At 36.0% G+C, this 60440-nt stretch overlaps 1 protein-coding gene across 1 annotated transcript; it reads left to right on the forward strand.

Moving 5' to 3' along the window:
- Window positions 1–10630: 10630 nt before the first annotated feature.
- On the forward strand, window positions 10631–20341 carry LOC131803036 (phosrestin-2-like). Its single transcript, XM_059123940.1, has 4 exons — window positions 10631–10986; window positions 14139–14946; window positions 19747–19876; window positions 19961–20341. The coding sequence occupies exons 1-4, from the start codon at window positions 10878–10880 to the stop codon at window positions 20003–20005; spliced, it is 1092 nt and encodes a 363-aa protein (XP_058979923.1). The 5' UTR covers window positions 10631–10877; the 3' UTR covers window positions 20006–20341.
- The last annotated feature ends 40099 nt before the right edge of the window (window positions 20342–60440 follow it).

The raw sequence follows: 60440 nt of genomic DNA on the forward strand, positions 1-60440 counted from the left end.
CTGTTGCCTACAGATGTATACCCTCAGCCAATGGGTGTATATATAAATATATTTTGATGTGCATTATAATTATTAAAATTGTTGACATTTTGTGGGGGAGATTCCGAGGACGAATCGTTACATTTTATGCTAATCAAATTTGAAAACATTTTCACAGAGCTAGCGGAAATAAGTACATAACCATGATAACATTTTTTTTTTTAAATTACACCTTTGACTACGCCACCGAGTTGTATATGGTATATGTATATACGTATATTTGTGATGAAACCCCGAAAAAGTACTCTACTTTGTGGATTAACAAATTATTTCCAGTGACACACCATAATTAAAACAAGTAGGCAAGGGCTATAGCCGTGCGTGGCCGACCATGTACAATACAACACTAACATATTCTACAACACTAGAATATGTTAGAAGCCCCCTTATGTCTAAATCCATTCTATATAAATATTATCCAATGGTCATCCAAAATGCTAGAATTCTTCCCTGTCCTTCACTCTCCTCCCAGGCGTGTCGATTGGCTTCAATTGTGTGATCAGACATTTTTTTCTGTTTTTGGTTCATTTGAAAATCGGTTCAGCCATAAGCATTCCAGCTAACATTCCCTTCCTTTGTATACGTACATTGTATATATTTGCCTATATATATCCGATATATTTACTATCGACATCGGGATAACGGTCTGAATTGACCTGTTCGTCGTGATTTAGCACAAATGTTATGGTCTATTTCACCCACTAAATATTAGCCGATGACCATTAAAATGGGAAAGCTTCTGTCCAGCCATACGCTCAGGCCCCAGGCTAACGTCTGCATCGATTGGTCTATAATTGCGACTTGTAGATCAACTGCAAAATCAAGAAATTTTTCAGTTTTCAACCCCTGAATATTATGCGATCATCTCCAAAAGCAATAGGCTTCTATTCTGACCATAACCCCACCTCCACTTTCAAGTTCGTGAGGAGTGATTACAAATTAACATGGACAGACGAACGGACGGACATACATAGCTATATCGACTCAGTTCGGCTAGATAGGAAGATCCATATATAATTTCCTATGTGGGAAACCAATATTTCGAGGTGTTACATAATTTTTGGCCCAATCAAACTTAACACAAAGTGTTGTAGGGTATAATAATGGGTTGTAACCCGATTTCTAATAAGTATTTGTTTCTGAGATTTCACAGCACAAAGAGGATATAACATATTTTCTGTTAACATTCTCGAATTTCTTCCGATATTACATATAAATAAAAATCTCAAGAGTTATTTAAAATATGTTGGGATTTGAAGACCAGTTTTTTCGCATCTCCGACTTCAACCACACTGCGATACAATTCAAAATTTACAAATAAATATAAATACAAAAAATCGCAAGTAAATACCTTATAAAATTTCTGTTTAAGTTTATACCACCTTCACTTATTTTGAAAATAAGCAGATACGAAAAAGGCGATCCGTTTTAATATTTTTCCTTCACTGAACAGAGTCACAAACCCATCTATTAACTAAACATTATAATGATCTGCAAGTATGAACCACTCGAAATTATTAACAACACTTACTGTCATTAATGATGACCGTCTCGTCCGCCACAGTTCGCAATAAACGAAACTAACATTGAGGGGAAAAAACTCGAAGCCAACTCGAATAAATGAATAATGTTTCTATAAAAAGCTCATACTACACACTAATTCCGAGAGGAGACACACAAAACACCCTTCAAATGTTTCCAACTTACAGACATCCGACATATGTATATTAATATACATTTAGATATATTTGTAGATAGCTGGTCCAAAAAAACAAGAACTTTTTTCCTAGTTTATGCCCTTTGTTGTTAACTATGCCATTGGGTCCACTATAGACGCACATTGTGGTCGGGTAATAATGGAATTGCATATAGGTTGAGTTTCGCTTGTACTGCTTCATTGTTGCTGCTGCTCATTTCCTGCCGAGCATGGTGAATGCTTTTGTTAGTTTGCCATCGAAGTAGAAGCTCAGCAAAGGACAAAGTAGTTGAAAAACTTTTTGATAATATTCTATTATAATAGTCGGCGGGAGAGGACAAACTGCGAACCAGGAAAGGCAAAATTTCATACAGTCGCGCATACAGAAAAAGTTCTGCAATAATCTGTTAAAGTAATGATGAAAATGTCTCTTTTTTGCTGCTTTTCGTTTTATTATAGTGCTAACATATTTTGTTAACATAACTAGAATTGTGGTGGGATTGTGAGGAACGGGGAGGTATAATTCCAATGCTATTCTATTTCTATTGAAGTTGTCGCCGTATTGTTGGTAACACCTCATTTAATGTATTTCAATAAAGTAACAGGATAAAAAATAGGTGACTTTAGGGAGAGCTTTTGCACAATGGTTGATGTTTAGACCCTACAACTCTATGTGTTGGGGGTATTATAAGTTTGATTGGGCCAAAAATTATGTAACACCTCGAAATATAGGAAAGTATATATGAAAGTATATCTCGTCGAACTGAGTCGATCTAGCTATGTATGTCCGTCCGACCGTCTGTCCATGTTCATTTGTAATCATGCTACAGGTCGCAATTATGGCCCGATCCTGACGAAATTTAGCATGGAGGTGTGGTTATGGGGCTATGGCTTTTGGAGATGATCGCATAATATTTAGGGGTTGGAATTGACCAAAAACTGAAAAATTTCCTGATTTTGCAGTTGATCTACAGATCGCTATTATAAACCAATCGACAAGAAAGTTAGCATGGGGCTAGAGCTTAGGGCTGGGCAGAAGCCCTGCAATTCGGATGGTCATCGGGTAATAATTAGTGGGTGCAACAGACCAAAACATTTGTGTTAAATAAATGTAAAATTTGCCACTAAACCGCGAATATCACAAATCACAAATAGATGAAGAGGTAAATTCTGACCGCTACGTAGATGCCGATAGTAAATACAGGGTGAGATAAAAAAAACCGCAACAAAGTCAAACGCCAGAATTTTTACATTTTTTTTAAATTTTATTGAATGAACGCAAAAAAAATGTCGGAAATAGCATTAAATTTCATCATTTGTTATTTTTGAGTGCCAACCTTGCTTTCCAAAATACTCCAGATACAATAGTCCAAAGGATTGTTATCCGAAGATTCTGGTGGCCATTGTGCGCTGGAAATGAAGCGAGGAACCTCAATTTGTAACCATTCTTGGATGGGACGTTCTGAGTGCGATGGTTCTGAGTCCTGTGGGAATGTTTAAGGTCTGCGACCAAAATGTATCCAAGGGTTTATAACATCCTCCCGAATATTTTCGCGATAATATTCGGTATTTATTCTGATGACACGTTCGATTAATATGAGCGGCGAGCGACCATCGGCTGTTATGGCGCCCACACCATCACCATGGCCGGCGCTTTAGTTGTGGTTGCCAACCTAAGGTGCACACTTTCAGCTGACCTCTTTGGCAAGTAAACACGAACATTTTGTTTGTTTACAAACTGCTGGACAACGAATGTTTTCTCATCGCAGAAAACGAAGCGAAGCAACTCTTTAGCTCTTTTGAGTCTATTTTCTTTCAGTTGCGGTGCAACTTCTTGCACTTATTGGAATTTCAATGGCTTTACCCCGAGCTCATTTTTCAATATTTGCCGAATGGAATATTGCGAGATGTTCAGCTCACGAGCCATTTTTCGGCCACTGCCACGCGCGTTTCGATCAAGTTGCTTCTTTACTTTTGAATCCATTTCTCCTGATATTGCTGGTTTCTTCCGTCCACTTCCTTGACGTTGGGCTACGCTACCAGTATCTCGGTAACGAGCGATGGTACGAGACACAAAAGATTTGTTCACATTTAAATGCTGGAGTGCTCTAACGTTGGTCACTTGTGGTTTTCCAGCCAAATACGAAGAAATCACATTATCACGCTTGAATTCCATCACGAATAACTTTTTTTCTGGATAATTCTCACCAACTTCTCACGCTTGTGAACAATATAATGACCTGTGACTGGAATAATTTAACAGCTGTCGGACGAGTGTCTTAGAAATGAGAGCAGTCTGAGTTTGGTTGCAGTATAATACTCTATACCCCTATGAATATTTAGTACAGCTACCTCATATAATTTGTTTGAAGTAGATTATAGCTTTTTTGAATGTGTATGACGGCTTCAGAGCAGTTGTAATTTGTAAGATATATATGGAAGCTTTATCAAAATCTGAACTGATCTTGATAAAATTTGGCAGAGATAATACTGAGCTGTATCGAAATAGATGCATTTAAACACCAATTCGGATGAAATCTATATTTGGGTGCTATAGCTATATATGAACCGATTTTCACCAAACTTGAAGTACTCAGGACGTCATAAAAATATCATAAAAATAAAAATATCATAAAAAATGAACTATGGGTCCATTTCATTTCCGTCCACTGTTCCACAGTGTAGCGTAGAGTATGAAAAAGGAACATGAAACGATGTTTAACTTCTGAAAATCTAAAAAACTATAAACCTTTAATATCGAATTTTTAAGAACCATTTTCGAGTGCCAATTTGAATTATGAAAGAATATTTGGGAGAGCTTTTTTAGGGGACTATAAGAGCTGTAATTTTAATCTTAATGAATTTTTAAGAGTCTTTCCTGGAATGATATCAGTTTTTTTTTTCTGAGAAACCATTGAAGCAATAATAGTGGATTTTAGCTATTTTTCATTGAAGGACTAGCATACTCTACACCACATGTTGAGGGTATTACATATAGGTCACATTAATCGTCCGATCCTCACGAAACTTTGCATAGGGAATTAATTAGGTCAGAATTAAGGTCTATTGTTATTGAGATGCACATTTAGCGGTTCAAATGGACCGAAAAAAAAATAAAATTTACCTGAGCAGTCAATCGAACTGAAAACGAATCGACACCTAATTTTGCATGAGGAGAGGAATAAGGACAGGGAAGAAGTCTAACATTTTGAATGATCATTGGATTATATTTAGCTGTAAAATGGACCACAACTTTAGTGTGAAATTGTTTTGAATACTTATCAACTCCGCGGGGGCGTGCATATTAGGCAAATGCCCCTGGTCAAAAACTAAGGGTAACATCTGTGAATGACTGTATGACATTATTTCAAAATCGAAACCTTGCAAAATAAATTTCGACATAAGGGGCCTTCCAACATATTGTAGTGTTGGACGGTATCGACCCCGCATGGCTATAGCATTTGTTTACTTGTTCGCAATCAATATTCATGCACTTAGAACCTAATATTGTCACATTTCAGCCATTTCAAGTGAAATATGGAAGTGAAAACAAGTTAAAAAGCAGTAAGTTCGGCCGGGCCGAACTTTGAATACCCTCCACCAGTTGTAACGAGTTAAGAAATTAAAAAAAAAAAAATAAAATCCATTGAAAATTCTGTTAAAATCTTAAAAGTACCGAATATCGGAAGGTGCCGATATATGGGGGATATACGATATTGTGGACCTATATAGACAATATAAAGTACTCACACGGAACTCCTTGTGTGCAATTTCAGACGATTCCATTGAAAAATGTGGGCAAAATCATCAAAATACCGAATATCGGGTATTATATGGGGCTATTCGATATCGTGGACCTATATAGACAATTCTCTGTCAAGAGGAAAAGTATTTATAAAGAACTCCTTGCGTGCAATTTCGGACAATTCGATTGAAAAATTTAGCTAAAATCATCAAAATACCGAATATCGGGAGGTGCCGTTATATGGGGGATATACGATATCGTGGACCTATATAAACAATTCTCCTGTAGGCGATAAAGTACTCATACGGAACTCCTTGTGTGAATTTTCAGATAATTCCGTTGAAAAATGTGGCTAAAATCATCAAAATTCCGAATATTGAGGGATACCGTTGTATGGGGGATATACGATATCGTGGACCTATATAGATATTTCTCTTCCAGGGGATAAAGTACTCACAAGGAACTCCTTGTGTGTAATTTTAGACAATTCAATTAAAATGTGTGGCTAAAATCATCGAAATACCGAATATTGGTGGGTTCCGTTGTATGGGGAATATGCGATATCGTGGACCCATATAAATAATTATCTGCCTTTATAAATAATTCTCGGAAAATTCGTCTTAGAATTTTATGCTGATCAAGAATATATATACTTTGTTGGGTCTGAAATTATTATTTCGATGAGTTACAAACGGAATGACGAACCAAATAACCAATAATACTCATATTTCGTGTTGCACAGTGTAATATGTTCGGCTTCGATTATTAATTTTTTTTATTTATCCTATTGACGTCTATTCGGGCACATAATTTCTCTGACATCAAATAATACCCATAATATTCTATTTTAAGGAAAACAATTCTAAATGTATTCACTCTTAACACCACAACATTTTTAATCTGTTCCCACCCTTTACTAAGCTGCACACATGTTCAACAAGTGTCTTAAGTCATAATAGTTATTATATTTTCTTGTTGTTTGTTTTTCTTACCACTTTTGTAAATATTTTCGTAATAAGCATTTTGAGTGTTACGTTTTCAAACTTTTTATAAACAAACTATATAATTTTTAAAATTTTTATTTTTCTGTAGACAAAAAACCGCGGAGTTTCCTCTCCACCAGAAAAAGAAACGACGTCTTAACACCACACTTTCACAGCGAATGCCATGATTCCGACAAAATTTAATCAAATTGTCAAAACTATGTTGTGCACGTTTTCATGTTGTTGCTGTTGTTGTTTTTTTTTTTTTGTCGTTCAAATTAAATCATCCCTCGACACATTTTGTGTGACCAGTCAGCCACAAATCTCTCATAAGTCAATAAAGACAGTAAGTGACAAAGTTAATTCATATATATAAGTATTGCTAATGCGTCAATCTCCCCATCCCCAATTCGTCTCCGTACACACACACACACACCCACGCATTAAATTGTCATCCTAGACGGATAGACAAGTGTACGCGGGTCATCAAGTTCAGTTGTCAGTAAATCAATAGCTGAGGTTCATGTAAACCATGACGATGTAGCCAGCTTGGGGGCCACATACCAGTGGGAAAACATGACATGCTGCCGAAACCTTAGAAATCTTATTTTCTATTTTTAATTTGTAAACAATTTAGTGCGCTTTTTCTTGTGCTGCGGTAAAAGAAAACCGTTTTATTTTTCGTCCACAACAGGTGAAAATGAAATTGAAAATTACAAAACAAAGGTGGAAGAAGACGACAAGAAAAAAAAAAAAACATGTTTATCCATTTGTTTTAACATGCAAATCTGTACCGATGGTAATTTATTTGGGGTGGTATATTTGGTTTGACAAACCGTTTGTCATACTGCCGAATAATTCCTTCAAATATAAGTGTATTATGTAAGATAAGTTTTCAATATCCTTAAGAAAAAACGTTCAATTATTTTAAGTCCAAACATATTTTTTCTAATTCATGATTTCCGGACCCTATATATTATGGTAAAATCACAATTCCAAAATATAGACTTATGATGCGTGTTATGCTATCAGGACGATGATAGGCGGTTCTTTGGTATACGCTTTACTCGAAAACTCCTAAAATATATACATATTCGAAAGTTCAATTCATTTAAATGTTAGTATATCATTTTTATAGAAAAGTACCAAATTGGCGAAAATATGACATTCAAAAAAAAAAAAAAATATATATTTGTTTTAAATTTTTCAGATAAAAAATGCATTTTATACATTTGAAGCTATTTTTGTAAAAAAAATGTAAATACATAAATCAAGGATCCATTCTTTAAATACCCATATGTGATAATACATAGGAACACCCAGTTTATGAACTGTGAAGCATACTTTTAGGCTGCTGATAAATTCTGAGTGAAATCATTCAATTGCAGAAAAATAAAGTTGTTCAGATTGCATATTTTGTTTAGTTTTCGAAATCATAAACAACAATTGAATTTCTTTTTATTAAATTGGCAAAATTTGCAATTTTACCAAAATAGTAGTTTTTTGCCAGTAGTCGGCACCATTTTCCAATGCTCGGCATGTCTATTTGCCAGTAGTCGGCATATGCTATTTCATTAAAAAAATATTATTTTGTATATTTTTTTTGAAAAATTGAAAAATTACAACTCTTTTAAAATATGATGTATGTGTGCAATTAAGACAATCGTGCTTCACAATATTTTTATTAACGCAAGGACTGGAGTGTAGATGGAATATATCGGTCCACTCCTTCTGGTAGCTCCTCCATAAAGAGTCAAAATTTTGAGCACCAATGAAGTTCATAAAACGCGAAATTAACATCCGATTCCATTCAGACTTTCATTCATCTTAATATTTCCATCAACACAAGATCTGTTATAAATATCAATTCCAATTCTTCTGGTACATCCCCCACAAGGGGTCAAAATTTTAAATTATTAAAACGATCATAAAATCCGAAATAATCAACCGGTTGTCTTCATACTTCATATATCCCATTATTACTACTAACACAAGATCTGCTGTGATGATGGAATGTATCGGTCCACTCCTTCTGGTACCTCACCCAAAAAGGGCCATCCTTTTGAATATTCATGGAGCTCATAAAACATGAAATAAACATCCGATTCCAATCAGACTTGGCACATCTCATTATTTCCTTTAACACAAGATCTGTTATAAAGATGGTAGAGATCGGATCATTTTTTCTGGTACCTCACCCACATAGGGTCCAAGATTTTGAAAAAACAAAATGCTCAAACCTATTTATACCCTACAACACTATGTGTTGGGGGTAATATAAGTTTGATTGGGCCAAAAATTGTGTGACACCTCGAAATATTGGTTTCCCACATAGGAAAGTATATATGGATCTTCCTTTCTCATCATACCAGGACTTGTTTTAGAAGAACTATTAGACTATGTGAAATTTTAAGAGAACTGTATGCTCAATTTCTTTTTATAGTGGTTTTGGTTATTCAAAATTTTAAACCTTTGGGGGGGGGGGGGGGTAGAGTCGGAAGGAATGGGTTGATATCTACCATTTACACAACAAATCTTGTATTGATAGAAATTTTGATATCTACCCAGTTTGAAAGAAATTGGTTACTCGCTCGAGTATTATCGTGCGCTGGCGCATCAGCCAGCCTGACAGACAGACGGTCGGACACCGCTAGATCGACTCCAAATGTCCTGAAACGGATTTGGCCCAAAGAGGTCTATGGGTGCTATACCAATTAGTGGACTTGAATCGAATATCTTTCGCAATGAGAGATCGGACCTTTCTAGAACCCCAAATGTGAAGTTGCAACTAATTTAGTTTGGAAATTTTGTCAGAAATCTTCAAAGGTACTTTTATATAGGACCAGCAGCAATTTTTTTTGCAGGATACATGAAAAGTAAAGTTTCAGCTGATATGGTTTGAAATTCGTATGAAATTGTGAAACCTTCAAAATACCCACAATCGAGAGGTACCGTAATAAGGGAGGTATACCTAAATATGGAACAATATAGCCATCGTCCCAAATGTCAAAGTTCTGGATTAAATAATGTGGACTCTATTGTGATAGTAACATACAGACAGACGGACATCGCTAAATCGCCATACATTTCTATATCCTTCACAATAGTTTGGAAGGTATATTAAGTTTGTCATTTCATTTGTAGCACCTCGAAATATACATTTCAGACCCCATATATTCTCGTTCAAAATATTAACCCACTCCTTCGAAATCTCTCACATGAAGGGTCAACAGTTTGAATGGTCATAACGTAAATCAATAAATCAATGAACATATGCTGAGGGTACGCAGCTGTTGGGTTATGAAGCACTTAAATACCTCAAACCATGTTTAATCCTGCGCAAAAATTCAGCACCAATAGCTCGTGATATAATTTTATACGAAATATTATTAATTGAGGGAGTCAAAATTCTATCGATAACTTAAACATATTTTTTCGAAACCGATGAGATGTGACAGAGTGCGCAGAGATGAGTGACAGAAAATTTCCCATAATTTCCAGTACTAAAATATAATGAAACAACCTGTTCATTGACCTAAAGCATACTTTTAGGCTGATACTACATATAACAAATTTCTCTTCTCTTAGTTGATCGCTCTATAAAGGATGTTATCGCTACAATAGCAATACCTTAATAAATTGAAAAATCTGAATAATTCGCATCCCTTGACTTATGAAAGAACTTTGTAATTACTTTTATTCAGAGTGGAATATTCTAACTACAACTAAAAATTTTTATGTGATTTTTGGTTAAGCAAATCCGAAGCAGAATTTTATTTTTATAGAGAGAGAACGTTCTCAAATCAAAATAAATCAAAAAAATCATATACACAGAAAATTGGATGATTTTTCAAGCCCAGGCAATAGAACTGATGTGTTATATGCTGAGGAAAATTCTAATCTCAATATTTACATGTATATATTGAATAATATTTAAAAAATATATATTTTTCCGTATTCTACCACATTGTGGAAAGTGTTTTCTGCAGGTCTTCACTACCGAACGCATATCACTTTTGGTTTTCATTTCTTCATTCATTCTGGTCCTCTTGTGCATTTTCCATAGTTGTTGCCATTTCCCCATTTGGAAAACTAATTAAATAAATACCCATAGAACGAAAGAAAGAAAAACAGTATAAAGGTTGGTCTAATTCTCAAAACTAATTCAAAGTCATTTTAGAAATCGTGAATATAAGTGCTGTGCAACTAAAATTTTTTGGAGAAACGAGAAAAAAAAGAAGAAAAAAAATTAACAAACATTTTTTTTTTGTTTTGTTGCAAACACCACACAATCCCACCCTCACTCATTTAAACGAACGAACAAAAGTTTTATGTATAATTTTTTTTAATTCAACGTTTTTTTGATTTTCGTAAAATTTAATTAAGTCAAAGAAAAAAAAAAAACTCTATCAAAATGGTTGTAAATTTTAAAGTCTTTAAAAAGGCATCGCCCAACAACATGATCACCCTGTACATGAACAGGCGTGAGTTTGTGGATTCGGTGACCCAGGTGGAGCCAGTTGGTAGGTTGTCCTGAATAGATGTTCGGAAATTAGTGGTTGTTGTTATAAGTGGATATTCATATGTACAAAGTGTTGGAATTGTTTGTTGGCGAAATTGAAATGGTTTCAATGAAACCATAAAAGTGCGAAACGTGCCAGCTAAGATTTTGGTAACCCAATTAAACCAGGGGGAGAAAATTACGAAATAAGCAAATATTTAAAGGTTCTACGAGGACGACAACAAAATGAAGTTATGAACATTTTTATATATTGATATTAAAAAAAAAAAAAAAAAAACTATTTAAAACAAGGTAATCAATCGGATTTGCAGACAGATGTATACCCCCACCCAGCGTTCGATTATTTCAATATATTTCGACTTTTGTTATGATTATGAAGGAATGGGCCAATATTGTCCATTTTAATTTTAAATAAATATTATATAAATATTGCGATGTGCCAAATTTCCTTCATTTCATGAGATCTGTGATAATTTTTAGAAAATGTATTAGATTTCGTAACAGATTTAGTGGACCGAAGAATTCCTTTTTCACACTTCGGTTACAAGAAAATGGAACATTTACATCCAAAATCCGATAAATTCAATATTCGTATAAATTTTTTGGTTGAGAGAAATAAATAGACGGCTGCTGTATATATTGAAAATTGTGACCCTTTGTGGGCGAGGAACCAGAAGAGGTTGGCAGACATACAGGGTTATATAAAAAAAATGCAACAAAGTCAAACACCATTATTGTACTGTCTCTCTGTCTGTCTGTTGAAATCACGATACAGCCCACATTATTTGACGTAGAGCGCCAAAATTTAGCAGAGCAATTTGTATTGTGTCTAGGATGGTTGGTATTGAAAATAAGATATATGGGTCCACGTTCTGGTATAGTCCCCATATAACGATACCTCCCGATATTCGGTATTTTGATGGTTTTTGCCGCATTTTTTCACTGATTTGTCTAAAAATTGGTATTTGTGGGTCATAATGGGTCCTAGTTCGTGTGGCGAAACATTGTATGTATAGGTCCACGTTTTGATATTGTCCCCATATAACGGTACCTCCCAATATTCGGTATTTTGATTATTTTTGACACATTTTTTTCAAGAATTTCTCTGAAAATTGGTAGTTGTAGATCATAATGGGTCTCAGTTCGTGTGGCGAGTCATTGTAATTATAGGTCCACGTTTTGGCTTAGCCCCCATATAACGGTACCTCCGATATTCGGTATTTTGATGATTTTTGCCACATTTTTTCACGGATTTGTCTGAAAATTGGTATTTGTAGGTAATAGTGGGTTCTAGCTCCTTTGGCGAAACATTGCATGTGTAGATCTACGATTTGGTATAGCCCCCATATAACGGTACCTCCCGATATTCGGCATTTTAATAGCTTTTGCCACATTTCTTCTAATGTTTCCTTTACCCTAAGGTGGAGGGTATTAAAAGTTTGGACCGGCCGAACTTAATGTTTTTCATCACTTCGGCAGTTCATCACTTTCGGCCAAGCGAAACAAATCTTTAGCTCTTGTGAGTCTATCTTCTTTCTGTTGCCGTGTAAGTTCTTGCTTTTTTTGGAATTTTATTGGTTTTACCCCGAGCTCATTTTGTTCAATATTTGCCGAATGGAGCATTGCGATATGTTCAGCACACGAGCCATTTTTCGGCGACTGCGACGCGGGTTTCGATCAAGTCGCTTCTTTAGTTTTCGAACCATTTCTGATGATGTTGCTGTTTTCTTTCGTCCACTTCCTTGACGTTGGGCTACGCTACCAGTATCACGGCATCGAGCGATGGTACGAGACCCAAATTGCTGGAGTGCTCTACCGATAGCCATTTGTGGTTTTCCAGCCAAATATAAAGAAATCACACTATCACGCTTGAATTCCATCACAAATAACTTTTTTTCTGGAAAATTCTAACAAAAATATTTTTGTACGCTTATAAACAATATAATGAGCTGTCACTGGAATAATTTTAAAAGCTGTCGGACGAGTGGCTTAGAAATGACAGAAGTCTGAAATTATTTGCAGTTTTTTCATCTCATCCTGTATATCATCTGCACATTAAATTTCGAGTCGGAAAAAATGAAGAAATGGTCCGATCTCTACCATCGATCCAACAGATCTTGTATTGGTTGAAATATTGATATGTACCAAGTCTGAATGAAATCGGACTTTTATTTCGCGTTATATGAGCTTCACAGATATTAAAATGTTAAATTTTTGGAGGGGAGGTACAATAAGGATTGGACCGATATATCCCATCTTCACAACATATCTTGTGTTGGTAGAAATAATGGGATGTGTGAAATATGAAGAGAAACGGATGTTTATTTCGGACTTTATAATCGTTTTGGTTATGAAAAACGTCGACCCTTTGTGGGTGAGATGCCAGAAGGACTGGTCCGATCTCTATTTTCTTTATTGCAGATTTTGTGTTAATAGAAATATTGCGATTTACTAAGTCTGAATGGAATCGGATGTTAATTTCGCGTTATAAGAACTTCAGGGATATTCAAAATTTTGATCCTTTGTGGGGGAGGTACTAGAAGGAGTGAAACGATATATTCCATCTTCACACCAGGCCTTTGAATAATAAAAATGTTGTGATGTGTAATTATACAAAATGTTGACTTTTTGTGGTAGAGGTACTTGATATCGACATTGTTCATTTTCGTAACTGACCTAGCACTGATGTATATATTAAGATTTGCAAAATTGGAGAAAAATCGGATCATCCTTTCTCTTTCTGTGTAGGGGAGGTTCTGGAAGAAGTGCACCGATATTGCCCATCTTCGAACTCGATCAAAGGGCATTGATGTTGTGCTATTACTATATACTAAGTTTGGGTCAAATCGGATACCTCCTCGAGAGTTTTCGTGCGCACCAGCCAGACAGACGGACGGACATCGCTAGATCGACTCCAAATGTCCTGAAACGAATTAGGTCCAAAGAGACCTAGGGTTTAAAACACTAATTTCGATGAGGCACGTTTTGGCGGTATTAAAAGATATATACCCTCTCCATCTATATGACTGAGGGTATAAAAATAAACATTTTTGATCGATTTTATTATCGGCTACTGAAATCTCAATATTTTTATTGTTAATTTTTATTAATTGTTAATTTTTCTAACCATCTAAATTTCTCATACCCTTACAGATGGCATCATTGTCCTGGACGATGAATACGTTCGCCAGAATCGCAAAATCTTCGTTCAGCTGATTTGTAATTTCCGTTATGGCCGTGAAGATGACGAACTGATTGGTCTACGTTTTTCCAAGGAATTAATTTTGGTGTCGCAACAAGTCCACCCCGAACAAAAGGTGGACATACAACTGACCAAAATGCAGGAGCGTCTACTCAAGAAATTGGGTTCGAATGCATTCCCGTTTGTTATGGAAATGCCGCCAAGCTCCCCCGCTTCGGTTGTGCTACAACAAAAGGCCAACGACAACTCCCAGCCATGTGGTGTCCAATATTTCGTTAAGGTCTTTGGCGGTGAAAATGATTGTGATCGTACTCATCGTCGTAGTACCATTAATTTGGGCATTCGTAAAGTGCAATATGCACCCACCAAACAGGGTATCCAACCATGCACTGTGGTACGCAAGGATTTCCTGCTGTCGCCTGGAGAATTGGAATTGGAGGTGACATTGGACAAGCAGCTGTATCATCATGGCGAAAAGATTGCCATAAATATTTGCGTGCGCAACAACTCCAATAAGGTTGTGAAGAAAATCAAGGCCATGGTCCAGCAGGGCATTGATGTTGTACTCTTCCAAAATGGCCAGTTCCGTAATACAATTGCATTTTCGGAAAGTGCCGAGGGGTGTCCTCTAAATCCGGGTTCCAGCTTGCAAAAGGTTATGTATTTGGTACCGAATTTGGCGGCCAACTGCGATCGTGCCGGAGTCGCTGTGGAAGGTGATGTTAAACACAAGAATACCTCATTGGCTTCAACAACATTGTGAGTAGAAATTTTGAAAGAACAACTTATACTTCTATTACTCATACCCTCATATACATCAACAAAGGATTACGATTTCATTCGATGATTTTAAAAGGAGCTTAAAATACCAAAAGGAAATTTTTTGGATTTTTAAAAAGTTTGATTTATTAAAAATTATAAATATGACCCACTGCGACAATTAATGTGGATTAAAAAAATTAGGAGGTCTCAAAATGGGCACCAAATGTGGACTTTTAAAACATTGTTAGGATCCTCAAAATTGTCATCCAACGAGGATTTTTATTATTTTTATACCCTCCACCATGGGTAGGAGGGTATATTAACTTTGTCATTCCGTTTGCAACACCTCTAAATATTCGTCGTAGACACCATAAAGTATATATATTCATAATCAGCATAAAATTCTAAGACGATTTAGCGATGTCCGTCTGTCCGTCTGTCTGTCTGTCTGTCTGTCCGTCTGTCTGTCTGTCTGTTGAAATCACGATAGAGCCCACATTATTTGACGTAGACCTTTGAAATTTGGCACAAGTGTGTGTATTGTCTCTAGGATGGTTGGTATTGAAAATGAGATATATCGGTCCACGTTCTGGTATAGTCCCCATATAACGGTACCTCCCGATATTCGGTATTTTGATGATTTATGCCACATTTTTTCACGGATTTATCTGAAAACTGGTATTTGTAGGTCATGACGGGTCCCTGAGCGTGTGGCAAAACATTGCATATATAGGTCCACGTTTTGGTATAGCCCCCATATAACGGAACCTACCGATATTCGGTATTTTGATGATTTATGCCACATTTTTTCACGGATTTATCTGAAAACTGGTATTTGTAGGTCATGACGGGTCCCTGAGCGTGTGGCAAAACATTGCATGTATAGGTCCACGTTTTGGTATAGCCCCCATATAACGGAACCTACCGATATTCGGTATTTTGATGATTTATGCCACATTTTTTCACGGATTTGTCTGAAAATTGGTATTTGTAGGTCACAACAGGTCCCTGAGCGTGTGGCAAAACATTGCATGTATAGGTCCACGTTCTGGTATAGTCCCCATATAACGGTACCTCCCAATATTCGGTATTTTGATGATTTATGCCACATTTTTTCACTGATTTGTGTAAAAGTTGGTATTTGTGGGTCATAACGGGTCCTAGTTCGTGTGGCGAAACATTGTAATTATAGGTGCACGTGTTGGTGTAGCCCCTATATAACGGTACCTCCCGATATTCGGCATTTTAATGTTTTTTGCCACATTTCTTCTAATGTTCTTTTACCCTAGGGTGGAGGGTATTAAAAGTTTGGCCCGGCCGAACTTAATGTTTTTTTACTTGTTTTTTAATTCAAAACGCGAATTTTAAAGAATTTTTTAGCACACTACCAAACCAATCCAAAGTGAATTTTTTAATAATTTTTTCGGATACCCTGAAAAAGAATAATCAATGGAAGGTATTGATTTTTTGAAGGACATGAAGTGTGGACTAGTAACTCGGAGTTTTAATAGTTTTTAGAACTTCCGCAAAGTATAACCAACGTGGATTTTTTGAGATTTTTAAAAGACCGCGAAAAACGCTGAGTTTATGAAGTGCTAGAAGATTTTCTTAGAATTTTAGTCAAGACGATTTTTTAAGTTTTAGAAAGTTTTATTCAATATTCTTAGGACGTCCCAAAAAGGACTCTAAACTTGGATTTTTCTAAGAGTTATATGGGGTTTCTAAATAAGAGTCTCAAAAATGACTATTTACGCTTTCTTACGATTTTTAGAAGGATTTTTTCCAGTTTTGGGTAGGGCTTAAAATTTTAATTTTCTCAAAACTGTTAGAGGTATTAAACGGAAGGTTAAGAACTACTTTTTTTCAAGAAATTAAGGAGATCTCAAAATGTACTTCAAATGTGAATTTGTTTTAGAGAGCCTACAAAGGACTTTAAGCGTTTTTTTATAATTTTTTTAACGGCCCTTTTAAGGTCCCTAAAAAAACTCCAAATGGGGATTTTTTTAAATTCCTAGGTAGCTCCTAAAAGAACTCTAGTATTGTTTTTAAGCTTTTTAGGATACCCGTAGTGAACTCCAAATTTTTTAAGTTTTTTATAGACGTTTAAAAAAAATTCTAAAAGTAGCTTTTTCAGAGAAGGAACTCAAAAAAGATTGTAAGCGTAGATTTTTCAAGATTTTCACGAGGTCTCTAAGAGGATTCTAAATGTGGATTTTTAAAAAAATCAGAAGGTCTGAAAAAGGACTGTAAACGTGGACTTCAACTTCAACCACTCTAAATGTGTTTTTTTTAATTTTCAAGAGTTTTAAAAAAAGAGGTCCTAAAAAGAATTCTAATTTTTTTGTTTTAAACATTTTCAGGAGGTCCTAAAAAGAATTCTAAGCGTAGTTTTTTTTTAAAGATTTTTAAGTGCCGCTTAATGGAATCTAAACGTAGCTTTTTTTTAAAGATTTTGTAGGAACCCCTTAAAGGGCTCCAAATCTGGATTTTTTAACGATTTTTAGAAATCCCTAAAGGTGGAGTCCTTCAAAGATTATTAGGAGCCGCTTAAAGTACACTAATAGTAGAGTTTTCAAAGGTTATTAGAAGCCCCTTAAAGTGCTCTAAACGTGTATTTTTAAAGATTTGCGAAGGCCGATTAAAGCACTTTAAATGTGCGTTTTTTTTGAAAATTTTCCGAAGGTCTTTGAAAGGATTCCAAATTTTCTTTTTAAATTTTTAGTTAGCCCCTATAAGGACTCTAGAGATGTTTTTCCAAATTTTTTAAAAGACCCCGTAAAGGACTTCATGAATGGATTTTTCAGGAAGTCTCTGAATGGACTCCAAAAGTGTTTTTTTTTTTGAAGTTTTTGATAGGTCTTTAAAAAAGTCAGGAGATAGCTTTTTAGGAGAAAAAAACTCAGAAAATATTGTATGCGGAGATTTTTCAAGATTTACACGACTTCTCCAAAAGGACTCCAAACGTGGATTTTTGAAATATTTTCAATAGGTCCTAAAAAGAACTGTAACCTCAGATTTTTTTTAAAGATTTCAAGGAATGTTCAAAAAGGACTCTAAACGTGGATGTTTAAAGATTTTCAGGAGTTCCCAAATAGGACTCTTAGGGTAGGGTTTTTAAAGATTTCCAGGAATTCTCTCTAAGTTTATAAGCGTAAGTTTTTATAAAGATTTTCAAGAGGTCCTAAATAAGACTCTTTTCGTAGATTTTTTTAAGATTTCCAGGAATTCTCAAAAATGACTCTAAACGTGGATGTGTTAATTATTTTCAAAAATGGTTTGTTAGCGTAGATTTTTTACGGTTTCCAGGAGTTCTCAAAAAGGACATTAAGAGTGGATTTTTAAAGATATTCTGGAGGTCCTAAAAAGGACTCTAAGCGTAGATTTTTTAAAGACTTTATTGAGGTTCTAAAAAGGACTCTACGCATAGATTTTTTCAAAATTTTCTGGAGGTTCTTAAAAGGACTCTAAACGTAAATTATTTAAAGGTTTTCTTGGGGTTCTAAAAAGGACTCAAAGCTTAGGTTTTTTTAAAAAATTTCTGGAGAATTTTAGGAGTCCCCTAAAGATACAGTTAATGCAGATTTAAAAAAAAAGTTTGGAGGCTTCTAAAGAAACGATTAAACTGGATTTTTTAAACAGCAATTATTTTTAGGAGGTTCCGAAAAAGAGAAATAAAATTAATTTTTTAAACAACTTCAAGAGGTTCAAAAAAGAACAATTAAAATTTATTTTTCAAAGCATTTCAAGAGGCCCTAAAATCACAATTCAGAATTTATAATTGAAGTGGATTTGTTAATGAATTTTAGGACAATTAACGTCTGTTTTTGAAAGATTTTTTAAGGGAGTCAATTAAAATTTTTTTATGGAGTTTTTATTAAAGAATCTTTAAGAAGCTCTAAAAGGACAACTAGCGGGAATCTTTTGAAGAATATAAGGAAGTCTGAAAACGTATTCCAAACTTTGATTTGGAGACTTTAAAGAATTTTGGTGGCTTCAAAAAGTACAATTAGTGAGGATTACACTGTACAACACAAAAAATAATTACGTGGAAAATTTTAGCAGATTATGAAAGAAGAGCTTGCGCACCTGACATAGCGTTGATGCATATATTAGGAAAGTTGGAGCAAAAATCGGATTATCCTTTCTCTTTTTCTGCAGTAAAATACTTTTTTTTTTTGAAAATTTTGAACTTTCCTGGGGGAGGTACCAGAAGGAGTCGACCGATATTGCCCATCTCCGAACTTGGTCTAAGTTTGATAATAATATTATCGTGCGCACCAACCAGCATCGCCAGATCGACTCCAAAGACAACTAGGATATAAAACCGTTATTTCGATGAGACACGTTTTGGCCGTATCAAATGTGTATACCCTCTGTAGCCTGAGGCTGAGAGTATGAAATATTGCTTTGAAATTGTATTGAAATCTTTGAATGACACCTAGAATCATTGGAAACGAAAATGGTTCATATTCCTCCACTTTTTGGAATAGTACTTTTAAGGATAACTCCAGTATCAAGGGTTTTTTGCGTTGTGGTCATTTTTCCATTTAATTTAACCAAATTTTGGGCATTTAGAATTCTTATAAAATAATACATATTTAAAAAAATATGATCAATATAGGTCCACCTTTTGGTACAACATTTGTATTATACCTCCGATTTTAGTTATTTTCCAATGGCAAAAAAAAAAAAAAAAATTGTTTATTTCACTGTCACCTTCATTGAAATTTTCGCATACCATTCCCATATTCTTTTTCATTTCTAATGAAATGGAGCACTGCTGTCTGTTTTCTACAGGATTGCCAGTCCAGATGCCCGTGATGCTTTTGGCATAATTGTTTCCTATGCCGTTAAGGTCAAACTATTTTTGGGTGCATTGGGTGGTGAGTTGTGCGCCGAGCTACCATTCATTCTTATGCAACCCAAGGTAAGTTCCGCTATTTCATAATTAGCAATGGGGCCAAAAACATTGTCATTCAATATCTTTTTTTAATTAATTTCACCATGGCAGCCCAGTCGCAAACAATTGGAAGCAGCTGAAACTGAAGAAGCTTAAATGAAAAATGGTTACTATGAAACTTCGAGAAAAAGGCCTACTCTCCAGTACCGAATAAAATGACAACAACAACAAAAAAATGGACACCTGTGTTCCATTACCTACATTACGTATCTGTATGCATGTTCTTCTATTATTTCTATGTGATTCTGTATCAATTGCTTATGATGATGAAGAGAGAAAAACAACAACAACATCAATTACAAAATTATATATTTTCAAAAATCAAATATATATTTACTAATATTTATTGTGATGTCTTTATATAGAGTTATTGTAAACAAAATAATAGTTATAATAATAAAATGAGAATCTGTATGATGTATTGTGTGTAAAGGAAGTGTGAGATTATATGTTAAGTCGTTGTATGGGTTTGGTGGTATTCGGTTTGGAGAGGGGTTAATATTTGTTTATATAAAATATTCAGTGGGCTTCATGTACTGATGGTGGAGACGTAGGATATGCAGCAAATAAAATATACAGGGTGAAATGGAAAAACTGCAGCCAAATTCAGACTGCTGCCATTTCTAAGCCACTTGACCGACAGCTGTTAAAATTATGGCAGTGACAGCTCATTATATTGTTTACAAGCGTACAAAGGCGTTTTGGTGAGATTTTTTCAGAAAAAAATTTTACTCGTGATGGAATTCATCGTATTAGTGTGATTTCTTTATATTTGGCTGGAAAACCACAAATGGCTATCGTAGAACACTCCAGCATTTAAATGAGAATAAATCTTTTGTGGCTCGTCCATCGCTCGTTACCGTGATTCTGGTAGCATAGCCCGACGTCAAGGAAGTGGACGGAAGAAAACACCAACATCAGCAGAAATGGTTTGAAAAGTAATAAAGCGACTTGATCGAAACCCGCGTCGCAGTGGCCGAAAAATGGCTCGTGAGCTGAACAAATGGCAATATTCCATTCGGCAAATATTGAAAAATGAGCTCGGGGTAAAGCCATTGAAATTCTAAAAAGTGCAAGAACTAATACCGCAACAGAAAGAAAGTAGATTCAAAAGAGCTTAAGAGTTGCTTCGCTTGGCCGAAAGTGGTGAACTGTCGAATTGTCTTCTCCGATCAGAAAACATTCGTTGTCCAGCAATTTGTAAACAAACAAAGTGATCGTGTTCTTCGTGCCAAAGAGCAGTGTTGCCGTTTGAAATTTTTATTTCAGCCCAAATTTTTTCTAAAAACCGCCCAAAATCGACCATATCCGCCCAAACTGTAAAAAGTTGAATAATTTACATGTAGTTTGTATTCAAGTAAATTGTATTGAAAATTTTACACTATACATAAAAAAGGTACTCAATTTTATGTTATTTTACTTGTAGTTTTTTTTTATATATATTATATATATATATATATATATATATATATATATATATATATATATATATATATAAATATATATATATATTTATATATATAAATATATATATATATATATATATATATATATATATATATATATAAATATATATATATATATATATATATATATATATATCCGCCCAAACTGTAAAAAGTTGAATAATTTACATGTAGTTTGTATTCAAGTAAATTGTATTGAAAATTTTACACTATACATAAAAAAGGTACTCAATTTTATATTATTTTACTTGTAGTTTTTTTTTATATATATTATATATATATATATATATATATATATATATATATATATATATATATATTTGAAAAAGTAACATAATACAAGAATTCAATGTATTAAATATATTAAAGTCATTATTATTATTCAGGTGTTGGGGGTATTATAACTGGGCCAAAAATTATGTAACACCACGAAATATTGGTTTCCCACATAGGAAAGTATATATGAATCTTCCTATCTCGCCGAGCTGAGTCGATCTAGCTATGTATGTCCGTCCGTCCATCTGTCCGTCTGTCCATATTAATTTGTAATCACTCTACAGGTCGCATTTATGGCCCGATCTTCACGAAATTTAGAATGTAGCTGGGGTTAAGGTCAGAATAGAACCCTTTTGGAGATGATCGCATAATATTTAGGGGTTGAAATGGACCAAAAACTGAAAAATTTCCTGATTTTGCAGTTGCTAGTGGTTTAGTAGACCATATCATTTGCGATAAATAAAAGTAAATTTTTCCATTAATTCGCGAATATTTTTACTGCCGGCGAAATCACAAATAGACGAACAGGTCAATTCTGACCGTTACGTAGATGCCGATAGTAAAATTATCGGATATATATAGAGAAATATATACAATGTATATATACAAAGGAAGGGGATGTCAGCTAGAATGCTTATATCTTCAGAATGGCTGGAGCGATTTTGACAAATTTTGTCAATTTAGAATGCCCTTGTGGCATTAATGTATAAATACTAAAAAGTCGCATAAAAAAGATACCAATAATGATGTTCATATAGATTTTTTTTATCGCATGCGATTTTTTCAAATTGACTTATAATATTGAAGTATTTGTTTTGTAATATTTTTTCACTTTACAACACAGGTTAGGGTTATTATTTATATACAGATTGCAATTATCGTTCGATCCTCACGAAATTTTTCACAAAGGTAAGGTTAGGCTCAGAAGGGCTTAGCCTATTGTTTCGAAGATGTCCGCAATATATTTAGGGGTTGAAATGGACCTGCAACTCAAAATATTCCTGATTTTGCAGCCGTTATAAAGGTCACAAATAGAAACCAAAGGACACGAAATCTCGCATGAAGTTAGAGTTTAGGACAGCGATGGACCACTACTTTCCAACATTCTTACACGCCATATCCGAAATACACAAAAGGCGAACTTCTGCCTTTTTAATGCTGATTTCATTGACGAATATAGCCAAGTATCGTAGACAAGCACATCATATAGATGTGTCTAAATTTGAAAATACAGGAAGCCTCTTGCATTGGATATAATCGCAAAATATTTAGGTGTTCAAGTGAATCCAAAACAGAAAATCTCCAATCGACACGTCTGAGAAGAGAGTTAAGAACAGGGAAGAATTCTAGCATTTTAGATGACCATTGAATTTTATTAAGCTGTCAAATGGACCACAACAACTTACAGCGTAAATATTTGGCAAATGTCCCTGGTCAAAATGCTAAGGGTAATATCTGGGCAGTACTCCGTGACATAATTTCAAAAGCGAAATCTCCCAAAATGGATTTGGACATAAAAGGGCTTCTAACATATTGTAGTGTTGTAGGGTATCACATGGTCGGCGCCGCACGACGACAGCCTTTGCTTACTTTCATTGACGAATATAGGCAAATATCGTAGACAAGCAAATCATATAGATGAGTCTAAATTTGGAGACACAGAGGGGCCTCTTGCTCTTGGAGATGATCGCAAAATATTTAGGGGTTTAAATGAACCAAAAACAGAAAAAAAATCTTCTTGATCACACAATTGAAGCCAACCGACACGCCTGAGAACATAGGTAAGCACAGGGAAGAATTCTGGCATTTTGGATGACCATTGGAATATATTTAGCCGTAAAATGGACCACAAAAACTAACAGCACGACGGAGTGCACAGATATTGGGAAAATATCCCTGGTCAAAATGCTAAGGGTAATATCTGGGCAGGGCTTCGTGACATAATTTCAAAAGCAAAATCTTCCAAAATGGATTTGGACATGAGGGGGCTTCTAACATAATGTAGTGTTGTAGGGTATCACATGGTCGGCCCCGCACGACTATAGCCTAATGTATTATATATATTATTAAAAAACTTAACAAAAATCTATAAAATAAGTAACGATTCATTTCAATAAAAAAATAAAAAAATTCAGTTAGTAATAAAAAAATTAAATTACGTAAAAATAAACAATGAAAAATAAATTTGTACCCAATATGGAAAAAATCCGCCCAAACCACAAAATTTATCATTTTCCGCCCAAATTTGGACGGAAACGCCCAAAACGGCAACACTGCCAAAGAGGTCAGCTGAAAATATGTACCTTCGGTAGGCCACCAGAACTCAAGCGTCGGTCATGGTGATGGTGTGGGCTGCCATAACAGCCGATGGTCGCTCTCCGCTCGAATTAATCGACCGTGGCATCAGATTAAAGGCCTAATGTTATCGCGAAAATAATCTGGTCGCACCCAGCATGCGCCACCAAAGATTGGTTACAAAATAAGATTCCTCGCTTCATTTCCAGCGCACAATGGTCACAAAAATCTTCGGATACCAATCCGTTGGACTATTGTGTCTGGAGTATTTTGGAAGGCAAGGTTGGCACTAAAAAATAAGAAAGTGAAAAGAGGTCAGGTGAAAATGTGCACTTTTGTTGGCCACCAGAACTCAAGCGCCGGCCATGGTAGTGGTGTGGGTCGCCATAACAACAGATGGTCGCTCTCCGCTCGTATTAATCAAATAAATGCGGAATATTATCACGAAAATATTCTGAAGGGTATATTAAAGCCTTGGTCACCCAAACAGTTTGGCCGCAGATCTTGGACATTCTAACAAGACTGCGCATGAGCCACCCAAGAATGGTTACAAAATGAGGTTCATCGCTTTATTTCCAGCGCATATAGCCACGAAAATCTCCGGATACCAATGCGTTGGACTATTGTGTCTGGAGTATTTTAGAAAGCAAGGTTGGCACTAAAAAATAACAAAGTGCCGATCACCTCAAGCAAGCGCTTTGTTGGAGAATGGGCCAAAATATCGCAGAGCAACATTCGGGCAGTGTGTGACGGTTTCACTGGCCGTTTGAAGGTCATATTTTGTGCCAAAGGTGACCAATTGGAACAAATCTAAACTTATTCTAAAATTTGATGCTATTTCCAAATTTTTTGTTTCATTTAATAAAATTAAAAAACAAATTAAAAGGCATTGAGTTCGGGCCGTACTTTGAATACCCTCCACCATTTGGAACGAATTTGAAAATTTTCAAAAAAAAAAAATAAATAAATAAATAAAATCCTTAAAAAAATCTGTTAAAATTTTAAAAATACCGAATATAGCCGTTGTATTGGGGTCTATACGACGTGGACCTATTCAAGATCGAAAATTGTAATAAACGGTTAATAATGAAGCTTAAATCATCAAAATATCGTATATAGGGAGGTATCGTTATATCGGAGCTGTGCGAAGACCTGAACCAGCATAGACAATTTTCTGTCACGGGCTGTAGCATCTATCACGAACTTCAAATACGAAATCTCAAACAATTTCGGTTGGTATTGTCACGGGCTGTAGCATCTATCACGAACTTCAAATACGAAATCTCAAACAATTTCGGTTGGTATTGTACCTAAAATCGTCAAAATACCGAATATAGGGAGGTACTGATATATGGGGTCTATACGAAGACCTGCATCTGCATAGGAAATTTTCTGTCTCAGACTGTAGTTCCCATTACGAACTCTAAATACGTAATTTGAAACAATTCCGGTGAATAGTGACGATAAAATCATCGAAATACCGAATATTGGTAGGTACCGTTATATGGGTGCCTTACGAAGACGTGGGCCTGCACAGACTATTTTCTGTCTTAGGCTGTAGTATCCATTAAGAACTTCAAATACCAAATTTGAAATAATTCGCTAGTGTCGCTAAAATCATCAAAATACCGAATATTGGGAGGTACCGTTATATGGGGGCTATATGAAAACGTGGACCTACATGGCCCATTTGCTAACTTAACCTGCCTAATGGAAAAATAAACATGTGTGCAAAATTGTAGCCTTTTATCTCAATTCGTTCGAAATATTGCGTGATTACAACAGACATAAAGACCGACATGGCTAAATCGACTTAGAATTTTACGCTGATCAAGAATATATATACTTTATTGGGTCTCACATGGGTATTTCGAGGAGTTACAAACGGACTGACAAGGTTAATATACCCTCCATAGTATGGTGGAGGATATAACAATGTAAATATTATGGCGTTTGACTTTGTTGCAATTTTTTTTATTTCACCCTGTAATTGATTTTCGCAAATAAAACATTAAAATCATTTAATAGCTTTTTCAAAAAAATAAATTAAAAATTCGAAACATTTTTTTCCTTTAAAATATTAATCACTCAATTTATGAGAATTTCTCTTTTCAATTTCAAAATCTAACATTCAATAGAAAAATTCATATCCACGCTCTTTTTATTGTTGTTTGTATTGTTGCATGTTGCTAAAACATTGTTGTTCGTATTCGTATTCATATTTTCATTTTCTTTGTTTAGCAATTTTATTATTGAATGAATTTGGAAATGTTCGTTGTGAGCTAAGTTTATGTTGAGCGAAAAATTCAATCACACACTTCTAACAATGTTAGGATTTTTATCCCTTTATTCATGGTTTTTACAGTTTTGCCCGTAATAAACACACACACATACACCCACCCGAAAAGGCAACAACAAAACTAGAAACAAAAACAACTTCCAAACAATTTAATGAATCACGTCCACATTGACATGAACAAGCAATTTCGATACGCTTCAACTTTTACGGCGAATTTGTTACACTTTTGGCTAATACTTTTATGCGGGAAGTGGTGTGGCGGTATGATGAGGATGGTTGAAGGATTTTTTTTTTTTTTGGTTTTTGAGTAACTAAAAATTAAAATTGCAAAGTTATGGGGCGATAGTTTTTTACGGGCCAACAAGTTTTTATCTTGGACCCATGATGCTATGTATCGATCCTTCTATCTAGCCAAGCTGAGTCGATATAACTATATGTGCCCGTCCGGCCGTCCCTCCACCTGTCCGTCTGTCCATGTTATTTTGTATTTACGGCCCGATCCGCACGACAGGTGGAGGTAGGGTCAGAATAGAAGAAATTTGTTTTTAGAGATGATCGTAATATTGCTTGGGGTTGAAATGGACCAAAAACTGAAAACATTCGGAATTTGCAGCTAGTCTACAGGCCACAATTATAGAGAAATCGACATGGAATTTTGCATGGTGGTAGAATTTAGGGTTGGGCAGAAACCTACCAATTTGAATGATCATCGATTTATATTTAGTGGGTGAAACATAACATAACTTTAATGTAAAAAATGCGACAATTCGCATTAAACCGCGAATATATTTTATTCCAGCGATATCCACGAAAAGGTCACTTCTGACCATACCAGTGGCGCTGATAGCCAAGATATCGGATATTAAGCAAACTGTATACAATATCATATATCAAAAAATAAATATAAGTTACACCGCTCATAACTCTAGAACGGCTGGACGGATGTTGACAAGTCTCAGCTATTCGAAAAGGACTCTTACCACAAGTGGAAAAAATGTAAAAAATCGCATAAATATAATTGGCGATGCTTCTTAGCGGAATCTTCATTTTAGCCAAAAGGTTGTCAGCTCTACAGAAACATTACAGCAAATTGTAGTGTTGTAGGGTATCAAATGAGGAATTGGAACTGAAGCTTCGAAATAAAGAAATTTACCCATATTTAGATGCTTTTTTGAAGGTTTCTAATTTTTGAGATCGTGACGGACTTTTTGAGATCGTGAAGGACATTTTTGCCCACACAAAATTCAATGATGAATTGAAATTTTGCCTGCATCAGGCTTAATGCTAGCGAGCAGACATACGCAATGCAGGTGAACCGTTATCACAACAACATACAGCAACACTCATCAGCAACATTGGTGGCAATGACCAAATGTAATGTTGTTGCGATAACCAAATTTTTCTTCACCACCTGTATACCCGGATGAGATAAAAATACTGCAAACGCCATAATTTTTCCATTTTTTTTAAATTTAATTGAATTAAAGCAAAAAATATCGGAAATAGCATCAAATTTAAGAATAAGTTTAGATTTGTTCGAATTGGTCACCTTTGGCACGGCCAATGAAACCGTCACACACTGCCCGAATGTTGCTCCGCGGTTTTTTGGCCCATTCCCGGGGAAGCGCTTGCTTGAGCTGATCGACACTTTGGTATTTTTTAGTGCCATCCTTGCTTTCCAAAATACCCCAGACACAATAGTGCCAAACCGTCACACTCTGCCCGAATGTTGCTCTGTGGTATTTTAGCCCATTCCCGGCGAAGCGCTTGCTTGAGGTAATCGACAGTTTGGTATTTTTTAGTGCCAACCTTGCTTTCGGAAATACTCCAGACACAATGGTGCCACGGATTGGTATCCGGAGATTTTGGTGGTCATTGTGCGCTGGAAATGACGGTCGATTAATACGAGCGGATAGCAACCATCGGGTGTTATAACGGCCCACATCATCACCATGGCCGGCGTTTGACTTCCTCTTTGGCAAGTAAACACGATATTTTTAATTGTTTGCAAACTGCTGGACAACGAATGTTTTCTCATCGGAGAAAACCAAATTCGGCAGTTCACCACTTTCGGCCAAGCGAAGCAACTCTTTAGCTCTTTTGAGTCTATTTTCTTTCTGTTGCGGTGTAAGTTCTTGGACCTTTGGAATTTCAATGGCTTTACCCCGAGCTAATTTTTCAATATTTGCCGAATGAAATATTGCGATATGTTCAGCTCACGAACCATTTTTCGATCACTGTGACGCGTGTTCGATCAAGTTGCTTCTTTACTTTTCAAACCATTTCTGCTGATGTTGCAAGACACAAAGATTTATTCACATTTAAATGCTGGAGTGATCTAACGATAGCCACTTGTGGTTTTCCAGCCAAATATAAAGAAATCACACTATCACTCTTGAATTCCATCACGAATAATTTTTTTTCTGGAAAATTCTCACCAAAATGCTTTTGTACGCTGGTAAATAATATAATAATCTGTCACTGGAATAATTTCAACAGCTGTCGGACGAGTGGATAATAAAGGGAAGAAATAATCCAATTTTGCTCTAACTTTGCAAATCCTACTATTTGCATCAGTTCTAGGTTATTTGCAAAAATGGATAATATCGGTCCACTCCACCAAGTGCCTCTCCCACAAGGGGTCAACATTTTGAATAATTAGAACTCTTATAAAACATGATGTAAGAGTTCAATTGCCTTCAAATTTCACACATCCTAATTATTTTATGAACACAAGATCTGGTGTTGAGAAGGAATATATCTGTCCACTCCTTCTTATACCTCACCCACAAAAGGTCGAAATTTTGAATATCCATTAAGCTCATAAAACCGAAATTAATATCCGATTCCATTTAGACTTGACATATCTGAATATTTCTATCAACACAGGATCTGTTATAAAGACGGTAGAGATCGGACCATTCCTTTTAGTACCTCCTCCGCAAATGGTCAAAGTTTTGAATAACCAAAACGTTTATAAAATCCGAAATAAGCATCAGGTTCTCTTTATATTTCACACATACATACATTTTTACCAACACAAGATCTGGTATTAAGACGTAATTTATTGGTCCACTCCTTCTGGTACCTCCCCCACAAAAGGTCGAAATGTTGAATATCCATGAAGCTTATAAAATATGAAATCAACATCGGATTCCATTCCAAAATTGGTACATCTCAATTTTTTCCACACAAGATCTGTTATAAAGATGGTACATTTTTGCTAATACAATATCTCTTGTGAAGATTCAATATATCTGTGAACCCCTTCTGGTACCTCACCCACAAAAGGTCACAATTTTCAATACATTTAACCGTCAGAAATTGCGGAACAACTCAGCGATTCTCAACAACCAACAACAAAAACCTAAAAATATGTCGCTCAACCAGAAATCTGAAATGAATATGAAATTTATGATTTCCGATAAATTGGATATAAATGTTCGATTCTCTTATAATTTTGGCCATACCAATATTTTTATCTGTATTAGATGAATATACTTCGGTCGACTATTAAATAATCGAACATTGGCTGAGGGTATACATCTGTCACATCTGCAAAGCCAATGTATAATTTTTTACTTGTTTACACAAAAGTTTCTGTCCATTTGAATCTGAATAAATGAATCTATTCTTTATAATATCAAGAGGTTAGCTTTTAACAATACAAAATAATAGATTTATATTTCAAATCTCAATATTATATTTTCTACCGTTTTGATTCATATGTCTTTGAAAATGTTACATACCATATTGTCATTACAACTCCTAAATACTATTTACAATTTTTATACATTTTTTATACCTTTTAATTGAAAAGCGATTACTTCAATTTATTTTATTTTTCCCCGAAACAAATAAACTCCCCCACTCTCGCTTAAGCTCAGTTAAATCAACAAATGTTTATATTTTTATGTGTACTTGAAAAAAAAAAAACTATCAATTTTTTATGCTTTTTCGATTTGCGTTAGTTTTGTTTTTGTATTCGATTTGTATTTTTATTTAGCTGAGAACATTGAATAACAAACCAATTTCAGACAGTTGCAATGTGTGAAACCCACACAGCAGCAGATGTTACATCCCACCCCTGTAACGTAGCTCAGGATGAGACATCCGGGCAAATGAAGCTGGTACATAGTGGCAGTGCCAATGTGTTCGCATTGTATGACAACGATGTGTTAACTAGTGAAATGCCAACAAATCGTTTGGAAAGTCTACAACACTCTATCAGCCAACCAAAGGAATTCTCGTTCATTCGTATCAAAAAGCAACCCTTTTTTGCGTACCTACACCCCCGCATAAATACCTACTACATGGCCATTCAATTCGTTGAAATCCCAACCAATTCTACTTTGAATAGTCGTCCTTTTTTTGTTTTGTTTTTTTTTTTTTTTTTTTGATACAATGAAATGAAAATAGTGGTGTAGGTGTCACCACGATGAATATGTGTGTGTGTGCGTACATTTGCTTATGCCAATTGCTGTGTACGTCTCTGTATCAGGGACATTTTCGATTTATTCCTATACATTTTGTGGGCTAAGTGTAAATTTGTGTTTTGAATATACGATTTCATTTTATTCACGGTAGTTGATCTAGGAATATGAATTGAATTTATTTACGCGAGGTTTGATGATTTGTTTCCCAGGTATTAATTTTCCAAAATTCTATTTTGAAAGAAAAACAAATCTAATAAAATTACGTTGAATACTTGCTGCTTCAATTTTTTTATCGAGTAAAGCTGCAGAACAAAGTAAATTGTTAAAAAAAAAAAACAGGTTAGAAAGTATCAGTCGGTTTTGACGACGGATGTATATCACCAGCCCATATCAGGTCTTCTCATAGAAGAGCTGAAGTCAGATCTTCTCATAGAAGAAGTGAAATCAGGTCTTCTCATAAAAGAGCTGAAGTTAGGTCTTCTCTTAGTAGACTAAGGAATTACTTCTCATAGAAAAGCGGGGAAAGTCTTCTCATAGAACAGCGGAGAAGGTCTTCTCTTAGAAGAGCAGGAAAGTCTTCTCAAAGAAAAGCGGGGATGGCTTTCTCATAGGAGATCAAGGAATGTCTTCTCATGGGAGACCAAAGGAGGCCTTCCCATAGAAAACCAAGGAAGGTCTTCTCATGGGAGACCAAAGAAGATCTTCTCATAGAAAAAACTCTGTCTCACTGGACTGAATTTTTTTTTTCTATAGAAAATTTTCATTCCCCCTCGAGACGAAGAGTTTTTCAGTAAGGACTGGCTTCCTAGAACAGTTGTTGCATTGAGGCATGTGTCCATTTCGTAAAAAAATGTGGTTTTCTAAAGGGAAATATCAGTTCTTCAGGACTGGTTCATTCTCATTTAATCAAAGTCTCTTGTCAGCCCCAACATTTTTTTTAAATTAATTTTGTGTTGCGTTATTATTATTAACATGATGACCCTTTATTGGGTTGGTATCGAAGGAGTGAGCCCAGATTATTAATTTCGTATCTGACCTTAGTCAAATAAAAATATAACAATGTGCCAGATTTGGACTATATCGACTACTTCCTTCGTTTTATATAAGATGTTTAATAATTTTTGGAAAATTGAAAAATGTGCGTGAGGTTCCAGATATAGGCAGATACCAAAAAGGAGATTGGCCGATTTGTATCATTTATTAGCAAAGCAAGAAAATTTGTTTTTTTTTTCGAATTTTTCGATCGTTTTGGTTATTCTTGGGGGAAGTACCAGAATGATTGGGCCGATATCTACCATCTTCACAATAGATCTTGTGTTAATAGAAATATTGAGATTTGAGTTTGAGAGGAATTAGATGCTCATTCCGTTGTGGGGGATGTGTCAGAAGGTCAGTTGGCTGATATCTACCATCTTAACAACAGATCTTGTATTAAAAACAAGTAAAAAAGCTGTAAGTTCGGCCGGGCCGAAATTTGAATAACCTCCACCATTTGGAACGAATTTGGCAATTCTCAAAAAGAATCAAATCCCTTAAAAATTTTGTTAAAATCTTAGAAATACCGAATGTAGCTGTTATATTAGTGTCTATACGAATAAATGGACCAGCATATATAACTTTTGTCACAAGCCATTACAACATTCAAATGCGAAACTTAAAAAAAATCAATGAATAATGTCGCTAAAATCATCAAAATACCGAATATCGAGAGGTACCCTTATATGGGGCTATACGAAGACTTAGATCTGCACAAACAATTTTCTGTCTTAGGCTGTAGTATCCATTATGAACTTCAAATACCAAATTCGAAACAATTCCGGTGAATAATGTCGCTAAAATCATCGAAATACCGAATATCGAGAGGTACCGTTATATAAGGGTCAATACGAAGACGTGGACCTGCACCGACAAATTTGAAACATTTCCGGTGCATAACGTAATTTAAATCACCAAAATACCGAAAATTGAGAGGTACCATTATATGGGTGCTTTACCAAAACGTAAACCTACATGACCCATTTTCAATACCAAAAGTCCTGCAGACATAATACACATTTGAGTAAAATTTTTTAAACCTACTTCATTTCGTTCGGAAGCTGGAGTGATTTCCTCAGACGGATATACGGGGGTCTAAAATGTATATTTAGAGGTATTGCAAACGGAATGAAAATCTTAATGTACCCTCCATTCTATGGTGGAGGTTATAAAAATATACAGTACTTGCAAATTTGACATTTTTTTCTAATGAAAAACATTTAGATCTCCTGGAAAATACAGTCCCTTCAGGGGCCAATAGATTTTTTCTATAGAAAAAAATCTCTGTAGTAGATCTTCTCACAGCAGACCTGAGTGTTCTCTTACAGAAGTCTTTTCACAGAAAAGCTGAAGGTCTTCTCCCAGAAGTGCTGAAGGTCTTCTTCCCAGAGAAGGTCTTCTCCCAGAAGAGCTGAAGGTCTTCTCCCAGAAGAGCTGAAGGTCTTCTCCCAGAAGAGCTGAAGGTCTTCTCCCAGAAGAGCTGAAGGTCCTCTCCCAGAAGAGCTGAAGGTCTTCTCCCAGAAGAGCTGAAGGTCTTCTCCCAGAAGAGCTGAAGGTCCTCTCCCAGAAGAGCTGAAGGTCTTCTCCCAGAAGAGCTGAAGGTTTTCTCCCAGAAGAGCTGAAGGTCTTCTCCCAGAAGAGATGAAGGACTTCTCCCAGAAGTGCTGAAGGGCTTCACACAGAAGAGCTGAAGGTCTTCTGAACCGATCTCGATAAAGTTTGGCTGAGGTATTTTCGAGCGGTATCTGATGTCTGGTATCAAATATCGTTGGTTGAAGATACCTATGGGAGATATATCTAAATTTGAACCGATTCTCACCTATTTCAATAGGGTTCGTCCTTGGGCTAAACAAATATTGTTTAGGTTCTCGATGCCTGTGGAAAAAAAACAGCCCTCGAGGCATGAGTCCTTTAAAAAAATGTTGTTTTCCTATTGGACAATACCAGTTCTGAAGCGTTTTCAATAAAACAACATTTCAGTTATCTTGTCCACTTTTAATGGCTATTGAGTTTTTTTTATCCCAATATTCCTCTCTTCTCCACTTGTTTCATTTGTTTATGTCTTTGTTATCTATTTTTGACCACATGTCGTTTGACGTTATTGCCATCTCATTTAGCGTTATCCATTATCATAATAATATTCCTTTATGGCTAATAATGATGGTCCCCGGAGATTTCCACTTCATCCTCCAAATGGTTATTACATTATGGCGACCACTGTGTTCTCCGTGCTCAGCTCCACCATTGTATTTGCTGTTAATAAAGTTTATAATTTTAATAAAATATCACTTGAAAATATAATTTAATGAGACTTCTGTTTCATATGAGACGAATGTATGAATGTTAAAGTGCTCACATATTCCTTGCGGGAACGAACGGGGCCATTAGGAATTTATCAACTTTCCAGCAGTGGGTGGTAAAAAAAAAGAAGATGAACAAGACGACAGACTACATTCGAGCAACAGCATCTTAAAGTTATGAACATTATTTTTCATCTATGAAATATATTGTGAATGAAAATAATGTTGGATGTTATCACAGAAATTCGTGTAATAGGGTGTTCGGGGAAGGATGGAATTTTTTTTCTACGAATTATGGGACAATTCAACCCTCTTATTCAACCCTACTTATAAATAAATCATACTGTAGCTCACCTTGCAGATATTTTTATTTTTCCCCCAAAAATTAAAATATATGAAATCAGTAAAGAAAGTCCTAAAATCGGGCGGAGCCGACATTGTGATACCCTACACCACTTTGCTAATTTAGTAGAGCTCCACATAACAATTAAAAGTTTTTTATGGGAGAATTCAATCATACACGCCATGATTATAATTTTATAATTATAATTTAAAGTTCAAAGAACTAAATGTGCCGAAGCATTTATGTCTTTTAAATTCGGACTTGTATTGCCCATTTGGTGCACAATTAATTTGAAATCGGATAAAAAATTATATGGGAGCTATATCCAAATCGGAACCGATCTCGATAAAATTTGGCAAAGATATTTCTGAGCTGTATTTGATATATCTCCCTGAATATCGTTGTTACGGAGTTCATATTACGGCTGTGGGTTACAAATACAACAAATCGGTTGAACAATATATATGGGAGCTATAGCTATATCTGAACCGATCTTTACCAAATTTGACATACTAGCTTCTAGACTTAATTCGGTCGTAAGTGCCAAATTTCATCCCATTTGGGCAAACATTAGACGTTTGGTGCACAATAAAAGGTAAATCGGACGAAGTTATATGTGGGAGCTATATCCAAATCTGAACCGATCTCGATAAAATTTAGCAAATGTATTTCTGAGCTGTATTTGACATATTTCCGCATATTACGGCTGCGGAGGAAAAAAATAACAAATCGGATGAACAATATATATGGGAGCTATAGCTATATCTGAACCGATTTCGATCAAATTTGGCACACTTATTTTTATGTCTAATTTGGTTGTACGTGCAAAATTCCATACTATTCGGGCTGATATTATACGTTTGGTGCACAATAAAAGCAAATCGGACGAAGATATATATGGGAGCTATATCTAAATTTTTACCGATTATCTCCAATAGGGTTCGTCCTTGGGCCAAAGAAGTGTTATTTGGAAAATTTCATCTCAATCGGATAATAAATGCGACCTGCATTTTGTTCACAAGAATACATGGACAGATGGACTGACATGCATTAATCAACTCAGAAAGTGATTCTATGGAGATCCTCAAAAGTAACTATGGATCTATCTCGCTTCCTTCTCCATTTTACAAACAAATGCACAAAGACATAATACCCTGACCACCTTGTGGTGTAGGGTATAAAAATATACTCACCTTAATCCACCCTAATATCGAATTGCGTACAACTAAGGCACTGCGAACTCTGCCAACCATAACCGTTTATATTGTGCGACTTTTAATGTTCTCAACTACAAATGCATAATGGAAACTTTAGGAGTGCTCTTTCTCAATGGTTCTCACAATATTTGTCATATTTTTCCGCGTACATGTGCATCGGTGTGTGTATGTGTTTGTGCGTAACACTGACTCCCTTACTCCCCAGAACATCTTCATTGTTCTTTAAACTTCCTGCCCTCTCCCCCTGTATTTGTGTTCATTTTCAACTTTTTTCTTTGTTTTTTTTTTTCTTGTTTGAAGAACATTAAGACATCATTGGGGGGTAAATAGTGAGAGAGAGAGAATAGAGTGAGAATTCAACAGACAGACAAAAAGAAAGTTGTTTGCTTTTTTTGCAATCATTTTAAAATGGTTTTCTTTTTTCCTCGCACCTAACGTAACCAAAAAAAAAAAAAAAAAAAAAAAAACTTGAAGTCTTTCGAACACAATGGCACACCAGGAGGAGGGTTAGAGGAGCTTTTTTTAAGCTCCAAACGACTCCAATGTGTTTTTTCTTCAACTTAAGGATTTATTAAAAGGAAATGAACTAGACAAGGGAAATATAGTAAATAAGACACGTCGGGGGGTCAATAGAGATGAAAACATTCAAATCACTACGGGAGGGCCAAGCCAGCAAGCAGTTTATGTGGCAGAGCAATGGGAAAAATTTTACAAACAAAATATTTTTGAAGGTAATGACGAATTTTAAGGATGCTGTAGGTAGTATTAGAACATTAAGTCAGATTATTACTCGAAGCAATCAAATCACAGGCATTGAGTGTTGATTTTCATACATTTTCCACATTTATAATTTATACCCTACAACACGATGAGTTGGGTTTATTAAAAGTTTGATTATGCCAACAATTTTGTGACACCTTGAAATATTGTAGGGGAGATTACCTATATTGATCGCATATTGTTGCGAGAGCTGATCGTAAAATATTAAGGGTATGAAATGAAGCAAAAACTGATATTTACTGATTTTACAGTCGCTCTATATGTCGCACTTACAGAACGGTTGCAACGTTATTTTTGCGTGGGGTTAAAGTTTCGAATAATAGTTAATGGACCATAATTTTTCTGTAAAAAATGAATCAAAAAACATTTCTTTTCAATGGCAAATATGTTTATGCCCTACACCATTCTATGGTGGTATACTAGCTTTGTCATTCCATTTCTAACTCCTCGAAATACCAAAAGGAATTTAGATTGAAGGCTAAACGTTCACACTTGTGTATTTTGCCAGTAGGAAGGTTATGTTCGTAAAAGGGACACGTCGGTCCACGGTTTTAGACCCTTGGTCTTTTTGGATCAAATATGTTTCAAGACATTTGGAGTTGATCTACCGATATCCTGCCGCCCGTCTGTCTGTCTGGCTGGTGCGCACGATAACTCTCGAAGGGAGATCCGATTTTGTCCAAACTTGGAACATCGTAATATTATAATAAAAATTACATCGAGTTCGGGATGGGCAATATCGGTCCACTCCTTCTGGTACCACACCCACATTAGGTCGGAATTTTCAAATAAAATATTTTACTTCAAGGAAAGAGAAAGGATAATTCGATTTTGCTCCAACTATTTTGCTACGTCAGGTGGAAAATTGACAAAATCGGTCCACCCATCAAGTACCTCCCACTTTAAATTTGTTCGAATTGGTCATATTTGGCACGAATTATGGCCTTCAAACGGCAAATGAAACCGTCACACGCTGCTCGAATGTTTCTCTGCGGTATTTTTACCCATTCCCGGCGAAGCGTCTGCTTGAGGTGATCGACACTTTGGTATTTTTGAGTGCCAACTTTTTTTCGCTTTCCAAAATACAGGGTTGTCCATATTCGACGGACCCATCTGGCAACGCCATAACTTTTGACAGATATGTCACATCGCTTAATGATATATCGCGTTTGAAGCGTCAGACCAAGCAGATTTTTACCATGAACCAATACACGCCACGCGAGTGCTCTGAAATACTTGAAATTTACATTCAACAGAAAAAGTCAATTGTGAAAAAAATGTGAGAAGTGCGCCTTCTAAGAACACCATTACGCATTTATACGAAAAATTTTCGACTGGTAAGGCTCTTTCTAATCCGAAGAGGCCATATAAAAGTCGACCAAGGCGATCGGCCGAGAATATCGCTGCCGTACGACCCAGTGTTGAGAGGTCCCCAAGAACATCCCAAAAACACCGTTCTCAGCAGTTGGGCATGGCTCGGTCCACTTTACAGCGGATTATTCGCATTGATTTGCATTTGTTCCCTGCGGACAAGCCTCGTCGATTGGAATGGGCCCAAAGAGTCATCGAAAGGGCCGAAAAAACATGGGTCCGTCGAATATGGGCAACCCTGTACTCCAGACTCAATAGTCCAACGGATTGGTATCCTGAGATTTTGGTGGCCATTGTGCGCTGGAAATGAAGCGAGAAACCTCATTTTGTAACAATTCTTGGGTGGCCAAAATGTTTGCGTGCCCAAGGCTTCAATACACCCTCCAGAATATTTTCGCTATAATATTCGGCAATTATTCTGATGCCACGGTCGATTAATATGAGCGCAGAGCGACCATCGGCTGTTATGGCGGCCCACACCATCACCATGGCCGGCGCTTGAGTTCTGGTGGCCAACCGAAGGTGCACATTTTCAGCTGACCTCTTTGGCAGATAAACACGAACATTTTGTTTGTTTGCAAACTCCGGACAACGAATGTTTTCTCATGGGAGAAAACCAAATTCGGCAGTTTAGCTCTTTTGTGTCTATTTTCTTTCTGTTGTGGTGTAAGTTCTTGCATTTTTGTGGAATTTCAATGACTTTACCCCGACCTCATTTTTCAATGTTTGACGAATGGAATATTGCGATATGTTCAGCTCACGAGACATTTTTGGCCACTGCGACGCGGGTTTCGATCAAGTCGCTTCTTTACTTTTCGAAGCATTTCTGCTGATGTTGCTGTTTTCTTCCGTCCACTTCCTTAACGTCGGGCTATGCTACCAGCATCACGGTAGCGAGCGATGGCACGAGACTCAAATTATTTATTCACATTTAAATGCTGGAGTGCTCTAACGATAGCCACCTGTGGTTTTCCAACCAAATATAAATAAATCACACTATCACGCTTGAGTTCCATCACAAATAACTTTTTTCCTGGAAAATTACCACCAAAATGCTTTTGTACGCTTGTAAACAATACAATGAGCTGTCACTAGAATAATTTTAACAGCTGTCGGACGAGTGGCTTAGAAATGACAGCAGTCTGAAATTGGTTGCAGTTTTTTCATCTATTCCTGTATGTTCCATATACGGTTTTCTCCTCTCTTAGAGGTTTTCATGGTTCCAGCCAAAGTGACCTTATTTATATCTTAAATCTTGATAGGAGAACACATTCTCTCGAAGTAGAAGAAGTATATCAGACGTAGGGTACTCCACATAAAATAAACTGCATAAAGTTTATAAAAAAATACCAAGAGCAAAAGTATCCAATGTTAATATGCTAATAACTGAAGTAATGGCCACTAAACAGCAATATCTGAGCAGTTATAGCCGAAAGGACACACACAGCTATTGTCGGTCGTGGCACTTCCCCTTGTTAACAAAAGTTAAGTACAATTTATGATGTCTTATAAATCTTCGGGGAGTAGATATTTCTCAATAAAATTCATATCATTTCCGAAGAAAAAACAGAAACAGAACATTTGTTCCAACACAGAAGTTAATGTTTATCTCCTTTATCTAAAACTGCAGTTTAATAATTTTTTATTACATTCCAAGGAATATCAAATTGAAGTCGTCAAAGAGCGGACGGGGTACGAGTCAGTCATTCGCATGCTTATCATTCGTATAAAAGTTAAACGTTTTATGGGATCAATTTATGGGCTTTATTGGTTCAAAGTTATATTATATGGTCTATTAGGATATATCAGAAAGACGGAGTAGGAAAATTGACGGAAGGAAGGTAGACAAGAAAATACATTTGCTACATATTAGGGTGGTCGGGTGATAAAATGTTTATTATTCCTTAAAATAGAACAAGTTTTTGTTATAAAAAGTTCGATATTGATATGTGTATATGGCAAACTTGTACCCAAGGACAAAATTCCGAAAAGTGCCTCAATTTATTCTTCCTACCAAACTCCAAGTGCCACCCTAATTTAAATGCTTTCTATGGGCATGTCTCTAAGTAGGTCGATAGCAATCTATGGCATCATAAATTTTGATAAATGAAGTAGGCGTCAAAAACAATGCCACAATGACCAAACATTAAAACAACAACAGCAATAACAACTTCGATACCATGCAACAACGACGACAACAACAACGAGGAGAACATGTCGAAGTATGTATGTTGTCGATATATCGATAAACTTTTCGTTTATTAGATTACATGTAATACAACCTCCCAAACACGTTTACACCTCAGTCTATGCAGAGGGCTGGGATGGAGTAGCTTTTCATGTTTTCAGTTCATGTTAAGGTCTTGAACAACCACAAGAATATTTTAGGTCAGTTAGGACATGTCAATAAAGCGTACGCAAAAAATTTTTGTGTTATGATATTAAATTATTTTATTCTATACACAGGAGGCGACCACCTTGCCACCTGTCAAAATATTTGAATCAAAATTATTCAAGGTGAGGTGGAGAATAAAGTACGGTTAAATTCTAGAAACACTAGGAATTGCTAGACAACCTGAAGCCCTTTTCATAAATGATCAATAGGTCTCCTCTCATAGAAGGCCAGAAGTTCTTCCCTCAGAAGACCAGAATGTCTTCTCACAGAAGTCTAGAAGGCCTTCTCATAGAAAGCCAGAAGGCCTTCTCATAGAAAGCCAGCAGGTCTTCTCATAGAAGGCCGGAAGGTCTTCTCACAGAAGGCCGGAAGGTCTTCTCATAGAAGGGAGGAAGTTCTTCTCAGGAAGGCCGGAAGGTCTTCTCATAGAAGGCCAGAAGGTTTTCTCATAGAAATCCAGAAGGTTTTCTTACGTAAGATCAGACTGTCTTCTCATAGTAGAACAGCATGTCTTCTCATAAATAAGCAGCAGTTCTTCTCACAGAAGGCCAGAAGGTCTTCTCATAGAAGGCCCAAAGCTCTTCTCAGAAAGACCAGAAGCTCTTCTCATAGAAAGAACAGAAGCTCTTCTCGTAGAAAGCCAGAAGCACTTCTCATAGAAGGCCAGAAGGTCTTCTCATAGAAGGCCAGAAGGTCTTCTCATAGAAGGCCAGAAGGTCTTCTCATAGAAGGCCAGAAGGTCTTCTCATAGAAGGCCAGAAGGCTTTCTCATAGAAGGCCAGAAGGCTTTCTCATAGAAGGCCAGAAGGCTTTCTCATAGAAGGCCGGAAGGTCTTCTCATAGAAGGCCAGAAGGTCTTCTCACAGAAGGCCAGAAGGTCTTCTCATAGAAGGCCAGAAGGTCTTCTCATAGAAGGCCAGAAAGTCTTCTCATAGAAGGCCGGAAGGTCTTCTCATAGAAGGCCGGAAGGTCTTCTCATAGAAGGCCAGAAGGTCTTCTCATAGAAGGCCAGAAGGTCTTCTCAAAGAAGGCCAGAAGGTCTTCTCATAGAAGGCCAGAAGGTCTTCTCATAGAAGGCCAGAAGGTCTTCTCATAGAAGGCCAGAAGGTCTTCTCATAGAAGGCCAGAAGGTCTTCTCAAAGAAGGCCAGAAGGACTTCTCATAGAAGACCAGAAGAAGGTCTTCTCATAGAAGACCAGAAGAAGGTCTTCTCATAGAAGACCAGAAGAAGGCCTTCTCATAGAAGACCAGAAGAAGGTCTTCTCATAGAAGACCAGAAGAAGGTCTTCTCATAGAAGACCAGAAAAAGGCCTTCTCATAGCAAACCAGAAGGTCTTCTCATAGAAGGCCAGAAGGTCTTCTCATAGAAGGCCAGAAGGTCTTCTCATAGAAGGCCAGAATGTCTTCCCATAGAATACCAGAAGGTCTTCTCATAGAAGGCCAGAAGGTCTTCTCATAGAAGGCCAGAAGGTCTTCTCATAGAAGGCCACAAGGTCTTCTCAGAGAAGGCCAGAAAGTCTTCTCAGAGAAGGCCAGAAGGTCTTCTCAGAGAAGGCCAGAAGGTCTTCTCATAGAAGGCCAGAAGGTCTTCTCAGAGAAGGCCAGAAGGTCTTCTCATAGAAGGCCAGAAGGTCTTCTCAGAGAAGGCCAGAAGGTCTTCTCAGAGAAGGCCAGAAGGTCTTCTCAGAGAAGGCCAGAAGGTCTTCTCAGAGAAGGACAGAAGGTCTTCTCAGAGAAGGCCAGAAGGTCTTCTCAGAGAAGGCCAGAAGGTCTTCTCATAGAAGGCCAGAAGGTCTTCTCAGAGAAGGCCAGAAGGTCTTCTCAGAGAAGGTCAGAAGGTCTTCTCAGAGAAGGCCAGAAGGTCTTCTCAGAGAAGGCCAGAAGGTCTTCTCAGAGAAGGTCGGAAGGTCTTCTCAGAGAAGGCCAGAAGGTCTTCTCAGAGAAGGCCAGAAGGTCTCCTCAGAGAAGGCCAGAAGGTCTTCTCAGAGAAGGCCAGAAGGTCTTCTCAGAGAAGGCCAGAAGGTCTTCTCAGAGAAGGCCAGAAGGTCTTCTCAGAGAAGGCCAGAAGGTCTTCTCAGAGAAGGCCAGAAGGTCTTCTCAGAGAAGGCCAGAAGGTCTTCTCAGAGAAGGCCAGAAGGTCTTCTCAGAGAAGGCCAGAAGGTCTTCTCAGAGAAGGCCAGAAGGTCTTCTCAGAGAAGGCCAGAAGGTCTTCTCAGAGAAGGCCAGAAGGTCTTCTCAGAGAAGGCCAGAAGGTCTTCTCAGAGAAGGCCAGAAGGTCTTCTCAGAGAAGGCCAAAAGGCCTTCTCAGAGAAGGCCAGAAGGTCTTCTCAGAGAAGGCCAGAAGGTCTTCTCAGAGAAGGCCAGAAGGTCTTCTCAGAGAAGGCCAGAAGGTCTTCTCAGAGAAGGCCAGAAGGTCTTCTCAGAGAAGGCCAGAAGGTCTTCTCAGAGAAGGCCAGAAGGTCTTCTCAGAGAAGGCCAGAAGGTCTTCTCAGAGAAGGCCAGAAGGTCTTCTCAGAGAAGGCCAGAAGGTCTTCTCACAGAAGGCCAGAAGGTCTTCTCACAGAAGGCCAGAAGGTCTTCTCAGAGAAGGCCAGAAGGTCTTCTCACAGAAGGCCAGAAGGTCTTCTCACAGAAGGCCAGAAGGTCTTCTCACAGAAGGCCAGAAGGTCTTCTCAGAGAAGGCCAGAAGGTCTTCTCAGAGAAGGCCAGAAGGTCTTCTGAGAGAAGGCCAGAAGGACTTCTCAGAGCTCAAGGTCTTCTCTTTTTGAAGAGCTGAAGGTCTTCTCTTTTTGAAGAGCTGAAGGTCTTCTCTTTTTGAAGAGCTGAAGGTCTTCTCTTTTTGAAGAGCTGAAGGTCTTCTCTTTTTTGAAGAGCTGAAGGTCTTCTCTTTTTTGAAGAGCTGAAGGTCTTCTCTTTTTTGAAGAGCTGAAGGTTTTCTCTTTTTCAAGATCTAAAGGTCTTTTCTTTTTAAAGAGCTGGAAATCTTTTCTTTTTAAAGAGCTTGAAATCTTTTCTTTTTAGAGAGCTGGAAATCTTATCTTTCTGAAGAGTTGAAGGTCTTCTCTTTTTTAAGAGTTACTACATTTTCTTTAGTTACTACATTACATTAAGAAGAATATGTCAATGTATAGATTTGATAGGCTCTTTGAAAATTTTCCATTTTTTTTTTTTAATTTACTTCATTTATAGTCTTTTTTTAGACTGATAGACTATTTAGAGGTATGTTCAGTAATTCCATTTTTAGCAAATGCAAATATAAAAGAATCTATCCTTAAATGTCTTGTTTAAATGCAAGTTTAAAATTCTTCTCAAAATTTGTCCTATTGCATTGAATGTATTTTAAGATGAAACATGACAAATTTTCCATTTTATCACTTATTGGCCTATTGATCTACATTTGTGCTAAATTAAATTCAAACATGTTTCGATTGGCTTAAAACATGAACAGAAAATATCATTTTCTCGTTTTTCCTCTTTCTCTTTCTGTTCGGAAAATTTGAACCCAAAAAAAAACATCAATATTCCACAAAGACTCCTGGGAAATTATAGGTACAAAATGCCAAATACAGCGAAAATGAAGAAGAAAACATGGCTGTTTTTGTAACCTGTCATATGCATGTTGATATATGATTTGCTTTGCACAAAAATTGAACGAATGCAGGGATGGAATTTCAAATTGTTTAAATTGGTAATTTTGTCACGTGTTGTCACATATTAGCGACAATTCAACGGTATGATTCCATTATCTTCAAATGAAATAAAAAATGATTAGCACTTCAATATCGTATTGTAAAAATTATATTCGTTAACACCTTTCCATCCCTGGTTTACACACAAATTTGCACATTTCTATTTGCCTGGGTATGTGTGTCCTTTTTTGTTGGTTAGTGCGGGGGCACTACATATTTAACAAGAAACCAATAATGCCAATATCAGATATGTTTTTAGCCAACAACATAGCAGTGGATAAAGCTGTAGTCACCTTCATGCAGTGGCTAAACATTTATGAAATTCTTGTAAAAACTTGGACAACCAAAAAAAGAGGAAAAAAGTCATACTTTACAATCTCATTCACATGAGATGTTTTTATTTGAGTTGTAGTTGCTTGACATTAGGGGGGATTCTAAATAACTGACAGAGGGAGTTTTCCTCTTAGACTGTAAATTATAATAACATATTTTGTAACTCCTGTGAATTTAAAAATTTCATTAATTATATAATTATAAAAAGTAAAGAAACAAAAAAACTGACTATTTGGAAACAGTAACAAGTAAAAAAGCTGTAAGTTCGGACGGGCCGAACTTTGGATACCCTCCACCATTTGGAATGAATTTGGCAATTTTCAAAAAAAAAAAAAAAAAAAAATACAATCCTTTAAAAATTCCGTTAAAATCTAATCTATATTGTGGTCTATACAACGACGTGGACCTTCATAGGAAGCTTTTGTCATAAGCCATTACAATATTCAAATGCGTAACTTTGAAAAAAAAAAATCGATGAATAATGTCGGCAACATCATCAAAATACCGAATATCGGAAGGAACCGTTATATGGGGGCTATACGAAGACGTGGACCTGCACAGACAATTTTCTGTCTTAGGCTGTAGTATTCATTGCGAACTTGAAATACCAAATTTGAAACAATTCCGGTGAATATTGTCGCTAAAATCATCAAAATACCGCATATCGGGAGGTACCGTTATATGGGGGCTATACGAATAATTGGACCTGCACAGACAATTTTATGTCTTAAGCTGTAGTATCCATTACAAACTTTAAATAGCAAATTTGAAACAATTCCAGTGAATAATGTCCCATATCATCAAAATACCGAATATTGGTAGGTACCGTTATATGGGGGCTATACGAAGAAGTGGACCTGCACAGACAATTTTCTGTCATAGGCTGTAGTATTCATTACGAACTTCAGATACCAAATTTGATACCTTTTCGGTGAATAATGTAGCTTAAATCACCAACATACCCATACCATTATATGGGGGTTATACCAAAACGTGGACGTACATGGCCCATTTTCAATACCAAAAGTCCTGCAGACATAATATACATTTGAATAAAATTTTGTCAACCTTCTTCATTTAGATCTGAAACTAGAGAGATTTCCACAGAAGGACGGACGGACTGACTTCGCTAAATCGACATAGAATTTTATGCTGATCAAGAATATATATACTTTGTGGGGTCGAAAATGGTGGAGGGTATAAAAGGTTTTTTGAAGGAAAAAGTTGTAAATGAAATCCACCCTATTATCCGCTTTTTTCCTTGAAGTAATTCTAAATGTTCAACAAAAACATAGTGACATCATTGATATATGATGTTGACCTAATGTGCTTAAGCCGAAAACATATTCAAGGAAAAATCTTTAAGTTTTGCTGCAGGAATTTTTAAGAGAATTTGAAGATGGCAGAATTCTGTTGTAATTTATAATTATAATGCAGAGTAGTTTAATAACATGTAACTGTTAATATTTTTGTAATATATGGAAATTTTGGTAGTAAAACTCTTGGGTGCCCGGATATAAAATGCCCCATTGCATTTATGGGGATTATGTCTGATATGTCCCATAATAATGTGGCTTTAATTAAAAATTAAGTTAACAAAAGCTATAGGCATACAAAAACTATGGATCGAATGACAGATTTTAGACAAATCCCAGAGGAAAAAATCTCAAACCCCCAACAACTCTTAAAAAAGCTATAAATGTTTAATATCTTCGGAACTAGAAGAGATATCAGCACATTTGATACCATTTGGAATGGCCAAAGTATAGGCTATAATGTTTTTACAATGTGTTATAACATACACAAGGAAAAACAACATAAGTTTCGATCTTCCACCTCATGAAAATTTAAATGATAACCAAATTGGTTACACTGTTCGGCAAAATTAATATTTTCCGAAATATTTCTGGCAGTAAGACTCAATATCTGGAACATATGGATTATCCTTAGGACGTAATTGTAGTTTTAAGTACTAACAAGTAAAAAAGCTGTAAGTTCGGCCGGTCCGAAGTTTGAATACACCCCACCATATGGAACTAATTTGGCAATTTTCAAAAAAAATAAAATCCTTTTAAATTTTTTTAGAATCTAAAAAATATCAAATGTAGCTTTATATTAGAGTCTATACGACGACGTGGACATAGGCAACTTTTTTCATAAGCCATTACAATATTCAAAAGTGAATCTAAAAAAATCGGTCGCTAAAATCATCAAAATACCGAATAACGGGAGGTGCCGTTATGTGGGGGCTATACGAAAACGTGCACCTGCACAGACAATTTTCTGTCTTAGGCTGTAGTGTCCATTACGAACTTTAAATACCAAACATGAAACAATTACGGTGAATAATGTTGCTTAAATCACCAAAATACCGAAAGCTCCCTACTTTCCTACCATTATATGGGGGCTATACGAAAACGTAGACATAATATACATTTGAGTAAAATATTAACAACCTACTTCATTTCGTTCGGAAGCTAGAGTGATTTCCACAGTCAAATAATATATTTCATTATTTTGAGGTATTATTTTCTTCTATTCCATGGGTATCACATCTATAGAAGCTCTTACGAAAATTTAGTGTTGTGGAGTATGACAAGGTTGGCATCGCCCCTCTGTAGCCTTTGCCTACATCAAATGAAAATGAAAATTATGAGTTTCAATTGACATTGGCGAAAGTCGAATATACGTTCTGATGTTTAAATAATTTTTTTGAATTTTAATTGAGAAGCTTATTGTGAGGTTTTCCCTGAGCACATACATATCAAAAACAAGTAAGCAAAGGCTATAGTCGTACGGGGCCGACCATGTGATACCCTACAACACTACAATGTGTTTGAAGTCTCCTTATATCCCAATTCATTTTTGATATAATGTCAAAGAGCCCTGCCCAGATGTTACCCTAAGTTTTTTGACCCGGAGATTTTGAAAATTTTTACGCACTCCATGGTGTTGTATTCCAGATAAATTCACAGGAAAGTTGTGGTCCATTTTATAGCTAAATGTAATCCAATAGTCATCTAAAATGCTAGACTTCCTCCCTGTCCTTAACTCTATCCTGATGCGAAATTCCGTGTTGATTAGTTTTCAATTGTGGCCAATAGAGCGAATACCAAATTAGAAAAATTTAATTTTTTTTAGTCCTTTTGAACCCCCAAATATACATCTTAAGAACAATAGGCTTTAATTCTGACCCTAACGCTACCCCATTTCGTTAGGAGGATAATTGCAACATGCATCAAAGCGAGGTGTAAAAATTTAGAAAATTTTAAATTCAATATTGTTTGTCAAATTAAAAAAATCGCATGCGACAAAAAATATGAAAAAAATTGAAAAAATGGAACAAAAGATATTCACTCATTTATTGGCATATTTTTCCGCTATTTTCTTTGATTTTATCCCTTTCTGGCCAGAGACCATTCCGAATTTATGGGAATTGTGAAAATCGGTCCAGCGGTTCTTGACTTATAGCAGAATAAATAAGATATATTTCTTTTACATATATATATTATTCCTATTTTGCTATATATCCGATTTCTTGGCTATCAGCATCACTTTAATGCTCAGGAGTGACATTTTAAATTATTTCTGATTTTTCTAGGTATAGAAATAATCGCGGTTTAGTGGAATTTTTTCTATTTTCTTACATAAAAGTTAGGGTTTATTTTACCCGCTAAATATTGTCCGATGGCCTCCCAAATTGGTGAGTTACATCCCAGTCCAAAACTCTAACTTAAATTTGTAAATTTCCGCGTCGATTGGTTCATAATTGTGGCATATAGAGCAACTGCAAAATCAGGAAAATTTTCTGTTTTTGGTCCACTTCAACCCCTAGATATTATGCGATCATCCCCAAAAGAAATAGGGTCCTATTCTGACCCTTGACCCACCTCCATTCTAAATTTCGTGAAGATCGGGCCATAATTGCGACCTGTAGATTACAAATTAACATGGACAGACGGACGGACGGAGATGCATAGGTATACTTTCCTATGTGGGAAACTAATATTTCAAGGTGTTACATCATTTTTGGCCTAATCGAACTTATAACACCCCCAACACATAGTGTTGAAGGGTATACAAATATTTTTTGTTTTTTAATTAATTTTTTAGTATTTTCCAATTAAGATATAAGGTAGGGTAAACAAAATCATTTCTGTTTTTTTTTTCGGGTTACAATCCGATACTTGTTGTCCAGGTTTTAAGCCCACACTTCTCTTGTGGATGCATTTCGTACCATTACAATGGACCCTACATCCACTGCCAACTAATTCAACATTTTTGCTACATTTACCCCAACACCAATTTCCTGATTACACTTTGCACTGATGTTAAGAGTCCTCCAACGAATTTCTTGAAGGGTTTTTTTTGATTGAACCATTCCTTCAACTGCATGCTACCTTACCCATCAAAGCATCTCCATCTCACATATGTATACTTCCTTTACACATCCACTTAGTTTATTTCGATAAGATAGTTTTCTTGACCATTATTTTGGTTGCTTAATTTTCAATAGCAGAAACGTGCTTTAATTTTCCACATTAAAGTGGATTTCCTTCCATGGATTTCCAACTGGAGCAAGTACATGTTTATCGTTTCGATGCTCCCATGCTCGGAGTGGATTATCCTATGTGGTAGTTAAGTTTAATGTTATCTTGCATCTTCATCTCCACCACCAAGAGTACCCCCTCTCGACATCCAGCAAAGAATTGCAGTCTGAGCAAATATTTGTAGAACACGCTGATTTGATGTGCACCCAGGGAGGGAGGGGGTTAGGTTGAGAGCTATGGAATAAGTTATATGGTTCCCAGTACATCAGACTCCCCCCAGTTGTGTTGTGTAAATATGGCAATGATGATGGTTTACCATTAAATTTTATTGACATTTTCAACATTTCCTTCGTCTTTTTTTATTTTTTTCTTTTTTGGTAAAAAAAACTAAAAATACTGCAAATTTCATGACTTCCAAAGGGGGCCGCTCATGACTTACTTAATACACTTCTCCCTTGATGAATATAAAGTCAAAGTTTTTTCTCTCTTATCTAAAAGTTTATTTTTTAATAACTTAAGATTTTCCTTTTATTTTTTTTGCTCGTTTTTGTTGATGGAAAATTTAATGTAAATTTTATTAATTTAAACACACAATTTTCCTTTTCCCCCCCCGGGGGAAAAAAACTTCACGAACATAACATTTGTGTCTCTCCAGAAATCAATTTTGTAAAGTTTTATCTGGAGGAAGTTTTTTTTTCTCTTCTTAAAGACGCTTATGTCTCCCATTTGGATAATTTGTTCTAATCGTTCAAAGATTAAAACTTGACTTAATGATGCGTTAAATATTCAATCGTTAGAAAGCGAGATAGAGAAAGAGAGAGACAATATCGACAAAATGCCAACAACAGGAACAACAACAAACATTTGTAAATAAAACATAAATATAATTTGAGTTTCTGTTCGAGTTTTAGTTGGAATTACTTGCTTTGCTGGTTGGAATGCTTGTCATTCTCAGAAGCATTTACTTTTCTGTGCGTGTGCCTAAATGAAATGGTGAAAGTTTTGGCTCCTCCGTCATCTAAACAAATTTGTTGCTAATAAAGTTATGAAGAAGAATAACAACAACAACCATAATAATAACAATGACCATAAAATTCTGTTAAAGACTAAAGCAAAGCGGCGTTCAGATCCATACAAATTTGTTGCATGAAATGGAAGTAATGTTTCGTTACCACTGAGATTTTACATCAAATGTTCCGCTGAAAGTGCCACAAACAAACACACCAAGTGTAGGGAACATATCACTCAGTTCGGAAAAGTACGTCATGCCCAAAAACATATTTAAAAAATCTTTCTTTAAAATAATCTTTCTTGAAGAAAAACAAGTAAAAAAGCAAAAAGTTTGGCAGGGACGAACCTTGAATACCCTCCACAATTTATAACGATTCTCAAAAACAATAAAATCCGATAAAAATTTTGTCAAAATCTTAAAAATACCGAATGTAGCTGTTAGATTAGGGTCTATACGACATGGACCTACATAGGTAACTTTTGTCATAAGCCATTACAATATTCAATTGCGAAACAAAAAACAAGTAAGCAAAGGTTATATCCGTGTGGGGCCGACCATGTGATACCCTACAACACTACAAAATGTCCAAATCTATTTTGGAAGATTTCGGTTTTGAAATTATGTCACGGTGCACTGCCCAGGTATTACCCTTACCATTTTGACCAGGGACATTTGTCCAATATTTACGCACTCCGTCATGCTGTTAGATATTGTGGTCCATTTTACAGCTAAATATAATCCAATGGTCATCCAAAATGCTAGAATTCTTCCCTGTCCATAACGCTCTTCCCAGGCGTGTCGAATGGTTTCAATTGTGTGATCAGGAAATTTGTTCTGTTTTTGGTTAATTTGAACCCCTAAATATTTTACAATCATCTCCAGAAGCAAGAAGCCCCTTCGTATCTCCAAATTTAGACCCATCTATATGATTTGCTTGTCTACGATATTTGGCTATATTCGTCAACGAAATCAGCATAAAAAAGCCAGAAGTTCGCCTTTGTGTATTTCGGATATCGCCTGTAAGTAATGCTGGTATTTTGTCACACGATATTAGTGGTCCATTGTAACCGCTGTCATAAACTCTAACTTTAAGCGAGATTTCGTGTCCTCTGGTTTCTATTTGTGACCTTTATAACGGCTGCAAAATCAGGAAAATGTTTAATTGTTGATCCATTTCAACCCCTAATATATTGCGGACATATTTGAAAACAATAGGCCTAGCCCTTCTGAGCCCAACTCTACCCTTGTGAAAATTTTCGTGAGGATCGGACAATATTTGCAATCCTTATATAATAATCGCAACCTGTATTGTAAGGTGAAAAAATATTAAAAAATATTATAAGTCAATATGAAAAATTAAAAAAATTTCACAAAATACTACAAAATCTATATTAACATCGTTTTTTTAGATTTTATACTTTTATGTCAAGAGGGCATTCTGAATTGACAAAATTTATCAAAATCGGTCCAGCCATTCTTGAGATATAAGCATTCTAACCAACATCCCTTTCCTTTGTATATACACATTGTATATATTTCGCTGTATATATCCGATATATTTACTATCGGCATCTACGTAATGATCAGAATTGACCTGTTCGTCTGTTTGTGATTTCGACGGCATTAAAAATATTCGCGGTTTAATAGAAAATTTGACTTTTATTTAACACAAATATTGTGGTCTATTTCACCCACTAAATATTACCCGATGACCATCAAAATTGGAAGGCTTCTGCCCAGCCCTAAGGTCTAGCCCCATGCTAACTTCCGCTTTGATTGGTCTCTAATTGCGACCTGTAGAGCAACTGCAAAATCAGAAATTTCTTCAGTTTTTGGTCCATTTCAACCCCTAAATATTATGCGACCATCTTCAAAAGCCATAACCCCATAAGCTCACCTCCATCCAAAATGTCGTGAGGATCGGGTCATATTTGCGACGTGTGTGTGATTACAAATTAACATGGACAGACGGACATACATAGCTAGATCGATTCAGCTCGGTGAGATAGGAAGATCCATATATTCTTTCCTATGTGGGAAACCAAAATTTCGAGGTGTTACATAATTTTTGGCCCAATCAAACTTTTAATACCCCCAACACATAGTGTTGTAGGGTGTAAAAATCTTTCTTGAAGAAAAACAAATAAAAAAGCAACAATTTAGAATGATTCTCAAAAACAATAAAATCCGATAAAAATTTTATCGAAATCTTAAAAATACCGAATGTAGCTGTTACATTAGGGTTTATACGACATGGACCTGCATAGGTAACTTTTGTCATAAGACATTACAATATTCAATTGTGAAACTTAACAAAAAAAAAAAAAAATGGTGAATAATGTAGCTAAACTCATCAAAATACCGAATATAGGGAGGTACCGTTATTTGGGGGCTACACGAAGACATGGACCTGCACAGACAATTTTCTGTCACAGCCTGTAGTACACATTACGAACTTTAAATGCCAAATTTGAAAAAAATCCCGGTGAATAATGTCGCTAAAATCAACAAAGTACCGAATATCGGGAGGTACCCTTATATGGGGGCTATACGATGACGTCGACCTACACAGACAATCTCCTGTCATAGGCTGTAGCACCCATTACGAACATCAAATACCGAATTTGAAAGAATTCTGACAAATATTGTCGCAAAAATCATCAAAATACCGAATATCGGGAGGTACCATTATATGGGGGCTATGCCAAAACGTGGACCTACATGGCCCATTTTCAATACCAAAAGTCCTGCTGACATAATATACATTTGAGTAAAATTTTATCAATCCACTTCAATTCGTTCGGAAGCTAGAGTGAATTCCACAGACGGACAGACGGACGGACATCGCTAAATCGACACAGAATTTTATGCTGATCAAGAATATATATACTTTGTGGGGTCTAAAATGTAGATTTCGAGGTGTTACAAACGGAATGACAAACTTAATATACCCTCCATACTATTATTATATACTATAATATACTATTATATTACTCCTATATGTCCTCTGCATAAGATTAGATTTTAAAATTTTTCTATGGAATTTGAATTGAATTTCTTTTCATTTTTTTAATCTACAGGGTGAGATACAAAAAAACTGCAACAAAGTCGACAATATCATCTGGCAACTCTGCTCGATTGAAAGCGTTTATTTTCTGTGTCTTCGTCTAACGAAATAAAAATTCATTTTTTGTGTGTTTAAAGCGTCATAAAAGTGTTAAATTGTGATATTTAATTTAACACTATTTATCTTTTTTCCAAAAGTGTGAAGTTTTTGTGAATAAAGTGTTTTTCCTGCTTAAAAAGTTTATTTAATATTTTCCGCGTAAAACATCAGTGTTTTGTTTTATTGTGCTTTTACATTTTTGTTTTATTTTCGTCGTGTGTTTTGTTTGTGTTGACGTTTGTAGCTGATTCCCCTTTAGCAGTTCTGTACGTAATAATAGATTTTTAGCATACTATTAGGCACTAATAATATATTGATTATTACACCGTATTCACATTACACAGTTTACCTTCTTATTTCATATAAAAAATTATTTAACTGGTATTTTCATCTAATTTGTTATTTTACATAATGGCTTGCTCTTTCAAAGACTGTTCAGTTAGAGACATCAATGAGCGTCTTATTTCTTGTTTTATTTGCGATAATTTTATGCATCTTAAATGTGCTGGTTTTAATGGTAGACAGTATGATTTTATTACTGACAAGACTAAAGGTCTTCGTTGGTCTTGTTTTGATTGTAGAGATCTTCAAGTTGATTATCATTGCCTTTTTAAAGAAACTAAGGCTGAAATCGATAAGTTAAAAAAAAGCTTTAATTTAACTTTTAAAAAATTTGAAAAAATTGAAAAATTGGTTAACAGGTTTGAATTATCTGATGGTTCACCAAAGAGGAAAAAAGCTTCAGGTGTTGTTAGCAATATCGAAACAAACAATTTGGGTCTCGATAATTTAATCACCTTAAATTCTCCGCCTTCGCCAAATCCTCCTCCTAATAGTAACAAACCAGTTTCTCATGATAATCGTAAAGACTCGGATGTTACTACCAACGCTACAACCTCAATCTCGAATTGTACGACTTCCAAAAGAGCTTTTTCTAACCCACCTGCAATTGTGGTGCAAGTTCCTCCAAACCCTTCGGCTGCTGTAAATGTTGATGATCCTTCAACGTCTAATCAGCTTGTTGTTGTTGCACGTCGCAAAACAGTTTTTATATCCAGACTTCATCCTGAAACATCTATCGTTAATATCCGTAATTATATGAAATCTAAGTTACGTGACGTTAGCGATAATGATGTAAACATCTTTAAATTTAACTCGTCTCAGGAGCGCGACATCTCGTCGTTTAAAATAATAGTTCCTAATAGACTTTTTAACACTGTTGTTAGTAGTTCGTTTTGGCCCGATGATATTTTGGTAAAAGAATTTGTTTTTAGAGAACGCTCCAATGTAGATAAGTCTGTAAACATCGTAACTGCGCCAAAAAACTAAATGACGTCTGTTCGATTCTTTATCAAAATGTAAGAGGATTAAACACTAAGCTTAGAGATGTTTTCCTTAAAAGTTTCTTTTCTGAATATAAAATAATTGCTTTCACTGAAACGTGGTTAAAACCTGATGTCCTGGACACTGAGTTATTCTCTGATAATTATCAAGTCTACAGAAAAGATAGATTATCGAAAAAAGGTGGTGGAGTTCTAATAGCAGTTCATAACTCGATTCCTTCAGAAATGATTGATGTCTCAGCGGATCCTAATATTGAATTTATCTGCGCAAAATTAAATATCATTGGTAATACCATTTTCTTAACTTGTTCATATATTTCACCTAATTCTGAACTTGAAATTTATCTTAATCATGCAGATTTATTTGCAAATGTGTCTTCGTTACTTACAGATAATTCTGCATTAATTTGTTTAGGGGATTTTAACCTTCCTTGGGTATCTTGGACCTCAGGTGAAAATATTCTTGATTACATACCTCTGACTTACCCAACAGGTTTTGATATCTTTTGGGATAAGATATTTGAGCTTTGTCTGTACCAAGTAAACCATGTATTAAATGTTAAAGATAGGCTGTTAGACTTAATTTTTTCGTCTTCATTGAATATTTCGATTTTTAGATGCTCTCCCTATGTACTCCCTGAAGACAGTTATCACCCTACACTTTCGATAGACCTCGAATTAAGAAACGCTTCCCTGAATTCTAAATATGTTAATGCTTCTATTGATAGGCGTAACTTTGGGAAAACAAACCTTATTAAACTGCGCTCTATTTTATCTAACACTGTATGGCATCTAAGTGATGACATTGACTTATGTGTCTCAAAATTTTATGAGCAACTTAATTTTGCATTATCTAGCTCTGTACCTATAGCAAAACAAAATTTAGATCAGGGTCCTGCTTGGTTTACCCCTTCACTGAGACGTTTACGTAATTTAAAAAGCAGATTATTCAAAAAATTTAAAACGTCGAATACTGCACTGAACTATTCAAAGTATTCTTCCGCAAGGAGCAGATACAACTCTGAAAACTGCAAATGTTATTCCCAATATTTAATAAAAATGAAACAAAACTTGCTACATAATCCCAACAACTTTTTTAAATTTGTAAATTCCAAAAAGAAAGCACATACATTTCCCAGCAGTATGAAACTTGGCAGTAGTGAATCTTCTGACAACTTAGTGATTTCTAATTTATTTGCTGAGTTCTTTCAATCTTCTTATACCCAGAATACTTTTAATGGTTCTTACAGCTATAATATTGAGAAATTAAATCATTTTCCCCGTATTATCCTGACAGATGACGAAGTTTTCTATGGGTTAAGAACACTACGCTCCTCATTCTCTACAGGCCCTGACGGCGTTCCAACGTACATTTTAAAATCTTGTGCTAGTGAAATTTCTGTACCTCTCACTAAAATGTTTAATTTCTCCCTATCTAAAGGATATTTTCCATGCTTTTGGCGATCGAGTTTTGTTATTCTCCTGCATAAATCAGGAAATAGGAGTGTCATCAGTAATTATAGATGTATCGCTAAATTAAGCGCCATTCCTAAACTCTTCGAACTTTTGGTATCACGAAGAATATTACACTACATAAAAAGCATAATTTCACCTTGTCAACACGGTTTCATGAAAGGTAGATCTACAATTACTAATCTATTAGAATTTGCTTGTCATGTTCATAAAGGCTTTGTGAATAAGCAACAGACCGACGTTATTTACACTGATTTTAGCAAAGCTTTTGATACGGTAGTTCATAAACTCTTGCTTCAAAAACTAGACTTAATGGGTTTCCCAACATCACTCTTAAACTGGATATCCTCCTACTTACATAATCGTACACAAAGAGTTATTTTTAATGATGTCTCTTCGAAGAATATCATTGTTTCATCAGGTGTACCCCAGGGAAGTCACTTGGGCCCATTACTGTTTGTTCTTTACCTTAATGACCTTCCAAACGTAGTTCGTTTTTCCAAAATTTTAATGTACGCTGATGATGTGAAGCTTTTTATTCACACAAATTCACTTAGCGATCAAATCTCTTTGCAATATGATTTATACTCACTCGTAAACTGGTGTAGTGCAAATGGTATGACCCTTAATCTAAAAAAATGCAAAAAGTTGTCTTTCTTTCGAACCCAACCTTTATTATCTAATTACTTTATTGGCTCCCACAAATTGGATAATGTTGATTCGTTTGTTGATTTGGGCGTAATATTAGATCCTAAGCTTCGGTTTCATTTGCATATTGATTCTTGCGTTAATAAAGCGAAATCTTTACTAGGATTCATCAAGCGCTGGTCTAAAGAGTTTGATGATCCTTACGTAACTAAAAGATTATTTGTTAGCTTAGTGCGTCCAGTATTAGAATATGGATGTATATTGTGGAGTCCATTTTATAAATTTCACTCTGATAAAATTGAATCTGTACAAATTCAGTTTTTAATTTTCGCTTTACGTGGTTTAAACTGGAACGTTTCCGAACCTCTTCCTCCTTATGAGAGTCGGTTATTGTTAATTGACCTTCCATCACTTGAAAGAAGACGTCTTATGTTAAGAGCACTATTTATCATTAAATTAGTACGCGGTCTCATTGATTCTCCATAGGTGAAATATACCATAATGTTCCTTCTCGCAGAACTCGGAATTTTGAACCCTTAAAATTATCGTTTGCGAGAACTAACTATGAGCTTAACAACCCTATGAGGTAACTTTGTGTTATTTATAACAGTTTATTTAACACTATTTGCTTAAGTAATCCATTAAATACAATAAATAACTATATTCTACATATGTAATTTTGTTTGTTTAATGAGTATTTCGTGAATTGTTTCATGTCTTTGTCTTAATTTTCCAAACTCATTTTACGGCATCTTAAATACATCTCCCCAAGCGGAACTAGTAGAACTCGCCTTTGAGTAATAGTTGTAAACAGTAGATTGAAATTCTGTTATAAATTACTAAGCTGCTTGATCATCTGGCACTTGATCTACATTTCCCTTTGCGGTACAGTAGACACAGCCAATGAGCAGCAATTTTTAAAATCTGTACCTTGTTAACTTTGTTTACTAATCTGTGTGTGTCTGTTATTTTTTGTTATTTTATTTACTGGCTGATGAAGTTTCTGTAGCCGGTGCGAAACCATTGCTAACCCGCCTTAGTCCGGACTTTGGTGTGTACGCGCTCTCTACGTATAGGGAGGTGGCCCCCTCGGTCGGCAGGGGCGGGTGTGAGAGGCTTGGGAACGAACGAAAAAAAAAAAAAAAGTCAAACGCCATAATTTTTACATTTTTTTTAAATTTTACTGCATGAAAACAAAAACTGTTGGAAAAAGGATCAAATTTTAGAATAAGTTTAGATTCGTTCGAATGGTCACCTTTGGCACGAATTATGGTCATCTAACGGCCAATGGAACCGTCGCACGCTGCCCGAATGTTGCTGTGCGGCATTTTGGCCCATTCCCAGCGAAGCGCTTGCTTGAGGTGTTCGACACTTTGGTACTTTTTAGCAAGGAACCTCATTTTGTAACCATTCTTGGGTGGCGCGTGCTAAGTCCGAAAGTGTTGAGTCCTGTTGGAATGTCCTAGGTCTGCGGCCAAAATGTTTGCATACACAAGGCATAATACACCCTCCAGAATATTTTCGCAATAATATTCGGCATTTAATCTGATGCCACGGTCGATAAATGCGAGCGAAGGGCGACCATCGGCTGTTATGGCGGCCTACATCATAACCATGGCCGCTTGAGTTCTGGTGGTCAACCGAAGGTGCACATCTTCAGCTGACCTCTTTGGCACTCTCTTTTTTAGCTGAACATTTTGTTTGTTTACAAACTGCTGGACAACGAATCTTTTCTCATCGGAGAAACCAAAATCAGCAGTTCACCACTTTTGGCCAAGCGAAGCAACTGTTTAGTTCTTTTGAGTCTATTTTTTCTGTTGCGGTGTAAGTTCTTCCATTTTTTGGAATTTCAATGGCTTTACCCCGAGCTCATCTTTCAATATTTGCCGAATGGAATGTTGCGATATGTTCAGCTCACAAGCCATTTTTCGGCCACTGCGACGCGGGGTTTGATCAAGTCGCTTCTTTACTTTTCGAAGATATTGCTGTTTTCTTCCGTCCACTTCCTTGATGTCGGGCTACGCTACCAGTAACACGGTAACGAACGATGGTACGAAACACAAAAGATTTATTCACATTTAAATGCTGGAATGCTCTAACGATAGCCACTTGTCGTTTTCCAGCCAAATATAAAGAAATCACACTATCACGCTTGAATTCCATCACGAATAACTTTTTATCTGGAAAATTCTCACCAAAATGCTTTTGTAAGCTTGAAAACGATGTAATGAGCTGTAACTGGAATAATTTTAAAGGCTGTCGGACGAGTGGCTTATAAATGACAGCAGTCTGAAGTTGGTTGCAGTTTTTTATCTCACCCTGTATATTAAATGCTTGGATCAATACTGACTAATGAGAATTGTAGCTTCATAACTTTATTTTCAGGATTCAGTAAGCTTATTACCCCTTTGGCAAAAATGTCCACATACTATAGCTCCAATGCTATAGCTCCGATTTTAATTTAATCCTTCTCAAAGCCATACCATGTCCTCTATAAAAATGACATTTGATACGAGAAGTCAAATACAGCCGACAAGAATATCCACTAAATTCCACGATTATCACTGATAATCCAAACTGTCCATACTGGTGATCAGCTTTGTTGGACATTTTTAAAGAAGAATCCCCCCATGTAAATTTTTGGCTTAATTTTGTAACACCCACTAAAGCTTTAATGGTTAGGGGTGTCATATGTGAGGCGAGTCTGACTGTGGTTCTTATTCCAATGTTTTTTTCAGCAGAAATTAAAATATTTTTCTCCTCAAACCCGACACATTTTGTGTGGGTGCTTAGCATAACATTTGAAGACAATTTAAACATACATTTCACGTAAGTGATCCCTGAAGTCATATTAAGCCTAAAGACCCAAAAGTTGAGCAATACAGTATAATAACTGTTACCGAGAACGGAACAGAACGAACATAACATTAAATTAAGCAAACATTTGAAATAATTCTTCCGAAAAAAAATTATCAAATGTTTGTTTTGCCTCATTTCTTCGTTCTTTGCCTTTTTCTTGCAGTCAAAAGACAATGGCAATTTACATCGAAAGCCAAGAGATTTAGTACTTTTTCTGGTGAAACAAAGCGAATAAAGCAAATAGAGTTAAAGAATCCTTCAACGTACATATGTAGGTTAGCTCGAGTTATTTCATTTTTTGCATGTCTTCTTCTTTACACAAACCTTTTCCGTGATTTGCCATTCAATGAAGATTTGTCAATGTTGAAGGATGTTATTTTTTCGTTTAGGTTCTTTCATTTTCTTGTAGCCACGAATCGTATGTGGTCCGGTGAATTGTGGAACATGCAATTTTTGAGTCTACAATTTGCGTTCTCTTTGTGTTTTATGTTGTAATCGTTTTGTATGCATTTTTTCTGTGTTTTTTGTGCTGTAAAATTGAACTGGAATTTGTGAACCGATTACACTTGCTATTTAACACTCGCATTTTCTAGGGGTTTGTGTTTACGCCAGTTTTATTTGGCAAAAAAATTATATTTTGTCTTGAAATTTGAATAATTTTTATACCCTCCACCATACATTTCATGGAGGGTATATGAGGTTCGTCATTCTGTTTGTAACTCATCGAAATAATCATTTTAGACCCAACAAAGTATAGATATTCCTGATCAGCGTAAAATTCTAAGACGATTGAGCCCTGTCCGTCCGTCCGTCTGTCTGTCTGTTGTAATCACGCTGCAGTCAAAACGAATTAAGATATTAAGCTAAAATTTTGCACAGATCCCTCTATTGTCTGCAGGCAGGCCAAGTTCGAAGATGGCTCATATCGGTTCACGATATAATATATCGCCCTTATAACGGTACCCCAGATATTCGGTATTTTTATGATTTAAGCCACATTTTTCATCAGAATTTTCTAAAAATCCCTTGGAAGAGAATTATCTATATAGGTCCCCCTATATGGGTCTCCCCCCAAATATTCGGTATTTTGATGGTTTTAGCCACATTTTTCAACGGAATTCTACACAAGGATTTTATGATTTTAGCCATATTTTCCAATGGAATGGTGTGAAAATCCACACAAGGAGTTCCTTGTGAGTACTTTATCTCCCGGAAGATAATTATCCATATAGGTCCACGATATAG

This window comes from Musca domestica, unplaced genomic scaffold (assembly GCF_030504385.1).
Source record: "Musca domestica strain aabys unplaced genomic scaffold, Musca_domestica.polishedcontigs.V.1.1 26, whole genome shotgun sequence".
In the NCBI taxonomy this organism is placed as follows: Eukaryota; Metazoa; Arthropoda; class Insecta; order Diptera; family Muscidae; genus Musca; species Musca domestica.

Excerpts from the sequence above, each read along its gene's own strand:
- LOC131803036 (XM_059123940.1), top strand. The coding sequence starts at position 10,878 with ATGGTTGTAAATTTTAAAGTCTTTAAAAAGGCATCGCCCAACAACATG. Across the intron at positions 10,987-14,138 it reads GACCCAGGTGGAGCCAGTTG|ATGGCATCATTGTCCTGGAC; the intron begins GTAGGTTGTCCT and ends ATACCCTTACAG. Across the intron at positions 14,947-19,746 it reads TCATTGGCTTCAACAACATT|GATTGCCAGTCCAGATGCCC; the intron begins GTGAGTAGAAAT and ends TGTTTTCTACAG.